This window comes from Haliotis cracherodii, unplaced genomic scaffold (assembly GCF_022045235.1).
Source record: "Haliotis cracherodii isolate W230 unplaced genomic scaffold, xgHalCrac1.p SCAF_9, whole genome shotgun sequence".
Taxonomy (NCBI): Eukaryota; Metazoa; Mollusca; class Gastropoda; order Lepetellida; family Haliotidae; genus Haliotis; species Haliotis cracherodii.
Window position 1 is genome coordinate 26,487,778 of NW_027266343.1, and position 67,034 is coordinate 26,554,811.

Below are 67,034 nucleotides of genomic sequence, written 5' to 3' on the forward strand. Positions count from 1 at the left end.
ACTCAGTTTGACGCCGCTTTCGCAGAAGCATTGCCGCTCATGGAGGTCATATCCCGTATTGAACGGTCTGGGCCGTCGTCACCTTAAAGTTGTAACCAATGTTGTTGATCGAATACTGGACGAATGACCCCTTGTCAAGAAATGTTACTGTTGGAGGTCCAGGACTTTGTTGTTGAATTAGTAAATTCGCATTTTACTGTTCTGAATTATGCATTTCTACAATACAATTGTTATTGCTGCTCCAAATTGTGTTGGTCATATTTTATCCTAGAAATATCGTTGGTAACGTTTATTTTGGCCGTCAGTTTATTATGCCATTGACACGATGTGATGTCCCTGATCCACTTAGTACTTCCTCTTGTCTGTCAATGTTGTCAAAGTACAGTTTCAACAGACTGATGGTTGCTTGCTGGAAGAGGTACTTCATCAATATAAACATGTTCCATCTTGTCAATAGACAGCACAGTGTCAACCTCCTTCAATGTTGAGTATGAACAAGAGTGTCCGAAGCGATTTAAAGTTTTTATCAACTCAACATTACCTGTCAGAGTTTTGATTTCTTTAGCTATGGTAATATCTGCAAAATTTAATTAAATTTTGTATCAAACTTAAATGCAGAGATTTCATCACACATGGGGATATCACTCGGAAATTTGTGTGTACATTTTGAGAACATTTTGAGCAAGGAAAACAGGCTTTGCAGTGCAGGAAAACAATGTAATTTCTGTGATCGCCATTTATTACAAATACAACAAAAAACTGTCATCAATAACAAAATTGTAATGATATGTAAAGTCATAACATTGAAGTAGAAATTTCTTAATTTCTTTGAATAATGACAAATAAAAAAAACAATAGATATTTCACATAATTTGATTACAGAGAAACATTTATTACACAAAAACATACAAATTAGAATGTGTATCAAATTGCATATCAAATTTAGTGCATGACACATTTCATTACACAAACGTTGTCTAGGAATTGTAGACTCTGTTTTTCATGCTTATTTCTGAAATTTGGAGCAAATTGGAAAACAAAATGGCGACCACATTGAAAATGGCGGTCAAAATGACATTGACCTGGACACGTGGGATGTTCATCACAAGATTTCATGTATATGTAGTATACGATATCTGAAAACAACAATTGAAATTGTCCCTCCATTTGGTAGTCAAACATAAAAATCAAGGGTCTGGCTCACGGACTAGGTTCTTGCAATTTGGTATTCATTCAGTGTACGTATCCTTCAAATTAAAACACTGTTGATATTTCTAAGCAATACGTCTTTTATACTCCTACTCTTTATCCAAAGATCATATGAAAAGACTCATGTCTGTATTACGATCTGGTGTTCTCGATGGTCATGCACGCAAGTGATGCATGTTTCTCAAAAGGATCTTTTGTCAGATCAGACTCCAATTTAATGAAATTGAACTTCTGTTTATTGATCTATGTAATAACTGGCAAAAGAACATAACTTCTGCTTTAACATTTACTCTCCACAAATTTAATTTGTGAAAATGGAAATTTATGAAGGATTGTATTCTGCTATTTTTCTCAGATCATGTGATCTATAGTCTGTATGATATCAGCCAATTTGGCTTACAATGAATCACGTCCTTTGCGTATATATAAATCTATTGATATGTGTTAGCCTAGTCTGGTGACCGTTTGCTATTACAACCAAACGTCAATTAGATTTGAAAAAGTGTATGTAGGTAGACGCAGTCACGGGGTTAGTGTACAATGGATCACTATCATGTGGAAATAAAACAATATTTGTGAAGGACTATCAACCTGACATTCACCCCGAAATATTTGGTGTTGTGGACATTTGGCTGGATTTGATCGAGTGTTATTCCTCCAATCGACCAAATTTGTCCTCTTCAGGCTCCACTCAACAGCACTGCCAGGTCCGGTACTTCTGCCTCAATACACATGCGTCTTTATAGCTTGGTTGTTGTTTGGTTACTGGTGCATGTGGATATTGTTTCCTGATGTTCGATAATTGTGATAAATATAGGATCCATTTAGTGTCCACTGTTTAGCGTGATGCAGCTGTCTATAATCTAGGTGATTTTGTGTCATGGTACCCCGACAAGTGTCCACAGTATTAATTGTTAGTGTGCTGTCTATGATCTAGCTATGTGTCATGGTACCCCGATCAGTGTCTTAAGTATTAAGTTTTAGTGTGCTGTCTATGATCAAGCTGATCGTGTGTCATAGTACCCCGATCAGTGTCCACAGTATTAACTGTTAGTGTGCTGTCTATGATGCCATCTTACCTGATCTGTATGCTACAGATGTAGTTAGGCCAATTGCGGAATGGTCTCTATTTGCTATCTCAATCCGTTCAACTTGTGCTTGGAATGAGAGTTTTATTATCTTATATATGAACACAATATTCTCTTTTTTTTCTGTCCATGATACTGAGTTATATGGAATGGTTCCATTCACGGGTGGTTTCATTCACCTAACCCGCCTACACACCCTCCTATACTATTCACACCTCAACTCAAAGCCAATATTGTGCGATTAACAACACTTGCAACATGGTTGATCAAAGGCGGCATGACGTGTTGTCAATGTTCCGTTATGTCACATACCACTTTAGTGTGATTGTTGGATCGATTCCTCAAATTATAGCCTGACTAAATGAAATTCAGCGCCATACCAGGCGTTATTAATATCCGTCCTTGATATCCCGTTGTGTGTTATATCTTATGAAAATCACGGTACAGCCAGGTGAGGGTGTGTGTGAGTGGTCGTTATTTCGTATTACAGATATGACACAATGCATAGAAAATCGGGTGTCAAGACGGTACTGTTTTGACATAGGAGTGAATCTTTGAATATAACGTATGTGTATCATATAACCAGCAGTCAGTCGAATTGTATTTGTTATGTGGCAGTTTGTATTGTTGTATGTAGTGTTGATTCGTAGTGGCAGCAAAGTAATTGAGGCTCTCGTAACATTATATCTAACTTCCCCGGAAGTGTTAATTATAGTTACGTTCCCTTCGTTGTTGCTCGACGAGGGCGGTTCGAGGCCTTCAACGACCTGACTTGCGTCTCATCTGGTCGTCTGTCGTGTGTGGGACTGGATACCCATCTGAAAACACTGACTTCCAACATTGTTTCCGGAATTCAGGAACAGAGCCCGCGCCTGTTTGGAGACAGTGACTTAATTCACCGACATTCGTTATTAGCCCTTATGTATATCTTTGTTGCCACCTATTTTGACCCGTTGTACATGTTTTGCTATTTGTGATTGTAAACCTCAGAATGTATTTTTCAGTATAGTTTGTTACATATTTATTAGTCTTGTGTAGCCATTTACTGTCTTCACAGTTTAGTTCTTTACGAACCAATTTCTGAGTTAACCTCTGTGTTTCAACTTGGGAATCTCCTCGTAACACACGAAACGTGTAGTGTTTTGATGGTTTCCTTGCGTATCGATTGACTCCTGTGAGATTGGAACCATGCTATGTGTGAACCTTGAATAATTTGTGTAAAACATGTCGATTACAATCATCATTATCTCAATTTCATTATGCGTTTACTAAATCTTGCTGACAGAGTAAATACTGATGTTGATTCTATAACTATAGTTCACCGTCACTTGTCATATTACTTGTTATAATCAACATTTGGATAGCAGATCTGGTTGATTTACTCTGTATAGTTACTCCTTTTCAAGAAAGGAACGAGACTGGTTGCCTGCTCTCAATATCATAGATGCAATTGTCTTCAAACTAAATGAAAAAAATATACATTTTAAATACACCAGTGCGCACGCGTGGGTGCGTGTGTGTGTGTGTGCGTGCATGCGTGCGTTTGTGTGTATGCGTGCGTGCGCGTGTGTATGTGTGTGTCTATGTGAGTATGTGTGTGTCCATCTGGTCGTGTGTGTGTGTCTGTGTGTCTGTGCCTGTGTCGACTTTGCGCAAATTGAATATGGCTGTAATGCTGGGGAAGACGACATCCTTTAAGAAGTACGTTGTTGTAAAGTAGCTGAAAGCGACAAAGGGTTCCGAATACTGCTCATCATTGAAAGGGCCAAATGGATATCGGAACTTATTTGGCTTAATCGTCAATTCAGAAACCCTAATTTAAAAATCAAAAAGTCGTTTATGAATGGAATAATACTGTAAAGGATATCTGTAAAGCCAATGGAGGATATAGATCATTCAGTGAATTAAAGGAATTTTACCACATTAAAGGAACAATACTTGAATATAATCAGATGCCACTGAATATTTCAAAACAAGGGAAAGTAACAATTACCAATACCAAGTTGAATATCATTTACCAAACCATAAACACAACCCGGTCGGATTTGCTGTCATCAACAAAAGGATCTAGATTATTCTACTGTTTAACATATCACTGCAGCAAGTCCCCTGGGTTAGGTAAAATATGTGTAAATATACTTCATATCAATAACTCCTGGAAAGATGGATTAATCACATTTAGAAAATGTACTAAAGATGTTAAGTTGATAGACTTTCAGTACAGAGCCATTAATACATTTGTTTATACTAAAAGGGAACTGTTGAAAATGAAACTTGTAAATGAGGATGTGAACGAGAAAGTCTATTTCTTGTTTTTATTGAAATGCATCAAGAAACATAGTCCTTTTTGCTTTGACTTTTTGGCAAAACTGACAATGACGTATTCAAAATTTAAAAACAACAACTTCGCAATAAGTGGAATCCCTAGGTGCATGCTTTGACTCAGATATTCCCATGTCTTGCTCAAGCTACCATACATGTATTATGTCACTACAATTCTCTGTGAGGACGGTCCAACTGTATTAATACTCGTGTAAATGACCACATGGTGAAAGGAAGAAAATGTATGGATATCAACTTCTTTATTATGACGAACACAACGTTTCGGAATATTCGCTTACTCCTTCTTTAGGTGATTTAGATAATAGATAATAAATTTCCCTTTAACAAAAGCACAACAGAACCCTTCTTTCCTCTATCGTCAATAAGAAAAATAGTTAGATAAGTGATCGAAAGTAGTGGCCATGAATGCGGTTAAGCAGATGACATTTCTAGAATGTTTCTTGAAATGATTGTCAGGATAAGATATCGACAGACATAGTCCAAAACCCGACTAAATACTTCAATCCAACATGGCTGCAAATACAATACATGAAGCTAAAAACAAAGTTCTAACAACATTTGTCAACTGATATTGAAAAGTTTAAAATTATTTTGAGAAGCCGTTAATTTTTTAAGAATTCAACAAAACGGTTTATCTTCCTTGAAGCACTAAACCGACTGTCTTTGGCTTCAAATGTTAGTTTCACTATGCATGCTGCACAAAACAATGATACATATATATAGATGATTAAACGAGTCACCGTAGGATACCGTTTTTATTACAATGAGCGTATTCAAAACGAATCTAACGCGCAAAAGCATGTTTACCTAACCCCACACAATCTTTTCGGAGCAATGCGTTGTTACGCTGAGTTATCTGAGATTACTTAAGGCATGGCGTCAATGTGCTGCGTTGATTGTTTATGTACATTGGGTTGTCTGATTTCCTACAACACACTTCGGCCACTCACCTACTCTCATTCACTTCCCATCTCTACCTACATTAACTTGAAGGATTGCATTCAGGATTACAAGATCAGGGCCGGAGATGGATACACCGGCTAGGCGGGATGTTACAAAACACCGCTGGGTTCTGATCTGTCGATAGACTGTGAACTTCCACTGTGGCTGTAGAGATAAGCATGGTTGTCAATATGTGCGTCATGTTTAAGTATCGCAGGAAATTTATTTACCAAATAATATCTCAAGAGTCCAAAGACTAAGGTTGTAAACAAATCTAAAGATTTCTTTAGTTATCTTAGGAAAGCTTTATTTCAGGATAAACTTAGCGTTAAACTTGATATAAATGAAAGGTACGTAAAAAACACTATTGGACTTCATTGATTCCGGGTGATCTCCACAACGCTTGACGTAGTTAATAACGTCGCGAGTGTGAACAAGCCGTTTTGGTGGAGGCGCACTTAAACTATATATTTCCTTTTTCCTTTTTCTCGTCTCCTAACGTCATTAGGCTATTGGGATGGTCCATGGGGGATTCTCTCAACATCAGGTGTTTGCGCATTTCCATTGCCACCGAAATACAATTTCAACACTGTTGAGACGTTACCAGAACAATACTGAAATTCGATCGCCCACAACGCCAAGACAGGACAGATGGATACGGGTGACCCATCTCCGGCACAGGTTCCAGACGGCAGTGGCCACTGCTCAGAACATTCCAGGACTGCTTACGTCATTATGGAATACGACCACGTCGTCCCGCCATACAGCCTATACTGAAGCAACGTCATCAACAAAATCGTCAAAGATGGTGCCAAATCACGTCCGTCAGCGTTATGCTCAAGCCTGTGTCACGGAGAGGAATTACTTTGGGGGTGGTTCCGTGATGATTTGGGATGGGATACATGTCAGAGAACCCCATTAGTTGTTGTTGTTGTTGTTCAGGGCAATTTGACAGATGTGGGCTACAGAGATCAGATTCTCAGACCAGTGGCAATTCCGTTTGGTCAACGTCATGGCCAAGTATGGACATTCCAACAGGATAATGCCCATCCTCACACGGCTAGGGTTGCTATGGCTTTTCTTCAATAGTACAATGATCATGTGCTGCATTGGCTGCAAATTCATCGGATCCCTATAGAGCATGTGTGGGATGAAATGGAGCGACGTCTACGCCGTGATCTGGCAGCAGAGTTGCAGAGAATATGGCAAGCCATTCAACAAGCCTTCCATGCCGATTATGATCGACCTTATGCGTCGGCGATGCACTGTTGTTATCGCTGCTCACGGTTGGCATATCCGTTATTGAGTTTGTGACATTGCTGCTTGACCCCTGCCCCACATTTGGACTCGTAACGTCAATGTCATGGACATTAAACATGCTGTTCTGCTGTCTTCTTATGACCTCAATATCCATCTATCAAAGTTTACATGGAAACTTTTGATCGTTGTTATATTATCAAATTTAGAAAGAATGTTAACAATGCACAGTTTCTTTTTGTGGCTAGTATATTTAGAAATAATACTCTGGTATAATCTGGTTGATCAAGCTACAAAACATTGATAACTGAAATACAATGGCTTACTTAATTTATCGTTTCAATGTGAAATAAGATGATTTGATTTTATGGTTAAAACCAGTATTACTTTGCGGCTCGGAAATATGAAACGATGGCAACAGTGCAAAACTTGAAAATCTGCAATCAAGCTTCTTAAAAATGTCGCATAAAGGTCTAAATGCACACGACTTATTATGTTATAAGAGGCAACTGGAACTTCCCCAGTATGTGTATATATTAGATTTAGTGTTTTTGTTATTGTTTAAAGTTAGTACAATAATAATCTGCGAATTTGTCACATATAAAGTAAACATCATTACTAAATATGTGAATTGTGGTATCTGTAAACGTAATTAAGTTATTTATGTCAAACTGCACTTCAGATTATTCATTAAGATTATCATCGGCTGCCAGTGGAACCCGGCAGATCGAACAAAGTACTATTGTCTGAAGCAGCTGTACATTCTGTAGTCAAACGGATATTGGAGATAGTTCCAATATATTTTGTTTGGAATTTTTTCAGTAACGTACGCACTAGATATCTACCTGCATCCTTCACTCATCAGCCAAATGAACTGAAGTTCCGTAAAAGGCTATTTTAATTAAACATCTTAGTAAATTTTGCAGTTGAATTATAAAACAATTTTAGTCCTCCTGATTAGTTCAATTTCACTGTAGTTCTGTAACTATTCTACCCAATGTCTATCTTGTATTTACACACAATAAGTATATGTATTGTAACCCTCGTATGCCGTGGTTCACGACCAGAGTGTAAAACGAGATCTGTTCAGTTATGCTCCGTTGGACTTGATAGGTAGAGAGGTAGATATGTAGATATGTTGAGTATAAAGAGAGTGACACCGTACAGTGTATGTAGAGAAACATTTACCTTCGTGCCCATGTAATTAAAGCCAGCGGATTAGTAATCAAGCAGAGGCTGTTCGATATGACGTTGTTTGACCTGTATAGTAGAACTTTAATTACAGAGTAAATCTATTTGAGGATCAGTAACCTTTTAAATATGAAATGTTTATACAGGCTGAGACTTAAGCTCACCCAAAGCGATATTTAAACTGTGGAAATCTGCAAGTAAACACAGGGCGGTGGTTATCAGTATGCTCAATATTATTATCCAAAACAGTCCAATTTCTATTTTGCTTTGTGTCATGCCATTGCATTAAATCCGCTTTGATAATGAGATAAGTGTTGAATATCGACAGCTGATCGTGCTTAATCGCTTCGCAAGAGCCTACACACGTACACGCCACACAAGTTGGAACAACTTCGGTACTATATAAATCATCTTTTGTGATAACGATTTAATAGTTCGTGTATTAGTCCGTGCTCGCCCACTCATGTGTGGACCTGGAAAGGCAATATGATTGCGTAACCTCTTCTTGATGACATCCTATGCAAGTTGCCTTATCTTCGTCTATGATGTCTCTAACACAGACTTAAGGTATTTTAATTAACACATGATTTCGTGCTTCAACTCTGGCGCTGCATATAGTATTCGGCGCACAGATTTTGAGAGTTGGTGACATCATGCAGTATCCGGCTCAAACTAAGTACAGTAGTAATTTACGTGTACCTTTGGCTGCGTTGTCAGAAACTACGCTCTAAAACCTGATCTGATCATATAACCAAAAATTGGTTTTCTTTGACCTTAATTTGACTTCCATATGTTATCATAATTATACGTAAACACAGAACCGAAAACCTTTCATTTCCTTCAAATTATGAATTCATTAAATTCTGCTCAACATTGTTAATGATGGACTGTGGAATTAAAACAGTTAATAGTGGGAAATGGAATCATAACAACGCACCCTCCAACAGAAAAAGATACAGTAAGACACATAACAACGGCTAATACACATCTTTCAGACACATAACAGCGGCTGATACACATCTTTCAGATACATAACAACGGCTGATAGATATCTTTCAGACACATAACATTACCTGATACATATCTTTCAGACACATAACAGAGGCTGATTTATATCATTCATGCAAATAACAGCGACAGATGCACATCTTTCAGACACATAACAACCGCTGACACACATTTTTCAGACACATAACAACGGCTGATACACATCTTTCAGACACATAGCAACGGGTGATACATATCTTTTAGACATATAACAGCGGCTGAAATATATCTTTAAGGCACAAAACAGCGGCTGATACATATTTTTCAGACACATAACAACGGCTGATACGTATCTTTCAGACACATAACAATTGGTGATACATATCTTTCAAACACATAACAACAGCTGATACACATCTTTCAGACAGATGACAACGGGTGATATACATCCTTCAAACACATAACAGCGGCTAATACACATCATTCAGAAACATAACAACAGCGGCTGATACATATCTTTCAGACACATAACAACCGCTGACACACATTTTTCAGACACATAACAACGGGTGTTACACATCTTTCAGACACATAACAACAGCTGATACACATCTTTCAGACACATAACAACGGCTGATACACATCTTTCAGACAAATAACAACGGCTGATACACATCTATCAGACAAATAGCAACGGGTGATACATATCTTTCAAACACATAACAACACCTGATACACATCTTTCAGATAGATGACAACGGGTGATATACATCTTTCAGACACATAGCAACGGGTGATACATATCTTTTAGACAGCGGCTGAAATATATCTTGGAGACACAAAACAGCGGCTGATACATATGTTCCAGACACATAACAACACCTGATAGACATCTTTCAGACACATAACCATGCCTGATTCATATCTGTTAGACACATAACAATACCTGATGAACATCTGTCAGACGCATAACAACGACTGAAACATATCTTTCAGAAAGAAAACAATGCCTGATTCATATCTGTTAGACACATAACATTGCATGATGCACATCTTTCAGATGCATAACAACGGCTGATACACATCTGTCCGACACATAACAACGGCTTATACACATCTTTCAGACACATAACAACGGGTGGTACACATCTTTCAGACACATAACAACGAGTGATACACATCTTTCAGGCACAAAACAACGGCTGATACACATCTTTCAGACGCATAACGACTGAAACACATCTTTCAGACACATAAGCATGCCTGATGCATATCTGTTAGGCACATAACAACGGCTGATACTCATCTTTCAGACATATAACAACGGGTGATACACATCTTTCAGACACATAACAACGAGTGATACACATCTTTCAGGCACAAAATCAACGGCTGATACACATCTTTCAGACACATAACAACGGGTGAAACACATTTTTCAGACACATAACAACGGGTGATACACATCTTTCAGACACATATCAACGGGTGATACACATCTTTCAGGCACATAACAACACCTGATAGACATCTTTCAGACTCATAACAACGACTGAAACATATCTTTCAGACACATAAGCATGCCTGGTGCACATCTGTTAGGCACATAACGGCTGATACACATCTTTCAGACACATAGCAACGTGTGATACATATCTTTCAGACATATAACAACAGCTGATACACATCTTTCAGACACATAACCATGCCTGGTGCATATCTGTTAGGCATATAACAACGCATGATGAACATCTGTCAGACGCATAACAACGACTTAAACACATCTGTCAGGCACATAACAACGGCAGATACACATCTTTCAGACACATAACAACGGTTTATTTACATCTTTCAAACACATAACAACGGTTTATTTACATCTTTCAAACACATAACAACGGCTGAAACACATCTTTCAGACACATATCAACGGCTGATACACATCAGTCAGACTCATAACAACGACTGAAACATATCTGTCAGGCACATAAGCATGCCTGACGCATATATGTTAGGCACATAACAACGGCTGATACACATCTTTCAGACACAAAGCAACGTGTGATACATATCTTTCAGACATATAACAACAGCTGATACACATCTTTCTGACACATAACACAGACTAATATACATTTTTTAAACACATAACAATGCCTGATGAACATCTGTCAGACGCATAACAACGCATGATGCACATCTTTCAGACACATAACACCGTCTGATACACACATCTGTCAGGCACATAACAACGGCTGATACACATCTTTCAGACACATAACAACGGTTTATTTACATCTTTCAAACACATAACAACGGCTGAAACACATCTTTCAGACACATATCAACGGCTGATACACATCAGCTAGACACATAATAACGCCTGATACACATCTTTCAGACACATAACATCGGCTAATACACATCTTTCAGAAACACAACAATGCCTGATACCTATCTTTCAGACACATAAAAGCGGCTGGTACTGATCATTCAGACACGTAACAACGTCTGATGCACATCCTTCAGACGCATAACATCGGCTGTGAGACATCCGGCAGAATCATAACAACGCTAAACGCATATCTTTCAGACACATAACAACGCCTGATATACATCTGTAAGACACATAAAAACGGGTGATACATCTTTCAGACACATGGCAACGGCAGATACATATCTTTCAGACACATAACAAATGTTGATACACATTTTTCAGGTACATAACAACACCTGATACACATCTTTCAGACATATGACAACGGGTGATACACAATCTTCAGACACATAACAGCGACTGATACACATGTTTCAGACACATAACAACAGCTGATGAATATCTTTCAGACACATAACAACCGCTGACACACATCTTTCAGACACATAACAACACCTGATATATATCTTTCAAACACATAACAATGCCTGATGAACATCTGTCAGACGCATAACAACGACTTAAACACATCTTTCAGACACATAACAACGGCTGATACACATCTTTCAGGCACACAACAACACCTAATAGACATCTGTCAGACGCATAACAACGACTGAAACATATTTTTCAGACAGATAACAATGGCTGATTCATATCTGTTAGACACATAACAACGCATGATGCACATCTTTCAGACACATAACAACGGCTGATACACATCTGTCAGGCACATAGGAACGGCTGATACACATCTTTCAGACACATAACAACGGTGATACACATCTTTCAGACACATGTCAACGGCTGATACACATCAGCAAGACACATAACAACATCTGATGCACATCCTTCAGACGCATAACAACGCCTGATACACATCTGTTAGCCACATATCAACCCCTAATACACATCTTTCAAACACAAAACAACACCTGATACACATTTTTCAGACACGGAACAACGTCTTGTGCACATCTATCAGACGCATAACAACGGACTATACACATCTTCCAGCTACATAACGACGGCCTATACACATGTTTCAGTGAGTGAGTGAATGAGTATGGCTTTATGCCGCTTTTAGCAATATTCCAGCAATATCAGGGCGGGGGACACCGGAAATGCGCTTCACACATTGTACCCATGTCGGGAATCGAACCCGGGTCTTCGGGGGGATGAGCGAATGCTTTAACCACTAGGCTACCCGACCGCCCCATAAACATCTGTCAGACACAAAACAACGCCTGATGGACATCTCTCAGACAGAAGTATAAGTAATGACAATTCTGTCACAAGTCCACAGGAGCCAGATTTATACCCAATACTGCCACTACAGAGGGAATTTTTTATGCAAAAATGATGATACGATACAACGATCGTCATGATTCGTATTAAATGAATCATCAATATTAATTAATATTGGATTAAATTTACTATAGCCCACGAGGTTATTGGAAAGGTATAGTAGCAATGCAAAAATTAGCCACTGTGGCTTAGGTATCTAAAGATGTGGCCAAGGATTGCCTAAAGAAACAAGCGATGTGGCAAATATACTTACTGGCACAGCGTTATATCCCGAGGAAGAAGTTTGATATTTTTACAATGAATAAAGTTCATCAGGCTGACCTCTTGTTTCTTTCCCATGATAAGGTAAAACGCAAAACATACAAATACGCTTTAACCATAGTGGATGTGGCTAGTCGCTACAAGGAGGCTCACCGTAGTCAAGCTATCGTTGAAAGATTTAACCGGACATTAGCAGAACGTTTGTTTGGATATCAGCATGGGAGGATTGAAACGAAATCCGATCGATTAAGATCAACCGAATGGGTGACACGATTATCAGCTGTTGTATCAGTGGTGAATAATGAAGTAATGAGATTAATCGGGAAGAAACCATCCGATGCGATTAAAATGAAATCTGTGACTTCCGAATCTTCAGCACCGAGGAGAGGCAAAGAACAAAAATTCCGGTTTAGAGTAAGCGTAAAATATTTATACCAGCCCTGTGAACTCGAAGGAAGCCGATCCGATTTGGTATCTTAAGATTTATACCATTAGTCGGTTGGTTATGAAAGAAGGAGAGCCTATTCTTTATTTTCTTAAAGATGGACCGGGCAGGGGATTTGTACAAGAAGAGTTGCTCATAGTTCCTAACGATACAGTATTACCACCATAACCATACGCATAGGTAGTTACACCATCAGTATCAATCCATCTCTTTGTATCTAAGGGGGATAATCATGTCTTGTTCATTCTTAATCCATATATCCAGAGATTGACACTTCTTAAAGTGTTCATCTCGTGTTTGAATGTTCTACCATTGAATAATGCTTCCTTTTGCTGTCCGTGTTTGATATGCTTTTTTACCACATATTTCCTAATGCCTTTAGCTTTTCTTATCTCTCCATTATCGGACTTCTTAATAGAATACATCTTAGGTCTTAATTCGTCATACTCCGCAATAGGGGTCCCCGCACATTCATCCTTCATCTTTCATAATACCTTTTTATTTACTATGCTGTGCAGTGGATTATCTTTTGGGTAATCGCTTGTGTCGTCCATAACTATTTTTTCTGCTATACCTTTATATACATCCTCGGTTTGTATTTCCATCAACAAAGAATCTGTATCAGTATATAACACCTCGCACCTTTCACTGTATTGCTTCTTAAGTTCGTGGTAACAAAAGTCATACATTACGTTTTTTGACAAGTCAAGAATACTCATACCAACGTACACCGGTCTGTCGAATTTTATATTACTTTTCTGCATATGTAGTGCAGCTAAGTCGTTATCGAATATCTTGCTTCTGTTAAAAGCCGGACTGGCAAAAGTTTCCTGAGTCTGAGTTATTCATGAGCTTTTATAGATTCTTTTCGAAATGGCTGTTAGCCATCTTTCTTAAATCTGTGTTCAGTTTTATATAGGGCTCCATCCACGGGCTTTGATCAAACTTTAGAACTCTGGGTATTTTCTTTAGTTTCATGCCTAACGATGGATATAACTGGAGATTTCTGTAGTGAACTATATATTTTGTCTTATCCATCAAATTTGGTACGAGTTTTTCTACGTTAGCTAACCTAGTATTGCCCATCAAGGAGTGTTGATATTCCGACATCCAATCTTTATTTACCATTAATCTTTTGGGAGCTAGCAGAATCTGGAATCACATCGACCCACTCAAAACCACCTGTGGGTAAAGGTTGACTCATGACCCATCCGTACAAATTGTTGGCGTCGAGATATAATATATGCGTATGGGGTTTACTCGAATCGTATCCTTCCACAAATTTATTATTAGCCTTAGAATACCTTTTCACTGCCATCGATATACCACCTCTAAATCCTTTCTCAACAAACAAGTGCATATCATAATCAGTGAGTAATTTTACATCTACACTGGTCTTCCTCAACAATGCATCCCACGATAGTTTGAGGCTGGAATAGTACCATGCAGGGTCCAAGCTGTATTGTTTTTAAACATGTCTTTCTAAATATCTCGAATATATCGGCAAGAGTGAGTTAGTGAGTGAATATGGTTTTTACGCCGCTTTTAGCAATATTCCAGCAACACCATGGCGGGGGACACCAGAAATGGGCTTCACACATTGTACCCATGTCGGGAATCGAACCCGGGTCTTCAGCGTGACGAGCGAACGCTTTAACCACCAGGCTACCCGACCGCCCCCATGTCGACAAGAAACAGTACACCCGTTTTTAAGTACAGATTACAGATTGAGATAATCACCTAAATTCTTACAACCTAATTTATCCCAAGCCGTCAGAGCATGTTCATAATCGGCGTCTGTTATTTTAAATTTTGTTAAGTTACTATAGAATGATTCAAGGGGAGGTAATTTAGTTTCGTCAAATCTAGACCAATCATCCATTTATTTGTAAGGATATACACCTTTTCTATGAATCTAAGCCCCTTACTTTGTTTTGTTCTGGCTTTCCCATCCTTGTATGTATAATGTATAGTTTTAATCAACCAGAATGAGATATATTTTTCCATATTATTAGGAATGCACATTAAGCCACCATCTGTCTTTCAGATAGCTTGCATAATGAGATGAGAATCATATCCTCTAAGGTTATGAAACACAACGGGGATGGGTATTGTTTGAGAATTCATTTTTAGTTTCAAGTTCAAGTCCCCAATAATTACCCGTGACGTGACAATGATCTATTACGGAATCCCCATTCATGGGTAAATTACAAACATGAGAAATCATTGACTTCTTATAAGACCTCCAATCATCCCTCATCATACACATGGGTTTCTTACACAATATATTTTCCCTGATTATTCTCTCTTTGTTTTGTAGATATTCTAGGAACTTTTCCGCTGCATCCGCATCTCTGAAAATCACGTGTGGGTTTGTTTTCCCATCATACCTTACAACTATATGTCCAAACCCACAAGGAATATGTTCTTGAATTTTGTATGTCGTACTGTGTTTGGTATTTTCTATAGGTTTGATAAGTGCTTCGATCCAGCGTAAATTATGTGTGGTACTGGCATTTGATTACAATAATGTTCAAATTTTAACGTATTTTCCCCCTCTGAAGGCATTTCTATCCTGATAGCAGCCTGTCCAACACCTCTGCAGTCTTCTTTATGCGCTTCTTATAGATCTTGTCTGCTGTACGCATGCAGGCATCTTTCGCAGAAATATTTTTTTCCATCATGTTTTGTTTGATCGCTTTCGAGCCTGCTTAAACTCTTTATCCGCGTATAATGATATTTACAATCTTTTTTGATCAGAAATGAGGTGAGGTGAGGTGAAATGGGGTTTAACGTCGCCTCCAAGATTATTGCACTTATATAACGACGTGCATGTACGTGTGTGCATTTGTGTGGCTGCTTGTACTAGTCCGGACTGATGCCGATTTATAGTGCTAGCTCACTGAGGTACCATGCCGCAGTTTAACATGAATATCCCACTCAAACACAGTATACTGACTCCGAGCCGACCAGTCCTTGTTTTAGCCCCTTAATGCCGAGCGCCAGACAGGGTAACAACAAGTACCATCTTTTAACGTCTTTTGGTATGACGTGGCCAGAAATCAAATCCCGGACTTTCCGGTCTACTGGCAGATGCTCTACCACTGGACTTACGGAGGCAGTCTCGATCAGAAATGAATTGATTCTGGGAATATGTTCTGGGGCGGAGCTTATCCTGAGTAAAACAACTCCTTTGGGAGTATTTGCTTTTCTGCCTTATCAATTTGCGAGATTGGTGTAGGCTCGTCAATGCAAACAAAGTTGAGTCCATCGTTTTGGGGATAGCAAGAAGGTCTATTTGCAATTTTAGAATCTAGGGGAAACAAAGCAGATCTTATCATCATTCTGAAACAGTCATTGCCTTTATTTTTTACATTAATTATGGCTTTTTTCTTCTTATAATACGAGGATAAATCTATATAAGATCCACCTTTAAAAGGCTTATAATTTGCTACATCTAAATATAAACTATCGATTCTATTGACACCCAACCCGAACCTCTATTAGTCCAGCGTTCTAAAGTTTCTTGTATCCACTGAATTGAAGCATCTCATAATGTACTTATAGACTCAGATTCGGTTATAACTTCTTGGTTACTTTGGAAAAAAGGTTCTGTATATTCGGCGTCATTTTTACTCAGTGACATTTTAACCGTTACCTAGTATTTTATATCATTTAAATCATCTAACTCCTCGTTAATTTTGCTGGATATGATGGGGTTAACATCATTGACATCCATATTGGAATTAATATCCATCTTCAAACCTCTTAGATATTTACCAACGCCAGCTGTGGGTACAAATCTTAACTCAACAACAGATTGATTATTATCAACAACATCGGGTTTATCAACATCAAAATTCAGTAAATCAATCAATTCAGCTTTTCTCATTCGAGAATAACCTCTCAGCCCACTTTTTTTCACTTGAGCTTTGAGTTCTCTTACAGTCTGGGGTTTGTTGTATTCCAAACTGAGTAAATCAATCAATTCAGCTTTTCTCATTCGAGAATTACCACATAGACCACATTGTTTTGCCAAAGCCTTCAACTCTCTGACAAAAAAAATTGTGATTTAATGGTATATATGCAAAATGAGTCAAATGTCTAAATGGTTATATTTTTGTATATCTAAATAGGTATTCTCCCCAACCTATTCCTCTCGTTGATGTAATCTCTATAGCGTAAATAATTCCTGACACTATCAGTGCCGTGTTTCTTACATAAACAATAATGACTTTTGACCCCCATCCCACATACAGAACATGTATAATAAACATTTCCTTGTCTGATGTAAAAAGCATGAATTCCACAATATATATCGACGCAACGTCCGTTACATTGAATTGGTTTACCCATGAGTGTAAATCTTCACAGATTCATGGTTACACACCTATCATATCATTGCTCAGCTGATAGCTTCTGCGTAATTGTGAAGCTAAAAATAGACACACCAGTCATGGCTGATAAGACTCAGCCTGACATAGTGTGTAATAGATCATAGCTTATGCATAATAATGTAGGTAAATATGGATACACAAGTCAACCCAAAAACTATAAACTCTATCTCAAGGTCTTTCTGAGCCTCTGACAGTGTATAAATCTGAGAGGGTGTTGGCCTTGGTAATGGGTCAGGTGTCTTTCCATAAACAAGGAAGTATTCGTGCATGGCAGATTCAACATCCTTGTTTGAATTGAATGTCCTTGTTTATGCAGTTCATCATTAATAAAATGTAATCTCTCCATTCGGCACCTGGCCCATTGTGACTGGGCTGTTTCTAGTTGTTCTAATGCTTTATTATGTCATTTACGTTCCTCTTCAATTTTTTTAGCATTTGATTCCCTCATACTAGAAAATCAATAATAACTCCCAGAAAAAGCTAGAGCATTAACTATAGCTCCATCGACCATCATCGCAATTGATGCCATACTATATATAAAAAATATTCAAATGTTTTATGACTTCATTATGCCTCCTGGGATAAGCTTTTGTTTGATTATCATATCCTTAGTGGCCATAGCTAGGCCTACATCTATGACCATCATCCCGATATCATAACCATTAAAATCTAGCTTGGGTGGTGTGGCTTTAGTAATCACTTTAGCTGTATGAGCATAGCCAATGGCCAAGCCGCTGACCTACGTTGAATGATACATTGCGTTTACAAACAATTGGCCGCCTGTACTGGAGTAGTCATAGCTTTATGACATTACATGAGGGCTTAACTCTAATTGAACCTGATCTAATTTTTGAACTTGTTGTGTTTTCTCTTCTCTGGTCTTATAAAACCGGTCTTATAACGCTGCTATAGCAACAACCCCTAGTACATAGGGAGCCCAAGTTTTAATCGGGCTATGTTCAGTATTGTAGGCCTTTGCCTCCCTCGCTACTGCACCCTTCCTACCAGCTGCAACTTTTCGAGGATTCTTAGTCACTCTGACTTGTGGTGCAGTGGCTTGTAGAGATTGGGCAATCGCTTGGGTTTTTTGGTGGAATAGGGGATTGTGGTTCCTCATTCACTTGTTGTATTTCCGTCATCATTATTAGTAAGTGGGCACGCATGTTTAAATTGACAATACCTAGCCGTTATTAAAGCAGTGGTAAGTGGCACTAGGAACATTCCGTATCTATGATAAAACTCGAGGTCTTTCTCGAGAGATTCTGTGGGGATAGGAAGAAACGTACTAGCTACAACTGTGTATAGTTGTAACATAGCCAGACCTATTGTTTTAGTCATTGTAGCTTCACGTCTAGACTCGTAACGTACGTACAGTTTTTTGATTTCTTCAACGGTCATGTTATCAATTTTTTCAGTGGTATAATTTTCCCCAAAATATTGGGAACATTTTCAACCTGCTATCAAAGACGCGAGTCCTTCTCTACGTTGATCTCTATGTTGATCTGTAACTACAGTCTCATCTTTGAGCAGTTGTTTGATAAGTTCATCACATTCCATTATGTAATATCTAAGGAGATATTTAAGTCTAACATAATGAAATATTGCATATCCAATACAGGCTGAAATAATAAACTGTTGCAACAGAATGAGGATTTCAAACCACATTATTACATGATCACTGCTAATGTTCAATTTATCGCATTTTTGCTATATTTTTGCTATATTTTTGCTATATTTTTGCTATTTTTGCTAAATTTTGATAAATTTTGCTATATTTTGCGCAGTAGTTGCTATATTTTGCTCTATTTGCTAAGCAATTGCATAAGCAGCTGCTTGATCGGTTTTTAATATGAATTTACAGTGCTTCGTTTCTGCTAACAGTTTTCTGACTTTATCTCGCTCGAGCTTGGAAGATATTACGTCATTTTTACATAGACATTCCTCAAATGAAACTCTGTCTTTGCAACAGGGCTACCCATTTGGTCTGCTCTCTGAGATCTTTCAGAACAGAGTTGTATTTTTGAGTAAGCACTGAAACTCTATTCTCCATATGCTGTCGGGAGAATGCTAAATATGAAAGCATATCTTTCATTTTGGTAAGTTCTTTACTTGCACTGCAGTCGGGTTAAAAAGGGTTGATTCTCCTTTGTATTTTTCATGACATACTCGTAAACAGTCTTGTAAACGATCACCTAGATCAACTTTGTACACTAATCTGGCTAATTCAGGATCTGTTACCATATCATACTCCAGTGAGAGAATAGCTATCCAGTTCACCCTCAGCAAGTTTCATTACTCTGCCGTAGTAATTAAAAGTGAGTTTGTATTCTAACCTTTCACCTAGGGATGCTTGATAAAAGGGCATGTGACTATCTAGTAATTCAAAATCGAGCAGAATATAGAATCGGTTACCTAATGCATCAGCAACAGCCTTAACTTCTACAATGGTATTATCGCCACTATCAGCACCCACACACAGTCTCAATGTGTTCCGATTACAAATACCTTGGTACTGTAAGTTTTCCCATTCTTTATCCATTCTCCAGAGATCCATGTAACAGAAGTATACATCGCTATCATCTATACTCAAAACTTCATTACCGCTAATTTTAATCGCAATTTTCTTAACAATCGCACTGAGGGTACTGATGAAACCAGCTTTATGAATCTTTACATGAACTTTTGAAAGCAGCCGTTAATGATTATTATGATGCCTTACAAGAAACTCCTATTGGTCATGACTATTCAAAGTTTACGATAGATAGTAAAGGAATATTGCGACGCGTGGCTCTCCTGATATTGATCTTATGAATTCTCGTACTCGTAAGCCCCTAGCCTTGTCTACAATAGCCAGTAAACACGGCAGCAACATTGTTTTGTAGACTACTCACAAGAAAAACATTCTGCGAAGACTACTAAGGTTCTTCAGACTGTGCTTACTGAACTCGGTGCCATAGATAAAGATAATTTGGAAGAAAGCTGGAAGCTGGCCTCGGACGGACTCAGGGATACCTTGGATACCTACTACGATAATTCCACGTTACAGGTACCATCCTTTGAGTACAATGCAAGGGAATTACGAGACCTTGACAAGTCAATGCAAACAATGCAGGGAGAACTCATCAATAAGATATACAAGCTATTTGAACTCAACAAGCATATAGCTTATGAAAAAACAAAACTTGAACAGGCAGGCGATGAATTCAAAAGACGCCGCTTTTTTGGAAAGATTGCGTTACTTAGAAGATGAAAGATCGTGCTGCCTCCACTAGGCCCAAATCAGCTTCCACTAATAGAGAGGCACTTCATTCACAAATCAGTCGAATTAGAGAAACTATCAATCAAGTCCTCAACAATAATACTACACTGGCCGATAAAATTAAAACATTGTTCAGGGACCACATCCTGTTGTGGCGTACCATATGGCAAAGTTTAACTGGTTTTGCCAAAATTGCTTTGGATTGTGGAACCAATCATGCACCATTTTATCATTAGTTGCCGTGACCCTGTATTTTTCATTTTTTCATCATAAAGATATTAGGGAATTGAACAAAAAACTAAGCACCAGAGGCACTTACTAAAATCGACTTATTTTTAATGTAAGTTGATTTCATATTTAAGTTATTATATAGTACCTTTGTATATTTGATATGTATGTTACACTCCCAGGAATACCAAATGGCCAGTCTATTCAACTGCTTCAAGGGGCGGTCGGGTAGCCTAGTGGTTAAAGCGTTCGCTCATCATGCCGAAGACCCGGGTTCGATTCCCGACATGGGTACAATGTGTGAAGCCCATTTCTGGTGTCCCCCATCGTGATATTCCTGGAATATTGCTAAAAGCAGCGTAAAACTATACTCACCAATATAAGTGCTGCGAGAATAAATCGAATGTGATGCTGATTTTAAGCACTGGAGAAATGGATATAAATCTTCACATTAACTGAGGAAGAAATACACTCGGATTACCGAGAAAATATATATTACCTGATGAAACATTGCAGGGAGTTAAATTACCTGATTTAGTTCCCTATAAAGAGATGTGCATACATCTTCATCAGATCGGTACAACAGATAATATTCAACTCGAAAGTCATTCAACTCTGCTAAGAGCTATTCCAGTCAAAGATGTAAAATACAATAGCGGTAGAACGGAATCCTTTTCATCATTACAATATAATAAATTAAACGGGGTATTATTTCAGACCTCAAAATTTCTGTATTAGATGTAAAACATCAACCTGTACACTTGTAGGATACTTGAGTGTAATGCTCCATATTATAAATAATGGTTGATTCATCAGGCCCTGGAACGCATAACCTTAGGCAATGTAATACAATTGCACTTTCCGATCTTGGAGACACAGAAGGATTCGGTAAACCTGGTACCAATGGCAAATTATAATGATGATAATAAATGGACTATGGTAGAAGCAAAAATCGAATGGTTATTGAATATTGTCATTGCTCCACCATATGTGACGACGGGTAAGGGACATCATTTAACAAAGATAATGAATAGTGGGATCATACTCGGGGCTTATATCCCATCAAAACGGAAAAGTGTGTTAGTCGCTCCCCTGCCAGAAAACCCAGGTCATATGCTATTGAGGCGTCCAGCATAAAAAAATGTTAGTTTAAATTTGGTTACTGAATTCAATGATATAAAACGGAACTTGAATGCTATACCTGATCTTTTTATAATCATTATTGAAGTCTTGTTTGGAGATGCACCAGAAGATGCCTTCGAAATATTGCCAGGTCTATCAATTAAATGGCTCAAGAAACCCGAGCGTCAATGTTGCAGTATCATTTACTAAGATATTTATGCCACATAAAATACATTTATTAAGGTTGATGTATACTCTCAAAACATTTAAGCAAGATCAATTAAAGACTATTGTATGATAAAATAATATACATCATGGGTTTATATCCGGTGCCCGATCTGAAAAGATGGATACTATTGACGGATTTCGATTACATCAAATAAGTGATATAAAACATCAAATAGAGAAGGAGATGGAGTTGAGTCTTGGATTGTATGAAAAGTATCGCAGAACTGTGAATGTTCTCGGCGGAGTTTACACTGCACTTGTAACAGCTGGCATGGGAATCGGTGTAGCTGGTGTTAGTCTATTATCAACTATAATCGCCGCCCTTATCATACTTGGTATGGAAATAGCAGCTGGAGTCTCAGGACTGGCAGGTATAGCGATAAAATTAATTTCTCGTAAGTTGCAAAAGAAAGCATTAAAACATGATAATATTTGGATACTCGCCGAAGCAAAGTTGAACAGCATTGAGGATATTATTTCAACAGCAATGGCTGATTGTAAGATATCTGAGGACTAGTTTCGTTTAGTGTTGTCAGAACTAACTAAATACAATGCAATGAGGCAGGAGATTCGATCCAATTCTTGTAAGACCAGTGGTATTAACGAAGAGGAGAAAAAAGGTCATAGAACAGGTGAGTCAACAAGCGCGTCAATTATTCCGTGCCAAAACCAAACAACTGGTTGGAGATTGAAAATAGATTGTTTGATCAAATTTAAACGAATGCTTACATAAGTATATAATAATGTCAACAAAAACATTTATGCTCAGGGACAAAATTATAAAATGGCGAGAATTACCACAAGGTATATATTATATCAGTGATGTCAAACCAACCAAATACGGTCATCAATTGTTTCTTTCCAATTTCGAAAAAGAGTATATAGTCTGGTCTCCTAGTAAAATGAACGAAGAACATAGTAAAAATGTTGAATATGACTTTGTTCAAAATAATGGTATGCATTTGAGTAAAAATAATAGAGAATATTTTCATTATAATTAAGTTTAGTCTCATGACGATCGTTGAATCGCATCATCATTTTTGCATAAAAAATTCCCTCTCCAGTAGCAGTATTGGGTATAAATCTGGCTCCAGTGGAGTTGCGGCAGAACTGTCATTACTTATACTACTCAGACACATAACGCCTGATACACATCTGCCAGACACATAACAACGCCTGATACGCATCTTTCAAACTATAAACAACGCCTGATACACATCTGTCAGACACATTGTGATGTCTGGTACACAACGATAATGTAAGGCATCCCTATATTAGTAATGATATTTCATTTAATTAGCCTATGTTACAGTCTCTCACTCCAGTACCACTCTCTCGGCCACATCAATATCTCTCTGTCGCACAATACCATTTTCCCTGTCACACCAATATCACTCTCTGTCATACCAATATCACTCTCTCTGTCACACTTATATCACTATTTCTGTCACACCAAGATCACTCTTCAGCATATATAGTGAACTCAGTTCAACCGTTATCCCACCTTTCACTGTTAAGTTATAGTTTTACCATACTTTCCTGTGGCCTCATATGCCTTTATGGAGTTATCTTGCATTCCACATGCTATTACTTCCGGTTTCTTTTGACGCTCGAGATTTGTTTATATCCTTGGTTTCTTTACATTCTATGTTGTGTTTGTTTACACATTTTATGGGATTGTGGTGTACGTATGTGACGTAGTGGGAAAGTAAGTTTTTGTGTGAAAAAGAGATTGCATGTGAGGTCTTTCTGAGCCAGTTGTGTCTATCTGTATATCTTTTTGTCAGTTGGATCTGTTTATTACACTATAGGCCCTAATTTTTGTGTACAGGTTATTGTATCCTGTGTTCCCAATTTAATGTCTACAATTGTTCATTAGAACAGAAAGCCGATTTCATATTGCTAATTAATGAGCTGAAGTTATGTATTGATGGCGAAAGGAAGAAGAGAAGTTACAAATTGCAATTCAGTTTGAGACAAGGTAAGAAACTGAATCATTGGTGGTGTATGGAACTGATGGAAGCTTTCCATGCAAGTTTATCCTAAAATGAGTCCGATGGAATGCTACTGACTAATTCATTAGGGGATTAGGACCAGGTCAACTGAGAATGGCTGTTAGTCATAGCTAGTCCGATATTGTGGATAAAGCTTCAAGGATTGTTCTAGAAAAAAAAAACTGATCAAAGAGAGGGCGGTAGGGGTGTTGTAGCGGTTGTTGATTTTTCCTGTCAGTCACTACAGGTGACAGTTACAATAGAAACAGATAGATAAGACGGATACGTTGTTGGGGTCAAAGTCCTATAGTTCAGAGTATGAAAAAAGAGAAGGCTCCCGGAGTCAAGTTCTGGGACACATGACAAATTATTCCAATTCCAATTTGTTAAAGCTTATGTAGCGTTATGTCTCGTCTTCTTCAAACTTTAACAAAGCTAATATTGTCAACAGCCGATACGATGCATACACAATTTAACCATGATATCACAATTTACAGGCATAGTGATTCAGCCAGGCTGGAGGATGCCTGTCTCCAACAGGTCGCCTATTTGACGTCATAGGTGACTTTTCTACCTCGCATATTGACATGTACTGTTAAAACTGCCACCTGTGACCGACTGCACCGTAATCTCCTAATATGTAATGCACTTATCGCTGTTAATGTCATCATCACAGGAATCATCACAGATAACTGTTGGACCACTTACCAGTGATCTCTGAGCCGTCAGATTACTTTGTATTTTCATGTTTAGTTCCCTGGGATATTGCTTCTGTATGTCTGGTACCTGTGCAGGTGTTCCAGTAAGGTGTTTCAACTTATTCCTGTGAACCAATAATATCCTTTTTTCTGTTGTAGATGTTGAATCCAGTACAGGACGTTTCACACCTACGATGGCACTTCCTGCGTGCCTTCTCACCATTTATGTAATTCTTAGCACTGTCCCCGGCCAGGAACAGGCTTATAAAGCCACACCTTATCTACTTAAGTTAAGAGGCCACTATGTGCTGTCTGGTTGTACTTGTTTTGTGTGTGTGAGAAACTCATTTTACCTCCTTGAACGCTACTTTGGGGGAATTTATTTCTCTCTCTCTCTCTCTCTCTCTCTCTCTCTCTCTCTCTCTCTCTCTCTCTCTCTCTCTCTCTCTCTCTCGCTCTCTCTCTACTCTCTCTCTCTCTCTCTCTCTGGTCAGAAATCAGATGATGTAAAGCACCGTTGGAAGCCTCCTTAGTTAAATGACTTTGTTGTTAATAAGCCAGTAGTGAAAGGGTACCCGGTAGGATAATATCGTTATGTGGCTGTTAACTGTTTAGAGCCTCACGAGCAGCTTGGGCTGTATTCTCCTTAGGGAGTGTTGAATGACAATCGCGTGCACACTAATCTAGTGGTAATATTGTAGCACTTTAAGTATACATGCACATTATTATTACACTCTCTATATTACACAATATTTCTCTGTCACATCAATATCACCATTTTTGTCATGCCAATATATCACTGTCACACACATACATCCTTATCTTTGGTCTAGTGGTAGAGCGTCCGCCCGGAGAGCGGAAGGTCCGGGGTTCGATCCCAGGCTGCGTCATATCAAAAGTCTTAAAAGATGATACTTGTTGTTGCCCTGACTGGTGCTCGTCATTTAGGGGCTAAACAAGGACTGGTCGCATCGGAGTCAGTATACTGTGTCTGATTGGGTATTCATGTTATACAGCGGCATGGTATTTTAGAGGGCTAGCACTACACATCGGCATCAGTCCGGACCAGTACAAGCAGCCACACACACACACACGCTATATAAGTGCAATAATCTTGGATGCAACGTTAAACCCCATTTTTACATCTCTGTGTCACACAATATCTCCGTCACACCAATATAACATAATTTCATAATATCAACATATCTATGTTATAACAGTATAACTTTCTGTCTGACAAATGTTACTCTTTCACACCAATATTACACTCGCTGTTGTCACACCAATATCACACTGTGTCACAGCAATACCACTCCACCTCCCATTTGATTGCTGGCAACACTTACTGCCGTCCGTAGAATCAGAGTGCGGCTTCTGTCATCCGACGCAAGGCGACGGGATCGTAACAATACCCGCTTCACGTTACCGTCAGCCAATTGACAGCGTCCGTATCAGGTTCGTTTCGAAGAGTATTACCAGCAGCAATACTAGCATCTGTTGTCGTTTGTGCCAGCTGATCCGTCATCCCTAGGTACCGTAGTCGCTGGCACTTAATGTTAGAGATTACATTTCTAAGAAAAAACGTAATATTCAACAGCGATGTTTAACAAAAGACTGGTTGCTCAATACCTTTAGGTGAACTAAATCGATTTGCTTGAAAAAAGACATACATATAGTTATATGAATCCGTCGACCCTAAATGATTAAGATATGAACCAAAACATCGTGTACCACTTCTTATTCTATCGCACTAATATCAGTTGTGGGTCACATTTATAGATTGTTTCAAGCGATTGCCTTCTCTCGAAAATACACCAATTTTAAACTGGAAGAACACATCATTTCTGTTCACACCCTCTTGGGACATTTTGGTTTGCTGCTCAATGCCATAGCACGACGTAGCCCAAAGTATTTCAGCGATAAGAAGTTTTAATCATTATTTGATGTTAAATGGGAAATCCAAAATCAAGTTGACGTGTAAAGTCAGTAAAGGCTACACTAATAAATGTTTAATAACTGGATATAATACACTGAGACTAATAGCTTGCCTGACTGGGAAATTGCCAACTCCTTTATTCATATTCATTTTATCACCATCTACGAATATGTGGGTTGTATTACGGCCGGCACTCAAACCAATATTTGCAAGTAGAGAACTATCGATAAATTAATCTTTCAGCCGTTTCCGAAAAATAATGAAACTCCAAATGTTATCATAATATGTGGGCTATAAACACTTTCTATCACCGACCAGCACTTGAATATGGATATTAGTCCTACTTTTTGTCCTTTGGGGAAATATTCACTTCTAATAACTTTTGATTGTCGAATATCAAACTCTTCTAGGCTTTTAAGCCAATTTGTTGATCAAGTAATGTGACAAATTTCCGAACTCAATCTGAGGATTTTTGAAACATCACTTTACGACATGAATGTACAGCAATCACGACGACTTGCAGGCCGGAATTCATGTATTCACAGCGCGTTCGGCAATCGAAATCAGTCTATTGGCTGGGCATTACCAACATGGGGACTCGCTTCTATACAGTAGTCAAACCGAAACGATGAGAACCCACAGCCGTTGAAACGCAGTCGGCGCGTATGGCTCCTGAGCGAGAGGAAGCAGGCTTGATTTCTGGCTGCATACCGTTCTCACACAGCACTGGGCGGCAGCTGATTCGTGGTTTGGATAATTGGAAAAAAATCAATAAAGAGGAGCTTTTAAAACCAGATGCTCGAACTTCCACTCGGCTGACTAACTTTGGCTACGGCAGCATCATGAACGGGAATGTGACAGTCACGAGTCTCACTCTCCTGATGGGCACAGAGATGCCAACAAATGACAGTTACGCCGTCTTAGGGGGAAATGAATCGGACAATCGTACAGGCCCATCTCCTGTTCAAAGTAGTCCAGAATATCTCCTGGCCTGGGTGACTGTGGCTAATGTGCTGGTGTTTATTACGGGTGTGTTCGGGAATACCCTGGTTATCATCGTAGTTTCCAGGGTGCGGGAGATGAAGACTGCCACCAACTTCTGTCTCATGAACCTCAGTATTGCAGACCTATTAGTTTTGTTAATCTGCCAACCCGCCGCGTTGCTCGAGTTTTTTTGCTATGAGAAGTGGATGCTGGGAGACTTCATGTGTAAGTATAATAAGTGTTTAAGTCTTTCGAAGTCATTAACACAAGCTTAACAAAAATCAGTATTTAAACTCAAAATATAAAATAATCATAATTGACACAGCAGAAAATGTTTACAGATGAAAAGTGAAAAGACAGTTGTTATAATTTGTTTTCAATAAGTACATACTCAGCAGCAAACACGGGTGGTGACTACGAACGTTAAAGACATGCAAAATATTTATAAAATGTCGAATGCGCTGTGAGACTTGTGTTTGGTTTTAAGCTCACATGAATGTTTTTGGTATGATGACTATACTGTGATTTGGAATAGCAAACCTTTGAATAGTCCATCAATCAGATTATGTTATCGCGTGTTCAGTGTGTATGTATGATATTCAAATCAAGGCCAGTCTCTTTTATCGGCGTGAATACACTTCTGTAACTGTATATAACAGTTTGTAAATTATAGTGAAGTTTTAAAGAAGCTATCAAAAGCCTTCTATGTACGCTGTAACCTTAATCACACAGTTGTGCCATGCTCGATAATGTTTCGCTTCAGACTCTACAGGCAGACAGTTATTTTATTAACGCCTCACCTCATCGGTTCTTCAAAACTACATCAAATCAAAATATAAAACCTGATAAGCCACTCCTTTCGTTTTGTGGAAAACTTTTAATCCTATATATCATGCATAGTTCCTATGATAAAAAAAATGTTTACGTTTATCTAATTTGCAAAACTATTGTGAATTGGATAACGTCTTGCGAAGTTTATCTGTATCGTCAACATACCAACATGTGGCCAGATTTTATTGCGCTATGGTAATACAATTTATCGTACACGCACACACGTACCAACGTACAATCTAGCAGGTTGTATTTGTATCGTACAATCTGGTAGGTGGTATTTGTATCGTACAATCTGGTAGGTGGTATTTGTATCGTACAATCTGGCAGATGGTACATGTATTTGTATCGTACAATCTGGTATTTGTATCGTACAATCTGACAGGTGGTATTTGTATCGTACAATCTGGCTGGTGGTATTTGTATCGTACAATCTGGCAGGTGGTATTTGTATCGTACAATCTGGTATTTGCATCGTACAATCTGATAGGTGGCATTTGTATCGTACAATCTGGCTGGTGGTATTTGTATCGTACAATCTGGTAGGTGGTATTTGTATCGTACAATCTGGCAGGTGGTATTTGTATCGTACAATCTGGTCGGTGGTATTTGTATCGTACAATCTGGCAGGTGGTATTTGTATCAAACTATCTGGCATGTGGTATTTGTATCGATCAATCTGGCAGGTGGTATTAGTATCGTACAATCTGGTTGGTGGTATTTGTATCGTACAATCTGGCAGGTGGTATTTGTATCGTACAATCTGGCAGGTGGTATTTGTATCGTACAATCTGGCAGGTGGTATTTGTATCGTACAATCTGGCTGGTGGTATTTGTATCGTACAATCTGGCAGGTGGTATTTGTATCGTACAATCTGGCAGGTGGTATTTGTATCGTACAATCTGGCGGGTGGTATTAGTATCGTACAATCTGGTAGGTGGTATTTGTTTCGTACAATCTGGCATGTGGTATTTGTATCTTACAATCTGGCATGTGGTATTTGTATCGTACAATCTGGTCGGTGGTATTTGTATCGTACAATCTGGCAGGTGGTATTTGTATCGTACAATCTGGCATGTGGTATTTGTATCGTACAATCTGGTCGGTGGTATTTGTATCGTACAATCTGGCAGGTGGTATTTGTATCATACAATCTGGCATGTGGTATTTGTATCGTACAATCTGGTCGGTGGTATTTGTATCGTACAATCTGGCATGTGGTATTTGTATCATACAATCTGGTAGGTGGTATTTGTATCGTACAATCTGGCATGTGGTATTTGTATCGTACAATCTGGTCGGTGGTATTTGTATCGTACAATCTGATAGGTGGTATTTGTATCGTACAATCTGGTCGGTGGTATTTGTATCGTACAATCTGGCAGGTGGTATTTGTATCAAACTATCTGGCATGTGGTACTTGTATCGATCAATCTGGCAGGTGGTATTAGTATCGTACAATCTGGTAGGTGGTATTTGTATCGTACAATCTGGCATGTGGTATTTGTATCGTACAATCTGGCAGGTGGAAAAAGTATCGTACACTCTGGTCGTTGGTATTTTTATCGTACAATCTGGCAGGTGTTATTTGTATCGTACAATCTGGCAGGTGGTATTTGTATCGTACAATCTGGCAGGTGGTATTTGTATCGTACAATCTGGTGGGTGGTATTTGTATCGTACAATCTGGTCGGTGGTATTTGTATGAATAGTCACATATAAGAATATATTATATATACGAGTAATATGATTGTTCCACATTATCATGAAACTTTTGTATATAGATTACTGGCGACACATTTCCGACAAAAATATGGATGCGGCGCAATAATTATATTACATATATAAACAATAACTATTGTCTGTGTACATGTGTGTGTCACACATCTGGAACAGCACACATATCCATATCTGACACAATACAGGTAGGCCCATTCACCAAGTGCACTATTTCAAAATATGTGCCTTAATCTTTGAAATAGAACGGTGTTAATGTCCAGCAACAATTCGTGCATAATCGTGTAAATTGTATTTCATAACAGGATACACTGGTGTGGTATTCTACCGTAGAAACATGTACAGTATTATCAGGAAACGAGATTAAGAAAATTACAATGCTATGTTCCCTGTATTTCTTGTGAGTCAGTCATTCCATGTCTTGAAAGAGCTTGTTTTAGTATATGTATATACATATGTATATTCTCAGGATTGAGCACAAGCTTAGAACGCCCTCTTCTACATATTTACAACTTATGCTTATTAAGAATAAATACATTTAAAGAAAGAGAGGGAAGAAGAGAAACGGAGAAACGTATGTACTCATACTCATTGCTCAACGAAACCTTTTTGCTAATACGTATACAACTTTTCGTTCACATGATTGGGTAGAACTGTATTGAGAACCAGCATCAAGTCAATATTTACATTACAAGTATCTTACACAATTACATCATTTCGTTTCTAGCTGATTTCAAAAATTGACATTCATGTATTATGTTAATTTGTCTAAGACTATAGGAAACCTTATCTGAAATATGATGGGACTGTGAATGTTTCCAGAGTTTTTTTGGTAAGAATGTCCCTTATTTACTGGTCTTCAGTGTACAAACACATAGGGTGTTGTGGTTCGGAATAGTTGTTCACCTCAACACACTGTTCCACTACGCTTCGTAATACATTATGGTTACACGCCTTTCCTACAATATTGACAATGAACGAGATAACTCGTAAATATAGAAATAATGGGATGTATGATCCTCCTGGTGCCAACTTCACTTGTTAATTACCATTTCTCTCCTGATTCATTTCTTTGCAGTGTATATTCTTACAGGTACTTCCAAATGAGATATTTCTTTCATATCACGTTTTAAGTTTATAAAGTTCCGGAGAAGATGGTAGTCTGTCCGTCACATGCTCGTCATATGTGGCCATAACTATATTCTTATCAACGGGAAAAAAACGTCCTCTACTTAAGAATATGCTTTGATAAAGCCGGATGAAAGGCGTAAGCTATTTTCGACAGAGACAAGCAGGAGATTTAAAGTCGCTGAAGATAGCAACTTGCAAGCTAGACTTCCTATTCAGTATGCACTCTAACACCACATATTATCTAAGTAATGAGTTTGGGTAATTATAAAACGAATTTACATGCAAAAACATTAAGCTTGAAATAAAATACATGATGTATTATAATAGTGTCCTAATTGAACGTCAATCACACTATACATTGTGCTTATTAGCGCTCTAATCGCCAGCAGCTCCACTCCTGCAAGCTTTCAGTTATCCTTATGGGGAAATAGAATCTCTAAAATCTGTGTTGGTCAAGACTCCACAACCTCCCTCAACTTGGATAATCTCCAACATTTGTCGACGCGTAAAACCTTGTAATATAAGTTCTTTTTAGGTGAAATTAAGAAATGAATTTAAAGCTATATTGCGTGGTTATTGTGGTCAGTTTATACTAATAAATTAAGACCAACGTGCATTTGTCACGTGCCCACAATTTCATATATATATGGACTGCGCTCTAACATCAGCACATATTGACAAAACACGCTGTGTCACGGCCATCAGATCCGGGCGGTTTGGTCAATGCACGATGGCTGTACACGGCGATTACCAAGTCAAAGTCTAAGTCACAGATACATCAGGAGAAAGATGTGTCGAAATAGCGATAGAGCATTTAAATCTGACATGGACAACTACTTCCCGCGGTGCATCGTTGTTTCCGCTGTTGTGGCCGTCAAAGTGGATCCACAGAAAGTAGACGTATTACCATGATCATTCGCTTGATCCAACCCCTACTTGTCTACACTCCCTACAGTATTGATGTACAAATGAGCAATTACTGGAAACCTACCATGCTATGTCGGAGGGCCGTGTAATGTTCATTGAGTGAAGTGCGTTGCTGTGTGAGGGCCCATGATTGACGGTGACCAACACACACTGCACACCCTGTACATGAAGGCAGTGCCTGTTTGCTTGACAGAAATATTTACAGACTCGCCAGTTAAAATGACTCGTAGCATGAACGTGTGATAGGAACCTCTGAAGCAGGAGTTTTACTGCCATCGCTTCCAGATCACTTGAATACCGTACAGACATCAACATTGCTTGCATTGTTCAAGTGCCCCTGTACCAAACTATTTGAAACTTATTGCAAGTTACCGAGAGGATGTTTTGTGTAGTTCTTGATGCTGAGTCTGGTCATGCTGTGTACCAACTCGGCAGGTGGGATGTGTAGATATACCTGGCCGACTGGGGCAGTAGAATGGATTTGACAACGACGTCACGACGATACACTCTATGCTTCTGAAAGCGTCATTGTACTAACCACTCAATAGTAACTGTTAAGGACTGTAAGCACTGTAATTGGCTGGAATCCTGTCAACCTAAGCGAGAAGACAGGCGGTGGTTGCTTTATCACATGCTGCTATTCGATGACTCTGAACTCAATCAGCACTCACTGCAACAAACAATGCGAATTGCGAACAATGCGAAATCTGTTTGTGAAGTAAAAATGCTCTCCCCAAATTTAACAGCAAAGCATCTTGTTATACGTTTTACATATCATCAATCATGGTACAGATTCGAACCACATATTTTGCCGCCGCCTATTGGCTGAACACGCTAAACTTGCTGGTACCAGCTTAACCAATTAAGAATAACGTTATCTCGGGTTCCCAATGAATGAGAATATACCAGACAAAATCACCCGACGGATAACTTTGGTAATCATTGTACAACCTTGTCTCCACTGGAGCAGCACCATGCAAAAGGACAATGTCTCCAGCAAATATCCTAACCGATTATTCTTATTTATCTCAGCTATTTTTAGTCACCTCTGTATCCATATAAATATCTCAGATACTGGTATCTACACAAGCAATATTCCTTGGGGATACCTGGTTAGAATTGATCCCAAGAAACCTTTGTTTGTAGTAGGAGGCGACTAAATGAATCGGGCTGGATGGTCTGACTGGGTGGCACATTCTCACAGTGTGTGGCAAAAATACTCCCTTCTCATACAGTGTGTCAATAATACTCCCTTCTCACACAATGTGGCAATAATACTCCCTTCTCACACAGCGTAGCAATAACATTTCCTTCTCACATAGTGAAGCAATAACACGCCCTTCTCACACAGTGTAGCAATGATACTCCCTTCTCACACAGTGTAGCAATAACACTCCATTCTCACACAGTGTGACATTAATACTCCCTTCTCAGACAGTATAGCAATGATACTCCCTTCTCATAAAGTGTAGCAATAACACTCCCTTCTCACACAGTGTGGCAATACTACTCCATTCTCACACAGTGTTGCAATAACTCTCCCTTGTCACACTGTGTGGCAATAACTTTCCCTTTTCACACAGCGTGACAATAACACTCCCTTGTCACACAGTGTAGCAATAACACTCCCTTCTCACACAATGTGGCAATAACACTCCCTTCTCACACAGTGTAGCAATACCACTCCCTTCTCAAGCAGTGTAGCAATACTACTCCCTTCTCACGCAGTGTAGCAATACTACTCCCTTCTCACATTGTGTGGCAATAACACTCCCTTCTCACACAATGTGGCAATAACACTAACTTCTCATACAATGTGGCAATAACACTCCCTTCTCACACAGTGTGGCAATAACACTCCCTTCTCACACAGTGTAGCAATACCACTCCCTTCTCACGCAGTGTAGCAATACTACTCCCTTCTCACGCAGTGTAGCAATACTACTCCCTTCTCACACAGTGTAGCAATACTACTCCCTTCTCACATTGTGTGGCAATAACACTCCCTTCTCACACAATGTGGCAATAACACTCCCTTCTCACACAATGTGGCAATAACACTCCCTTCTCACACAATGTGGCAATAACACTCCCTTCTCACACAATTTGTTGCAATAACTCTCCCTTCTCACACTGTGTTGCAATACTACTCCCTTCTCACACTGTGTTGCAATACTACTCCCTTCTCACACAGCGTGACAATAGCACTCCCTTCTCACACAATGTGTTGCAAAAACTCTCCCTTCTCACACTGTGTGGCAATAATACTCCCTTCGCACATGGTGTGGCAATAATACTCTCTTCTCACATGGTGTGGCAATAACGATCAACCTCTTTGGAAATGTGACGCCCCCCATGAGCCGATGCTTTCCTTGCCAATTAGTTACAGGCCTGTCGTGATACATAGCTGCGGACCTCGGCGTTAAACTGATACCTGTGACTCATCAGATGGTTTGGCAATGACGATTACTTCTCACATTGTGTGACAATAACGATCACCGAGCATATGGTGTGACAATAACGATCACAGAGTATATTAAGAGTAATAAAAATGATCACAGAGTGCATATAGAGTGACAAGAACGATCACCGAGCATATGGTGTGACAATAACGATCTCAGAGTGTATATGGTTTGACAATAACGATCACCGAGTACATGTATATATAGTGTGACAATAGCGATCTCAGAGAACATGTATTTATAGTGTGACAATAACGATCACCGAACTTATGGCGTGACAATAACAATCACATAGTATATATGGTGTGACAATAACGATCTCATAGTATATTAGTGTGACAATAACATTCACCGAGTATATATAGTGTGTCAACAAAGATCATCGATCAAGTGCACACACAAACGTTTGACGACAGAAGATTCATGAAAGTGTGTTTAGGAGAAGAAAGTGTTCAGGGAACAAATTGTTTCAGTGAACTCAAAATACTTGTATAGGGCCATCCGCAGTAGCACATGCATACCGTGTATAGCTGACCTGTTGACGGCACTTGTTTCAGATGTTTACAGAGACCTGCTTATATCTCCTGTCACACCTCGTGTAGGGCCATCCGCAGTAGCACAATTGCATACCGTGTATAGCTGACCTGTTGACGGCACCTGTTTCAGATGTTTACAGAGACCTGCTTATATCTCCTGTCACACCTCGTGTAGGGCCATCCGCAGTAGCACATGTATACCGTGTATAGCTGACCTGTTGACGGCACTTGTTTCAGATGTTTACAGAGACCTGCTTATAACTCCTGTCACACCTCGTGTAGGGCCATCCGCAGTAGCACATGCATACCGTGTATAGCTGACCTGTTGATGACACTTGTTTCAGATGTTTACAGAGACCTGCTTAAAACTCCTGTCCTATATTTGTCAGTCACCTCACAGTTAACTGTGGGTATTTGGTCTCTCCTGTCATGGGAGGTGCACTGATGAACGTAGTTTTGAATCGTAAAACCAATAATGTTCTCTTATAGTGATGGCATTGACAATGTTGACGTTAAGGTCCAATTTGTCAGTATCCATCAGTATCTATTTCACTTCGTTTTCTTGAATCGTATCCTGATTTTTCGATGTGTCAAGCGTAGGCTTTTACTTAACCACAATGCTACCTGCTCTCCCTTTCACGGTATGCGGAAGCAACTAATATTTATGGGGATTACATAACAACATTATAGATTATGTCTCAACAGAGAAGATGTAAAATATATATACTACTGACAGAAAACAAGGGAACTAATTATTTGAATATAGCTATCGTGGAGCTGTATGTTTACAATACCGTGGCGTTGCATCTGATCGCAAAATCTAATCACAATGAAATAATTACAACACGTGATGTACGTGCATACAGAAGCCAACATTTGTCCGCCCATAGGGGAACTCACAATCTCTAATGCAACGGAGCTAAGATTCAAATCTGCTCCTGATATCAATAGAGAATTCCGTAGAATAACAGGAAGGCGAATTTCAAAATCTAACGTTAAAAACCGACTCTATCCAGCCCGTGTGAAGGTGTGACCCTAACATCTTAACATAGTCGACACAGATTTGGGTGGTGTAGAAGAATCAAGGTTTTGCCTCCGATTCACAGATGGCAGAAAACATTGTTGGCGACATGGCCGCTAGCAGTGCGCCAGGAAAAAACAATTCTTGCCCATAATCAGTAGTGTCATGTTGTGGGGCGGTATCACACATGACAGGCGATCTCATTTGGTTATTGTGATTGGACATTTGACTGGTCAGCGATATGTTGACGAAATTTTGCATCCTGTCCTTGTTCCATTCGTTAGAACTATCGGCAGAAATTTTGAAAAGTAAGATGGTAATGCCAGACCACATCGTGCATGAGAAGGCATACGGACGTTGAACTGGCCCGCTAAGTCCCATGACACTCCCATCACAGCATATGTGGGATGTTCTCGGATGGAGAGTGTACGCAAGAGACCAGCACCCGCCAACGTGGTCCAGCTTAGGGTAGCTTTTCAGCCGGAATGGCGGGCAACTCCAAGGGCAGCCATACGCAGGTGGATCATTTTTAGATCTCGGAAGGAAGTATATATACGTGAAGGCAATCTCAATGTCTGGACTGCGGCAGAACACATTTTTTGTGTACGTGCAGTTGGCGCAGTCATGCTATACAAATCAGGTCAGTCTATCTATTCTTATCGTTACATCCGTTCTCGTGTTTTCGTAAGAGTCTCCCTATGATTTGGGGATAACCAAGAAACGATGCTAGCGTAAACATAGATCTGAACTCATGTCAGGTTATAGGAATGCATCTGTCATCTTGCTCAGCTCATCGGCTAGACTAACATATAGTCTATGAAATCATTTTTCACACAGTACATTTCTTTCCTATAAATTAAGACAATCAATTTATTATGATGCTGATTTCATGTGGAATAGAGCTGGCTAAACTTGCTTTTATACAAATCTACATTGGATTTGTTTCTATAAAATGCATTTATTCCACAGTCATGGTGCAGGACTACTCCAAGCCTCAAAGCAGCATTCATATCGGCTGGTGATAGATTGTTGGCTTTTGTTTCCGCTTATAACATTCATGCAATATTCACACTGCACAGTTCTGTGGGGTACGTATAAGACGTTGTTGGGGATTTTCAATCGCGTATACATGAACAGTTGAAGCGAACAAAAGAACTACTACCACCCAGGTGGGCAGGATGTTCTGCAAAACCATGGAAAAGGATAGCATCACATAATTGTAAAGTTCGTTGGCAGAGACGTACTTGCCTGGTGACAAAACATAGATAATAAGCCCTGGTGTAAAGGTTGGGGTATTTGAAGGTGACCGTACACAGTGTACTTTCACTGCCAACTCTTGGGGAAGATCCGCGACTTGAAACGTAGGTATTTGACTGGTGGTAGTTATACTTAACGTGCACAGCAACTCACGACTGGCGTTGGTACTCGTATATGCGCATTCAGTAATAGGGCTTTAGCAAGGTATAGCCTTGCACCGTTGGCCGGTGTTGATTGTTGCTCATTCTAGCAACCACTTGTCTGTCTCGGCCAGATTAGTTACTTGTCACAGAAAAACCCTCTTATCCCGATCAACTACTTTGGCGAGGTTTTGAAATTAAGTAAGAGTGAGTGTTTCAGTTATATAAGATGTGGGAGGAGAGCCCGAAGTGATGCAGGTGTTAGACGTTTAGGAGTTTTGAAAGACTCATGTTCATGGGTATGGTGCTGACAAACTTGGAAACTAGATTAGAGCGAATTGGGATTCGAACCACAATCATAGGTTTCTGGCACGCGAAAGATCAATGCGAAACTCTGCACACGACAAAGACGAGTGGGAAAATAAGGAAGAGATTCAAGCCGTAGACACCGGTTCACCCAGGAAGCCGTCATACAGCTGGAATAATGCGGTGTTCAACAATAAACATACTCGCGAGACCACGCACAGAAGTCTGTGTCATCACAGGTGAAGTGAGGTGGAATGAGGGTTAACGGCGCGTTCAATATTATTGCACTTGTTGCACTTGTTTTAGCCTCTTAATGCAAGCAGGGTAACAACAAGTATAATCTTTTAACGTCTTTAGGTATGACGCTGCCGGGGATCGAACCCCCGACCTTCCGCTCTCCGGGCAGACACTCTACCACCAGACCATGGAGGAGTCATCACTGGAAACTGACAGCCTTTGGTACACAATGCGTTCCACATCCCATTGAGATATGCCATCCACACTATACTTCACAATTACACAGACAAGACCCTTATATACATTGGATCTGATGCTGGTTAGAGCAACACCTATGCGTTGGCACGACATTGCAGCTCACTTATCTCTTAAAACCACCTTCTCCAATGTAAGCGCTAGACCGGTTTTTGTAATCTTGCCATTCATGAATCTATGAATGTATGGCCATGCCATGACGCCCACGATTGTCTTTTGTTCGTGATATGAGGAAACAGTATAACTATGAGAAACATGAAATGTCATCTTTAAGGAAACTCATGTCCAGGAAACGCAAAATCTATTAATCATTTTAGATACTTAAGCGTAGATTTAGGGGTGTTGAAAAGAAAAATCCCCAACCGTACATATTTGTCTGCATGGGAGAGTTGATATTTGTAGAAGTGACTATAGACAATAATTCAGCAATAATTCAGAAAACAAAATTATCTTGTCAATCGGAAATGGCCTGAAACAGTAATTTTGAAATAGTTGTTTTGGCCAAACGCCTGACTGCTATCTGGGGACATATTTACAAATTTCTCCCTATCGTCTAACACCATCGACCAACAGGTTAAAGTAGCACTGCTTCAACGGCGGGCACCAAGATAGAGAAAACAAGATAGCCGACGCCCATCTGTTAGTCACGTGTTGCTCGCTATCATGGTGTGTATGTGTGTGGGGGGAGTAACAGTACTGACATAACCCTGCTGTCCAAACACTGACGGGCGTCCTCGTGATTCAAAATGCTTCATTTATAAAATTACTTGATCATCTTTTTGGATCTGTATAACAAAAGAACGTGTGTTTAATGTACAAATGTCACGTAGTTCACATGTTGTGTGGCTACATAGATAACAGCCGCAGTAATTTCGACAATAAACTCCATCAGGCTCTATTTTCATATTACTTGGAAAATTATCAACAGGCACTTTTGGAATCTTTTAGGGTTCTTTTTTTGTCATATTCACAAAACACGAACGTTTACGGATACAAATTATGCTCAACGTGTTGCCCACTTACTGACATGATTCAGCAGGCGAGTACACACATGCATCTCCCACCAATACATCGAACAGCAGGCGAGTACACACATGCCTCTCCCACCAATACATCGAACAACAGGCGAGAACACACATGCATCTCCCACCCATACATCATACAGCAGGCGAGTACACACATGCATCTCCCACCAATACATCATACAGCAGGCGAGAACACACATGCATCGCCCACCAATACATCATACAGCAGGCGAGAACACACATGCATCTCCCACCCATACATCGAACATCAGGCGAGTACACACATGCATCTCCCACCAATACATCGAACAACAGCAGGCGAGTACACACATGCATCTCCCACCCATACATCGAACAACAGGCGAGAACACACATGCATCTCCCACCCATACATCGAACAGCAGGCGAGAACACACATGCATCTCCCACCAATACATCGAACGACAGTAGGCGAGTACACACATGCATCTCCCACCCATACATCGAACAACAGGCGAGAACACACATGCATCTCCCACCCATACATCGAACAGCAGGCGAGAACACACATGCATCTCCCACCCATACATCGAACAACAGGCGAGAACACACATGCATCTCCCACCCATACATCATACAGCAGGCGAGAACACACATGCATCTCCCACCCATACATCGAATAACATGTGAGTACACATATGCATCTCCCCCCCCCCCCCCCCCCCCCATACATTGTACAGCAGGCAAGTACACACACTGACAGCAGGCGAGTACACACACGCATCTCCCATCCATACATCGTACACTGATAGATTGTTTTTGATCGTCGCTGATATTCGTGCATTTCGGAATATATGTTCTTCCAGTTGACAGTCGATTGGCATATAGACGATTATCTTTGAACTTTATGAACGGTATTGGAGTGCAGTGCCACATCGTCCGGCAGAATGGCGTCTGGTGGAGATGCTAACGTGGCGATGAGAGCATGATGCATGTCAACCTTTGACACTTTGAACAAATTGATTGCAAAATAATATGTAGGATGGTGCCATCTTATTTGCTACAACACGTCTATTGTGTTGCAGCTTGGTCGGCGGCTGCTCCCAGACTTGTCTCCATATAAGGGACGTGCTCCCAGACTTGTCTCCATATAAGGGACGTGCTCCAAGACTTGTCTCCATATAAGGGATGTGCTCCCGGACTAGTCTCTATATAAGAGAGACGTCGATATATATATATATAACTAGGTATATCTACGAAATCCTTTGGACCCAAATACATGATAATGTGTCGAATGTATATATTCCGTAAGATGAAAAAGTTACCAAACCAAGAGAAAGCTGTTACATGGTTTAGATTGACAATGTCACAGACTCATGATGTGTGTGATTTACATTACACTTCAGTTCTTCCGTGATAATTCTTCTCCCACGTGGGTCCTTTGCTAGACACCGTAATATGAAAAATGTGGTACAGGATCAAATATAATATGAATTATAGCGCCAACATTTGAAACATTTGGTACACGATCCAGAATAATGTGAATTCAGTGCAGAAACCCAGAGTTCAGGTCTTTTTGTACATTAATACTTCATTAACACACTAGTGATATAAATACAATATACCTGTCTCACTGACAGTTGCGAGTTATTACCCTACATGAATAACTGCGGTATATGTTCACGTGGACATACATTAATGGCCCAATCATCACACACAGCGGTCAATGATGCATTGTCACCAAGAAGAGTCACTATATTGGAGTGGTAGATTGGACAGCTACACTGCGACGACATGAATTCACATAGGTCTTGAAACCAATGCGTTAGCTATATACATTCAGATCAGCCATGACCGGAAGAGGGCTGTGACAGGTGCTGGAAGGGACAATTCTCTTACTGTCGCCGCTGGCATGTATTCGATTATGATTCATGCATTTCAGGATTGACTGTTTCTGTTTTACAGTTTATCTAAAACCAACGGGCAAACCTTTGTGAAAAGGCATGTAATCGTGTTATGTGCTAAGTGCTAAACGTTGAGACCTTTTGAAGACATTGTCAAAACAATGTCACAATGGTTGTATTTCAGAATAGAAAAAAAAGTACGAAAAGGTTTCACGTTTGTTTGTGAATAGAAATTTAAATATTTCTGATTTTAGACACACGTATAATGCCAATGAAGTCAGCGTAACTATCTAAATGGCACAACCTATTTAGGCCCCTATATTTTTTCATCGTGTGTGGTGGAGAAAATGCTCGAGGTACCTAAGCAGCTTAGTCATGTTGTGGATGTGACCTGTTACACAACAAAGGTTTGTGTTCCTTCTGGAATTGCTGGAACCTGCATACAACATATTTTCATAATCATTGATAAACATCACATTTTCTACAGGGCCCGCGATATTGGAGATAGTGTCGCCTGACGCTGGTCACCTTTGTTCCGTTTTGTCAGTCTGGTGCACAGGCCACAGGATAGTCAAATTGTAACACGATCTTTTCCACATTCAACATTCAATTTCATGTTTATCAACCATTTCACTTTTTGAAGGACAACACAATAAGATGACATATGTCATGAGACGGCTTATTGAACTTGGGAAATGACATGAAACGTGTAAATATTTCCATTTGCGTATTTAGATTGCATTTACAATGGTTGCAGGGCTCCACCACAAACATAGAATGCCCAGGAGAGATATGGTCACTTTGATGTGTAAAGATTCATTCTTATACCCGGTTGTAGTTGTAATCCATTTTTACGGATTGCTCTGATTTCAACAGTGTTTGGTTAAATGAAGATAAGAGTCTAGTCACGTAATACGCAAATGAGCTTGTGTCAGTGGTTTAATATTAAATCAGCTGTTGTTCATGACAACACAGAAACATTTTATCCCACAATTCCAAATACAGATAGACCGGCTAGGTGTTACTTTTTGTGATACGGAGACTCACGTCTTTCTACGCTTTCCCTAAAAACATATTATTGGTAGTATCTTGTTTAATCATCAATATATACTGGAGGCTTTGAATTTGAATCCTTGTGGATTACTGTTGAAAGTTTTCTCAGTCCTTTCTGATGCACTGTGGGAGAAGCAGTCTGGACGTCTTTATTGTATAGAAAACCATCGCAATGATTGATACTCACCGTGTTGTCACCAATATTCCTGAGAATTTCACCTCGTGACTTCACTCTACATTTAGATTTAGACAAATGGCCATAGAGTTCCCGTTTGTCATTTTGTTGACAGGTATTGTAAATGACAATACAATATTTTTAGCCTATGTCGAATGTGACGTCACCTATTCATCAAGTCTACTATTACTATTCATCAAATGTAACTAGATAATCGTGTTATATATCTTCATTATGGAAACAACTTCATCTGTACACGTGGATATGTATACGTCTGCATAGTAAATATAACATTTGTCACTGAAATTGACCAGCCATTTTGTCAGTGCACCATTTATACACCATGAAGTATATAATTTCATATGTCAGACAGCCTGATACATATTCTCTTTAGATTCTCCTTTATAGATATAAAACGATTATGCGTAAATTGAGATATTAAGGTTTATAAAAGCATTAGAAGTGATAACATATTACATGTCACGATGACAGCAATCTGTATGCGTTGACGGGAATATGTGAAAATATCAGATTCCCAAAGGATCTACGTTTAGGCTAATTTTGGTCACACGTCACGTCTTGGAGACATTGTCCGATGGTATAACTTAAGATGTAATCTTATGCAGAAGACAACCATATTGATCTTTTTTCTCAAATCACTTAAAAATTCGTCTGTCCTGGTTTCATTTGAGAGGGTCCAAACATTGGCGTCAGTTGTATATATATTTACATCAACGGTATCTGTAAACCATCACGTCATCATCGCCGGGACATCAAGATCTTATCAGGACGTACTCAGATGAACATGCAGCTTCCCCACTGGTTCAGTTCTATATAACATCTCGAAAAGATTACAGCATGTTTTTTGGTTCGGCCTGCCGCATTCTTTAACAAACAAGCGAAATGTCCAGAACGCAGCAGCAGCAATTCTCAGAGAAATATTACGGCCATGTCACTCCAGTTCCACCTGGAACCTGGCTGCCTACACAATACCGGATACATTACATAATTCTGGTCCTTGTCTTCAAATGTCTAAATGTCAAGCTCCTGTGTATCGCGCCTCTCTACTTCAACGTCGCCAACCATCTCAGTGGCTCAGATCAAGTGCCATCGACACGCACAAAAAGTATGGTGATCGCTCTTTTAAAAGAGTAGGACACTACCTCTGGAACAAGCTCTCTCTTCAGATCACATAACTAATTATTCACTTTTAGGTTCGAGCTGAAGTCTCGCTCCTTCTGGGTTGTCAATGTTGTGTAATATCTGCCAGTGTCAGACATGTCAGAGAAGCTCAATTCTCTGATTAGTTCTCATTGTGTTAATAAGCTGAACTGATTCACCTCGACCATTTCTATTGAAGAAAGCAGACTGAGATAAAGAATAACACGAACCTTGGAGGCGACGTTAAGCCCCATTTCACCTCACCCCACAAAGGAAAGTTCTTTTGAGTAGCGATTCCTGGAATGTATTGCATGTTGGCAAATACTACACATAGGCGAACATGTCGCCTCTCCCCCGGAGAACACCTCACACAGAGTATAACGACGTATATGATAAAAATATCATTTTACAGGCATGGTGTGGGGATTAATATTTTGCATAGTGGACTACAGACAGCCTGTGAGATCTGTGGATGACAATCACAATATTGTAATATGCTATTGTGAGTACTAAATCTATCCAACCGTTTATCGGCATAGATTACACATGGACATCTACATTAGCAGCCGGCAAGCCCTCAGTACACACTCCTGTCGCGTCATGTCATGAGCAAGTAACTGGACTATTGTCATACTGTGCGGCCTCTCAACAACTCTGGTCAGTAAATAAATATCTCGTCAAACAACGGGAGGACAACTAGATTACACACAGACACTGATTGATCTCGTGACGTGCATGCCAATACAGAAATCACTGTAGCGGAGACTAGATCTTTGTTAATTACGGTGGTGCTCTATTTCGTTACTGCTTCAGTTGGTTAATGCTGTTTTCTGCCTGAGCTGAATGCCGATATGTCACATACAGTCGTTGAATATTGAGTCGGACACTCAATTAACCATTGCAAGCTTGGCACTAATAAAGCCCCAAGCAGACATTTATTCACTGTGGAAATGTTACTAAAGTTAATGGTGGGTGAGTGAGTGAGTTGGGTTTAACGCCGCTTTTAACAGTATTCCAGTTATATCACAGCGTGTCAGGACAGCGCAAAGTGACGCAAGTCTCAGACGTTTGCCACTTTGATGAAACCCACGAGCACGGGCATGGTGCTGACAAACCTAAACACCTAATCGGCGCAGACTTTGATTCGAACCCACAATCAGACTTCTTGTGTGCCCAAGGGACGCAACTCTGCACAGCGAAATGCGGCGCCTAAGACGTGTGTTTCACTTGTTCTGTATTGTTTACAAGAACACCTGAAGGTGCAACATGTTTGACGAATTAATAGCCAGGTACGCTTCTGTAATCCAGTTTACATCGGTAAATGCATCTCACACTCGCACGCAGGTCATTTCATATATACATTCAATGTCAGCTCGAAAACACACTAGTGAACGAGGCCTTGTTCACCAGTATGAGAACATTAATTGCCAAGCTCCTGTCCAGCTGTTTCGGCCATAAATACATGGACTGCCAAAAATAGATGTGCCAACATAATATGTTGTTCTTTTCTTGACTGTTGTTCGCAATTAACTGTCAGAATCATAGAACCCTTTTGTAGTCATATGCTGAGGACAACCTTCAGCTCAACACAGGCACAACGATTAACAACACTCTTATTACGACTACTAATTGCATAGTACAAACATGTATCTACATTGCCAGTTAGTGTCAATGGCATGTGAATGCATGGACACACTGTGGTGTTGATGTGAGTACATCACCTCTCGTGGTTCTGCTCATACACCCCCGGCATCAGAAGCTCCAGGAAGGCAATATGGGAAGCACTCCCGACTGATATTCTTACCCAGTAAGCGGTTTCAGTTTAGTGGTTTTCAGTAAACATTCTGTTACAATCATGCACATATCTATCATGTTTTCACAGGTATAGTTAACCCCGACCAATGACGACTCTTGTAGATCCTTTTATGACTCTTTCCTTTTTCCAGTAACCTTGCATTACCGTGCCAGCAATCGCATGCTACCGTTTTAGTTTCCATGCTGCACACTATGCACAATACAGACTGAAAGATGCCATGTATTCAATATTCTTCCAGTCACTAGCGCTGCGGGAACCAAGCTAACATTTCCCCATCCTAATCCCATTTGTGTCCGCAACATGTGATAGATGGGGAGGAGTTTACGACCAAAGTCTCAAAGATTATTTGTGAGCAAAGTTAATGAAGCTGTAAGAGCGTGGATATTGACAGCACAAACAACAAGCAGGGCGGAACACCCCTAATGTCACCCATCATCTCCTGGGATCATTTAGATCATGGACTCCGTCGGCCGCCTGCAGGGACAACGTGTCTCTATCTCACTCAACCTGTAAAGACGAGTGTATTTTCCAATTTGTTACGAATCCTCAAGATAAAACGTCAAAGGGCACACCAGTGGGCTTTCTTGCGAGGATTTTGCTCTTGGCTTATTTCATGAATATCGAAAATAGAGTGTCTTCTGGGCAAGAATTTGTTATCAGGGTGACTCCCGTGATTCTGTTTGTTTCTGTTTCTGTTAGGTTTGCTGTACACGCTTAACGTTGTATGCAGCTGCTGTAGTGTATACGGAGGTTGGACAGGACAATATTGGTGTCCAGCTAGACTTTCTGAACATCAACATTCGGATACAGAAGAAGAGTTTCTCATGTTGTATTTTACCACAATGATGTTCACACTCTCTTGTAATAAACGTTTTTATATTAATATAGTTAATTACAATAGTTTATTCATAAAGTTATAATTTATTATATGGATTTACTTAGATGAAATCATCAAATATAAAACAAGCACCGATGCAAAAGCCAGCCTGGTTTAAAGTACATTACACAATGGAGGACACGAACAATAGGCTGTACACATTGCAACCATGTAGGTCTGGTGTGACGAAACAATGCTATACCCACAAGGTTGCCCCTGTGGGATGGGGATAGAAAATATACTGATTTTCACTGAGAAGTGTTTGCTTATACCATCTGTTTATATACACGTCCCGTTACTCCCAATTTCATTCAAACTTAATGGAGTGCTTTAACCACTTCCTAACATCACGCACCGCTCACTCCAGAGATCATACCGACATGCTCGGAACGGGCACTGCCAATAGACATCTGTAAACAAGCGAGAAACGGTTAATATAAATAGCAGGGCACTTAATTTCGGTGACTTTCTCCACCTTTCTTAACTTTAAGATATACGTTCAAGGAAACCGGAAATCATAGAAAGAAGAGTCTCTCGACAATCGATATCCCTTTATCAATAATTAGTAAAGTAAACGGATTCGCAAACTATAATTATCGTGCATAATATTTACAATTATATACGCATGGTAACATTTCAGTACACTGTGTTATTAGTCAGTCATGATTTCACAGGGTTATCGATGTATTGATGGGTGGAAGTATTTAAGAGAATCGTATGCCAGTGCAGCGCTCACTACACCCTCGTTAGCACGTGTCGCAGACTATAGATTACCCGTTGTCGGCACCAGGCAATTACCATGTCGGTCAGCCTGGAGGGACAACATCCAAGCCAGCTGAAGCCAGTGAAGGGCCTAACTCTAAAATGTCAGTGTCTACTTTTGACGACCTGAAACAAAAAAGTTGTCTCATGCCACTGACTTTTAACCCTTTGGCTCCTAATGATAGTATTTAGCAAACGAATGTAGATTCGAGACATCTGTGAGTCGACCCTTCGCACGCTGACTTGGTACGTGCGAATGACATAGGCGTACTGTGTTGGTTCTGTTGTTTTCACGACAAGATGTCCTCCAGCAAGAAATGCCTTAGTGAAGAGTAAAGAGATAGGAGAAATAACGAATTATCAATATAAAGCGAATTCGTGTTAACATGAACAATGGATGTCAATTTAAATAAAAAATACAGCAACTTAACGTGGATGTGGCTTGTGTACAGTGGGTCTATGAGAGGTCATTATCATGGACATAGTCATCTGCCGAACTAGGTTGGAATAATGGAATAATATTTGGGCTCGACTAACTAGTCTATACATAGTCCAATCAAAACCCCGTAACGATATCGACATCCCGTTCACAAACAACAAGGCAACTGCCGTGCCGTATTCGTTCGACTGCAGTATTTGCAGAGCATGTGTATAGTCAACTCGGCGTCGACATATATTTTGCAAATCTTTTCATGTTTTGAATCAAGGTGCTCAACTGATATGATGCATTTCGCGAGATCAAACCCGTATTAGTTAAAGAGCGTTATCATCGATGAGATCGTCTTGACTGGGAGCCGCCATATTGCTTGAAGCAAATGTAAGTGACATGAGAGGTGGTTTGGTTTATTTGTTGGTTGTTTAACGCCGCACGCAGCAATATTCGAGCTATATGTCGGTGGACTGTAAATAAACGAGTCTGGACCAGACAATCCATGAGCATCGATCCACGCAATTGGGACATGATGACATGCATCGACCAAGTCAGCAAACCTGACTTCCCGATCCCTTTAGTCGCCTTTGATGGCAAGAATTGGAATCTAATTGGTCCGTTAGGGGGACATAGAGGGGGGAGGGTGTGGGTGTGTGGACTCGTAATAGCCTCTGGTGGTGCTGCGATCGAGGCCAGAAATTCCAGACCAGTTCGACAAGGGTGGAAACTGGACTTTCCAAGTCAGTTAACTCTCTTGCCTCGGGAAAATGGGACATAGTGTACACTGGGGTGTAATAATGTCATTGGGATGGAAATGTCTTGTGTACGTTGGAATGTAAGAGAGGATCTTATCATGAACGTGGCTAGTGTAAAATGGGATCTGAGAAAGGTCATTATCATAGACATGACCGAGGATCACCTATGCAGCGACATACATGTAGTCCACAACGTTCCACCACACACCAGGAAGACAGGTTTTTGCTGATTACAGCAAGACGTCATCACTTTATGACTGCTACCACACTAAGAAATGACCTGCGGAAAGTCAGTGACGTTAACGCTTCTACTCAGAGAGTGCGTTATCGTCTCAGTGAGGCTGGTCTCCGGTCACGGAGGGCATACATTCAGATCCTACTGACACGACATCACAGGCAGGCATGTTTGGATTGTGCTGAAGATCACGTCAATTGGACAGACCAGGACTGGGTTCCAATACTTGATGAATCGAGATAATGTCTAGATTTAAAAGATCATCGTGTCCGTGTGTGAATAGACAAAGGGAAAGATTTCAGGATCTCAACGTAGCCGAACATGACCGCTATGGAGGAGGCTCAATCGTGATTTGGGGTGGGACCAGCAGAGCTAAAAGAACAGATCACAATGTACTACAGCGGGGAACGATGACAGGTTTACGCTACATCTGCTGACATGCTGGGTGTGTGCGCGAGACCGTATGCTGGTGCACGACCTCATCGTATCAGGGTCGTTGATGCATATTTGGAAAGGAAACATTGTCCGCATGAAGTGTCCAGCCCAGTCACCAGACCTCAACCCTATCAATCACATGTGGAACGAGCTGAAGATCGCCCTGTCATGATGCCCTGTCCTTGCGGCATCTCTATAGGAACTCGGCAATGCTCTTACTGAAGAGTGGGCCTTGCAACCATCCAGACAGTTATGGGGGCATAAGACAACGGTGCCAGGATGTGATCGCATCACGTGGATCACATACGCGCTACTGACAGTTGTCTTCAGGACAATGAATTTATTTCCGTGATTTGTTTACATTTTAGCCTTGGTCAGATACTCTCATTTTGACGGGGGGACTGACTAATCATTGGTCACATGTTGTTTGTTGGCATTGCGTGGCACATGACAACAGACTTTTGTTCCTGTCCTCACGCAATATTGTCTTTGGCTATTTCAACAGATGCACACAATTTGACGTATAACCTTTTAAAGTGGTGATCCACGGCAATTTTGGAGTGGTATACATATCGCAACATTGGGTGAAGTGGAATCTGCTGCATTGTTTAAATTATTTGAAATTTACGTATGTCTTGTTCACACTGCCTCCTCATCTTCCTCCACCTTGGCACTGTATTTAACAAACCTTCTTTTTGCAATTCATTGCCTATATTTAGTATATTCAAGTCTCTCGAACGTGATCGTTTGAGTTATTGGCTCAAACAAAGCTATCGATAACAGATGTAAACACAATTTCCGCGCTGAATGTCGTCGAGCACTCTGATCGGTGGCTGCTCGAACCATACCAAACGCACGTAGTGAGTGTCACAATACATGAAGGTAACGTGGCTGCAAGTTAATAAAAGCGAGTAAACTCTTTCCATATTCATGAGAAAATATCTGCTAAAAGCAGAGTCGATTGTTAGATTCCGACTATGTCATGAGCAGTTTATGAATCACTATCACACAGTGATGATACCAGGTCTTCGTGAAAAGACGAGGGTATCCTGCCCCACCAATTGCAAGTCAATTGTTCACCTGCGAAGAACACGATAACATGTGGTACGCGGCAAAATACGTAATTGCAACGGACATATTTTATTTCATCAATCATTAAGTTCACTATTTATTTATATTATATTTGTCTGAAACATGACATACCATATATACGTACATGCATACAAGAATGAACATAGCTATAAGTATTATGGTACTTTTTCGTGTCAATTACTTGAAGGAACTGTCAGAAACATAATTGTAATGTTAATGTGACTTGACCATTTCATTACAAAATTACAAAGAACTGAACCAAATACAACTATCATCATAAAACTATTATCATATTGTTACAACTTCAGTAACTCATTTAACGATTGACAGCTTTCGGGAGACATGTTTGAGTTGCTTTCCCATCTGTGGACAGTGTGGGACAGAGGAGTTCCAAGACTGGAGAAAAACCATCTGTGTTAATAAAGGTGAAGGACAATAACAGAGGCATCCATCAGAAAATACCACAGAAAATGTTTCCCATCAGCTTTCCAGTGTCTTTTTCATCCTAGGCAGAGGTGGGATTTGAAACCACCCACGTACACTTCCAAATGATTTCCCTATTTGTCTAATAAGCCTGCAGTCGAACTCAGGAACAGATGAACACATTTGATGATTGTAAACATACTTTGTATTTTTTATAATGGTTATGATTACACAAACGTAATTATTGAAAACAGAATGTCACGAACTTTCTTTTACTAAACGAAAAGTCTTAACTTTCAACATCCGACGAAATGATAATGAAAACATTACCTGCTCACAATTATGAGCATTTGACATTCAGGCCCGCCATTCTGAGCACTCGGATGTCTCTAATATTCTGGGCATTCTGGGGTGACATTTTCTGAAGGTTTGTTGCATTAGGAAATTGAGTTGAAGCAACGCCAGAATTTGCCACCACGGATACTCTTTACTTTTTAGGCGAGTGTGTGTTTCCCTTATCAAAACTGATTTACCAGTGCCAGCCCATGAACCTACGTAAACCTAAGATATCGTAAGAATTTCATTAATCTTAAGATAGCTCCATATCGGGCGTAAGATTATTTATCATTTTCATCCAATATAGCAGTATGCTTTCCATAGATATATTTAATGATGAAGATGGGGGAGATGATGATGATGAGGATAGATTGATAAGAATACCGCGAATATTCCGAGAAACTCGTCGTCTCGATTCACTGGACGACTTGGAGTGTTTCTGCTGGTATTGAGTGCACCGCCAGGATATCCTTTATTTAGACTTTGTAATCCTTCGAATCAGCGACCGTCATGTCACATCCGATTTTTGTCAAAAGAATGATTTCAGTCACAGTTGACCGGCGTCTAATTGTAAGCTAAAAATATAATTTACAATTGGCCGAGACAACTTAGGGCATTGATGTCCGGATCCCTGAATATACTCGGGGAAAATGAATTACATGTGGCAGAGTATATTATAACTTTATTTCAGATGATAATACGTAGAAATTTGATTGAGGCGCATGTATAATGTGTTATTTGGCAGTGACCTTGATTTAGAGTGATCTGCCATGGTAGTTCATAGCTCAAACTCCGTCCCAGCGCTTGGTAACATCTGTACCCTCCTTCAAGGAGAGCTCATCTGTGAGGAGCTCATCTACTGCCTTCTTAACCGTCGGACGACAGTATTCCAGTCCAGCTTCAAGGTAGAAGACTCTGGAAGGCAGGTCATACCAATATAAGAGCGAGACGAGGACGATTCTTATCAACTTGCCCGGTGCGGACGGGATATCTATAGGAAAAGACAGATTTTTAGACTGCCTGTTTCCATTCCTGGATTCAAGAAAGGAACACGTTGCTCATTCAAGTCCTCCAGTTGTGATAACTGCTGGACATGCGTGGCTGCACCGACTTTTATAAGTGAACCTGATATTGTATATTACTGCTGCAACACATATTTTGACCCGTTGTATTGCCTTTTATGATTGTAAACCTTGTCGTGTGTATGTCAATATAATTTGTTAATTGTTCTTTGCTCTTGTGTGGTTATTTATTGATTTCACAGTTTAGTTCTGTACGTACCCATTTCTGGGTTAACTTTGCGTTTCAAAGTTGTGTGAATCAAATATTGATAGTTCATTTTGTAATCTGTGCGATTCAAATTGCCGCACTTCGAAAACACAGAGAAAGCATCACAGATTGTATGTCAGAACTGTTGTTAATCGCGTTAGCGATCCACATAACTATCGAGCTGATAGCCTAAAAAGTTAAGTTCTATCCGAATCTGTGGTGACAGAAGTACAAAACATCATAGCTTTTCGATAATGAGGGAAGGATTTAAAATGTGAATGTATACTGTCTATAGAACAATTTCTTTCTTTAATTTTGACAGCAAAATTTCAGGACATATTCCATCCAGACATTAAAATGAAAATATTTAGATTTTTCTAGGTCTTATTTACAATTACTCCTTTCGAGGATCGCGATTTCAAAAAGACGAGTGACCATGCTCATTTGGGAGTAAATCGGCGTTAAAAAGAAAATTTGTTGAACATTGTCCTAAATTCAGTTTTCGCAAATTCCGCTTCTCTCGCAATGAGCGGTAATTGATTGAAATATACAGATCAGTTAGGAGATTAACCGACATGTTTTGAAATGTGACCTAGTCTAACTGTAAATTTGATACGTCCTATTTCAATTTGAAACCGGGCGTTTTGGCGGGATCGTATGCCAGATGATAGACAGCATAACTTGATCTCTCCTAAATTACCTCCCTTTTCGTAACAAAAGTCAGTTTGACACTTTCAAATTTTGACAAGAATATGTCTAGATAAATGTAAACCTTTTTTAAATGTTCTAAAATCCAAAAGCTAAAAATACTTTTTGTTTCCGTTGATTACTCATGAAATAGAATGTATATATAACCAAATAAAATTAACCAGCATGACATTGTGACAATTTTTGTTTTGTGTGTTTCCAGTAGTAGCGAGTGAGTGAGTTGGGTTTAACGCCGCTTTTAATAGTATTCCTGTTATATCACGGCATGTCAGCTTAATGTGGGAGGAAAGTCCGACGTGATGCAGGTCTCAGAAGTTTACCACTTAGGGGAAACCCACGAGCACGGGTATGGTGCTGACAAACCTAGAAACATAATCGGGGCGAACCGGGATTCGAACCCACAATCATAGGTTTCTGGGTTTCCAGTAGTAATGTTTTTACCAGCAACATGACTTCTCAAACTGACCCAGTAAACATCAGATTTGAACACGTATCTTTAATGCTGAATGTAACATAAAGAAGTAATAATTTGTACTTCATAGAAAGTTGTGTAAAAATTAGGTTATTGAAAATAAGAACATAATATTTGGTCATTCTGATCAATGGTTTTTTTCATAACAAATTCACTGACAAAATCAGTGCTTGGTAACAGGACACAGAGTGACACGCTCTAAAAGAAGGGTGACGTAAAACGAGGCGTAAAACGAAAGTGTTTTTATGAAGACCTGGTAGCTAAAAATCGGTGTTCTGTTCACATTACCCAAACACGCGTAAGAGTATCATGCTCCCAACAGAAACGCAAACATCCAAATTGTGCGCCGGGCAATAACATGCACCTTCAAACTGCGAATCACGACCTCAAAGTCGAGGAGATATCTTTATAAATATGTATTGAGGAATAAATTATTTAATTTCAGAATACGTTTATTATACCCCGACCAAAAAAAGGGCGGGGGTATATAGTTGCATCAAGGATTTCATTCCGTCCTTCCGAGGACGTTTTTGGTTGCGACCTATAACTTGAAAACGTCTGCAGATTCTCTTCTAACTTGGTGAACACTTTCTATACCAATAGGAGAGGTGCAGTGCGAATATTAATTTCAATATTCAGATTTTCTGAAAAAAGAAAGCTTTGTTCATTTTTATACTTTAAAGTTTTCAATTTATTTAAACATTTGTGCGACCTATAAGATAGAATTGTTTTCAAATTTAGAACAGTTTCCATTTTTCAGCTTTTTCGACATTTGTGTCACCTATAGCTTAAAAAACAACTTCATGGATTCTTTTCAAATTGGGGGTTCAGTGTCTATACCAATAGGAGAGTTGCAGTGCAAAGTTTGATTTCGATATGTGTAGTTTCTGAAAAATATGATTTTTTTCATGTTTTGAACTAGGAAATATATTTGTTGGAGTCGAGATTTGGGGTATTAGCGAGACCTGCTCACATTTTGCCTTGTTTTCATTGAACTTAATATCAAGCACAGGTACTTAGTTAAGAATCTTTCACCACATTATTTCAGTTTAAATAGCTGTAGTGTGGTAACGCTATATCTATTGATTATAACATTCTTTGCGTTTGAGAGTGTCTTTACATGACACGTATATCCTACAAAGAATAGTATCAACGATTAGAATATGTGTGGTCATGACATTATTGTCACCTGCATTCATAATATGTAGACTTCAAAATGTCATTCATGTGACGCAGGACACCAGAAGGTGTATTGAATGGCATTAAGAGAAAACAAATCAGGTTAAGAAGAAGAGTGTGTTGATAGTATATGTTGATATATAAGGGCGAGGTGAGCTCATTATTATGTTTGACATGTTGCGCACCGGACGCTGTGATGTTGATTTCGTGCGAAACGAATTAGTTTGCGCAAATGCATAAGAAGTTGAGTAAGATCTGTCCTTGAGACACGAGAGAGATAATACTATGTAAAGGGTCGTCGGTTTTATGACTAATCCACTGGCTTGCCATATAGCAACCACAATAATCTCTTCGCAGTCATTTTGTTTTGTGTTGAGGTCGTCATGGCATCTTTCATCACGTGTCACCAAATATTCCACAAGCGCATTATGGCGCCGAGCTAACCCACAGCGGGCGTTTTGTTTCGCTAGTTATTGTCAGTTGGGGAGTCTTCCGTCGCAAATGGTAGCAACTGCAGCAACTGCAAGCCATGAATATGAGTGGTTACCGAGTTGGTTGGTTACGTACAACTGACATGAATCGATGGCTTGTGGCGGTGTAACTTGATGTAAAATTGCGTCGGGGTGGTACGAGCCTGGCGGAGAGGTTAGCCACTGTTGTTCTTTGCCTGCAGTATGTTGATAAGGGAATCATGCTGAGCAACAGAAGTGTGATTATGTAATGTTTCAAAGATTGCTCAGATATAATTTCAAGGGCACCAGTGCCTCGGATAACTTTTTCATGATGATGTGGCACTGACACGGTGTTTTTTTTGTATTTGTGGTAATCCCGTGGCGCGGGTGTTCGTTACACAATCTTTTCAAGACTGTTTACTCTCATGGGCTGCTGAGAATATTAACAAACCGATTTCGGTTTCGAAAGGGGGCGCGGAAAGAAACCATCAATTTTGATTTCGTTTCAAATGTAGAATTTTTAACTATTAATGGGGCATAATATTTTGTTTGATACCTGCGTGACTATTTTTACTTCTCGCGGTCACTTCAGCATCATTGTAAGACATTCATGCTTCATCTTGATTGACAGGACAATGTTATCAAGAATACGTTAGATCATGGGGTATGGGGCATGGGGGTGATTTGATTATGACGTCAGCCCTTTATGACGTAACTCAAAAAGTGTACGTTATCGTAGGATCTTTAAGCGAAGCCTTTTAAAATTTGTAGCAGTGTATGGAAACCTGGGTGTATAAAGTCGACAATCCCATTAAAATATACTTGATATTGTCTAGTGCGTCACAATGTACAATACAAAGACGCCGATTTCGGTACGATTCGTATCAGGACATACTTGAACGATTTGTGCGAAAGGTTCATGAACACAATCATAACCTCAAATTGTCCATGATGAATTTTGGAAATGCTAGGTTATTCCAAGCTCAATAATAGATGATTGTACATGTGTTGTAATTAATACTACCTATATGTATGTGTATGTCATTGCATCATGCTATTGTGTGTAAATACCCCCTATATTTGCACAGAGTAACTCTATGTATCGTGCTTATGTACATAATAAATCGGGGTATAGTTTTAGTTGCAAATGGCGGTCTCCGTTTAGCCAAAGTACATCTGTGTATCTCATCTACTCAATAACCTTTCATGTAAAATTGCCAGATGAACGTGTTTTCGTATCTTAAATACCAACTATTTTTTTAGGAATAAATCCTTTGGTTATCATAATACACACATCTTGTCTATTCCTAATTGAGAATTGAGAACACTGGTTCTGAGATGGTGACGGAGCACCAGCTGATGTAGACCGACCCTCCTCTGCTGATGCCACCTGCCCAGTTTTCTAGTGAAAGTGGTGATCTCTATTTAATGTTAGCCATGGAAAGTATCCTGTTTCTTTTAATCTTTAAACTTCTATTTTACTATGGCGAAAAGCTAAGTCAAAGTGTCGAAACAACAATCTGAATTCGGGTTCAAAAGTACATGGTTTCTGAATCTTCATAATCAACTTGACATGAACGGAAAACAACGATGGATATGCAATCACCAGTCAAGCTGTTGATAGCGTAACGCAGCACCCAACTTCTTCCAGCTTGTACAAGATATATAAATGTATCATATAATGGGTATGTTTCTCGGCAGGATAAAGCTTGTCATTCGGCGATCGAACCAGACTTAACCATCGAAACTACTGGGACAACTGCTATCATTATCAAAAGAATAGTCTAATATACTGAAATTATTGTCTAATTGGGGTGTAGCAAAGGCATTTCACAAGTTTTGGCAACTTTGGAGATATAAATTGCGAACCAATTTTGCGAGGACACTAGCCAAACGGGATCAGATTCCAAAGCTGGGTTTGTACACCTCTGCGGCTTGGAACCTTTTACACGAATATAACAGTTGGATTTGGCCGAAATATGTTCGAATCGTTAAGTTGTTTCGTTTTGTTGCTGTGTGTACATCTGACGCAGTTCGGAAAGTTATGACAGGACAGGCCGACTATCAACAACGTTTGACTGTGGCCGTAACGTCTCATAGACTAGGATTAGAGTAACTTCCCTTTGATAAAGGACGGTTACTCTATCGGACAGATTGATGGATTGCCGCGAAAGGCAAGTTAAAACAATTTGTGTAGCCAATGGTTGTTTTGCATATATGCAGTTACGCCACTGTATAAGAAACAGGTTTCAGTTGGAATTGGCTACTGTCACTGTCCGACTGACACATCACTTACCCACTAAAATAATATCATATTAATGCGCACATTCCAGGAAAACTTGCATTGTTTAGGTAATGTTTGTGAGAGATGGAAAGACATTTCGTGCACAGAATTGAAGAATGACATTATATGATAAAAAGGTTATCACGTTTGTGTATCTGGGGATGGTAAATATCCTGGTTAGGAAGAAACACTATGTATTTACCTCGCCAAGGCTCGCTACTTGTCCGTGTTGTGATTATTGTGTACTGTATTAGGACTATCTAAACTTGTAGCATCTTTTCTACTTTCAGGCAGACTTGTGAGCTTCCTTGAAAACTTCGTGACGCATGCCTCTATAATGATTATTCTGGCCGTCAGCCTCGGACGATTTTTTGCTGTTGCTCACCCACTCCGCACTTACTCTTCTGGCAGCAAGTCCAAGGCCATGCTCATCATGGTTGTCATCTGGATCGTGGTCCTCGCCGTCACTTCACCTTTCCTCGTCATGGCTCACACAACTGAGGAATACCATTTCATCTACCAAGAATACGTCTCGATATGCATCACTCCTATCAACCAGAACTGGAAGACTGTTTACATGGTCATCATATTTTGCTGTTTCTTTGTCGTCCCCATGGCCCTGCTCGTGTTCCTGTACACGTTCATTATCTACAAGGTTGTCAAGGATACCATGATGAGTGGGGATGTCAAGGACAGCGCTAAGGTTCAGTCCAACAACTCAAGGAAGCAACTTGTAAGCATGCTGATTGGAATCATTGTTCTCTTCTTCTCGTGTCTGCTTCCGTTTCGTATTGTAGCACTCTGGCAGATTTTCACCCCGCTGGAAAAGGTACGAAGCATGGGGGTGGAACAGTATCAAAACCTTATGGCATTCGTTCGTCTTCTCATCTACGTCAACAGTGCTGGTAACCCAATCATATACAACATCTATTCACAAAAGTTTCGAAATTCTTTCAGAAAAGCCCTTGTATGTGGTTCAAAAAACGATCTGAGCAATGCCATGAGGCGAACGACAGTGACGAACTATAGCTATGTGAAAAGTGATGTGAGCCAAGTCGACTATGTGTGAAATTGATTAACTTGGCTGTCGCGTTCCTGGAACGTCACAATTGCATTTGAACCATAAGATTTCCTGTCGATATCAAACTGTCGAAATATTACTGGAATTTAAACATATCGCCATGGTTGCAAATAGCACACATTGTCGTTCATCCGACATTTCTTACCATGTGGTATTTATGACGCTTTGCTGGAAGAAGAAATTTTTCTTCTCGTTTTTAGTCGAGCCAAATTAACATGAACTTTTAACCATGCTCGTCACGATACGTAATCTGTCGGCAGAGACAGATCTGGAGATGGGTAGACAGAATCTATCTAATGTCAAAGACATTCTTCTTGGCTGAGGTTTTGTTTGTTGTGTTGTGAGATAAACGTTATGTTACGTCATTACATTATCTTACTTTTTATATGCACGTCCACGGGACTGACCCTTCACTCTCCTCATTACATTATCTTACATTTTATATGCACATCCACGGGACTGACCCTTCACTCTCCTCATTAAATTATCTTACTTTTTATGTACACATCCACGGGACTGACCCTTCACTCTCCTCATTACATTATCTTACTTTTTATGTACACATCCACGGGACGGACCCTTCACTTTCCTCATTAAATTATCTTACTTTTTATATGCACATGCATTTTATATGCACATGCACGGGACGGACCCTTCACTCTCCTCATTACATGATCTTACTTTTTATATGCACATCCACGGGACTGACCCTTCACTCTCCTCATTACATTATCTTACTTTTTATATTCACATCCACGGGACTGACCCTTCACTCTCCTCATTACATTATCTTACTTTTTATATACACGTCCACGGGACTGACCCTTCACTCTCCTCATTACATTATCTTACTTTTTATATGCACATCCACGGGACTGACCCTTCACTCTCCTCATTACATTATCTTACTTTTTATATACACGTCCACGGAACTGACCCTTCACTCTCCTCATTACATTATCTTACTTTTTATATTCACATCCACGGGACTGACCCTTCACTCTCCTCATTACATTATCTTACTTTTTATATACACGTCCACGGGACTGACCCTTCACTCTCCTCATTACATTATCTTACTTTTTATATGCACGTCCACGGGACTGACCCTTCACTCTCCTCATTACATTATCTTACTTTTTATATACACGTCCACGGAACTGACCCTTCACTCTCGTCATTACATTATCTTACTTTTTATATGCACATCCACGGGACTGACCCTTCACTCTCCTCATTACATTATCTTACTTTTTATATGCACATCCACGGGACTGACCCTTCACTCTCCTCATTACATTATCTTACTTTTTATATACACCTCCACGGGACTGACCCTTCACTCTCCTCATTACATTATCTTACTTTTTATATGCACATCCACGGAAGTGACCCTTCACTCTCCTCATTACATTATCTTACTTTTTATATGCACATCCACGGGACGGACCCTTCACTCTCCTCATTACATTATCTTACTTTTTATGTACACATGCACGGGACTGACCCTTCACTCTCCTCATTACATTATCTTACCTTTTTATATGCACATGCACGGGACTGACCCTTCACTCTCCTCATTACATTATCTTACTTTTTATATGCACATCCACGGGACTGACCCTTCACTCTCCTCATTACATTATCTTACTTTTTATGTACACATGCACGGGACTGACCCTTCACTCTCCTCATTACATTATCTTACTTTTTATATGCACATCCACGGGACTGACCCTTCACTCTCCTCATTACATTATCTTACTTTTTATATGCACATCCACGGGACTGACCCTTCACTCTCCTCATTACATTATCTTACTTTTTAAACTCACATCCACGGGACTGACCCTCCATTCTCCTCATTACATTGTCTTATTTTTTATGTATACATCCACGGGACTGGCCCTTCACTCTCCTCATTACATTATCTTACATTTTATATACACATCCACGGGAGTGACCCTTCACTCTCCGAATTAAATTATCTTACTTTTTATATACACATCCACGGGACGGACCCTTCACTCTCCTCATTACATTATCTTACTTTTTATGTACACATCCACGGAAGTGACCCTTCACTCTCCTCATTACATTATCTTACCTTTTTTATACACATCCACGGGACTGACCCTTCACTCTCCTCATTACATTATCCTTACTTTTTATATACACATCCACGGGACTGACCCTTCACTCTCCTCATTACATTATCTTACTTTTTATATACACGTCCACGGAACTGACCCTTCACTCTCCTCATTACATTATCTTACTTTTTATATACACGTCCACGGAACTGACCCTTCACTCTCATCTTACATTCTCACCGACAAAAGAAACGCAAATACCATACATGTTGGTTAATATATGAAGAACTACTCATATTCAAGAGACATTAGATTGGATCGATTCACAAACGAATATACTCGAACGGTCATGAACGCATCACATATGACGTCAAATATCAATGACTCGAGATGCCCCATTTATCTTGTGCAGGATTAGTGTGTAAAGATTGGAAATCACGTGAATATCGTGATAAGAATACCACTGTGGTAACACTAGACTTATTGTTAGTTTTGTCTTTGGAAACATCTATTTTTGACGCATATACTTCTCTACATGTTTCTATGGTTCGCGTTTCTTTTGGCAATGAGTATATGATTCACCCACGTTCTCATTGCTACTTGTCCTAACAAAACAATTCATGTACAAATGAACAGGGTAAAGCCTATATATGTTTCATTGCTTGTTAAAGTGAAACTGTCGTGTGTACCGCCGATGATACATTTACTGATCTGATTCTATTTTGTTGTATTTTCCAACTTGGAACCGAATGATTAACCATGGATATTACGATTATTATAATAACCAAAGCATATGGTCTGATCTTAACTTGTTAATGATATCACACGTCCAGGACCATTCTTCTAGTACTTCAAGTTAGTAGGCGATGAAATGAAGGCAGAAGGCAAGGTTGCTAGGTTTCAGCTGTGATATTAGTCTCTACGTCCAATTACTCATGCCAAATCTCATGATATGACCATTATCAAGGCACCCCTCACAACACTCAACTTGCCAATGATGAACTTACATCCTTTCTCGCGTAACTCCTGCCCATCTGCAAGCCTTGGACTAATACCCCCGCTGTTAGGGTACTCCTCTGTCTAATCCTGTGTGTTGATAGGTTGCCTAAGTTACATGCTTTTCATAATCATTGTAGAGTCTATTTTCAGAAGTTGTTGGTTGTTCGCGTGTTTGGACGATGTTTTCGGAATGTGTTTTGTTCGGACTATTCACTTTTATTAAGCTATGCCTGCCATAAACAGCTTGCTATTCATCAGGATTACGTTTATACATTGCGTAACATTAGCGGTAGTTCTTTATAAATGTTTACGAGCAGCGTGATGTAACTGACATAATGTTCAAAGTGGTGTTTAACCCTAGCTCTGTAATAACCCGAATGTGAACAGTAGTGTGTAATATGTATGCAACGTAATATGCAGGTGTGCCCAAGGTCATACTCTGGAAATAGTATATGTGTAGCATATAATTGGCTGGGGCATTGTTTTCATCAATATTGTTTCTAAGCTGTTTTGCTCAATATTATATATCATTGTTACCGCTGATACTATTATACTGTATGTATATTATCTGTGTTTACATATCTATATGTATGTGTCATGTGTAATTAAACTGGTTCTTTTTGTATGCCATAAAACATACAAAACCTTAACATACAAGGCAGAAGTGATACATCTAGGCGATACGCCAAGTTCGTAGTTTTACATGGCTAATATGTCAAAGATAATATCTTACATATCTCAAGCATATCTCAATACACCTGATAGAAATAGGAGAATTTTGTGTGGAATACATGATGGTCTTAGTTGAATACTGTTGACAACCTTGTTGACCATCACAGTCCCTTGTGCATATCAGGTAACTGCAGACCAACCCAAAGTAATACTGTGGGTTTTTTTTGTGTCGTAAACAGGATTCTCACATTACAAAGGGAAAGGTTATCCTTTTTATCCACCCAAGGCTGCTATGAATACCAAAGTGCTCTGCCCACCGTGAGACGACAGTCTCACAGTCTCTACTCCCACACAGACAATTACTACGACTTTCGTGTATCACATAAAAACGCATGGTCACGATTTTACATGCTGGGCGTATTAAAACACGCTGTGCGTTCCCTTTACTCTCCCTTTATTAAATACTTTTGGTAACAATAAAGCTTATAACCTATTCCTGCCTTTTGTAACTTGTTGAATTTGTTTTCTGGTTTATTAAATGTAAATAAATAATAAATAGCTATATAATCTACTTCTCACGTGGTACGTATTACTTTATGCATTCATCTTTCCTCGTGTCTTGGCTATCTTACATACCTCTTACAACTTGCGGTCGTGGTGTAAAATGTTGAAGAATTTCGTTTTGTAACTCACCTGTTGAAGATGCCATTTAGGAGATAGACCTACTGTGTTTGGAAATTTGATGTAGTCCCACTGTGGAGTAGTTACCTCTTATTTTAATTTGGTACCGAGCGCTTTAGATAAATAAGAGGTATCCTCTCTACAGTGGGACTACATCAAAACAGAGTAGGTTTATCGCGAATCTACCATGACGGCAACAGCGCTTTGAAAACGGTGCTCTTTTGCAACCCGTAACTACACAGGGTACAAAGGTTCGCCATCTGAGAGCATTCCTAAAAGTTCTTTTATTTGTAACAAATATAAAGTTCAACATTAAAATACCCTTGGCTAATTCATAATAAGTGTTCAAAAAGAAGTTGACAAATAACCCTCCAAACTTAGTCCAGAGATACATGTTTTAATTTCATCGCAACCTGCGTTTCTTGGAAATCAGCGAAGTCATTTCTTAAAAATCGAATGTGCCATTTCCTATTGTAGGGTTGACAGGTTGTAAAATTGTTTAAGAATACTAAACGAATATAATTTTCCAACAAACATTTTGAATTTACATTCTACTATTTATTTTACATGTGTACGTCTTATTAGTAAATCAGCAATAATTGCTGACCCCAGTAAATAATTTCAAAAAAATCAAAATAAATGCCTCTCCTTGGATGTAGCAGAACTTGACCTACATCACGGTTACTCACCCATCAAAACGGCTGCCATTGTTGTCGTTTACATTCTCGAAGCAAGATGACAACCCCGATCTATGAGGTGGTTCAACATTAACCTGTAGATGTACTGTGAATGAGGCTGAATGTACACGTGATTGCCAGTGGAACTGAGTATGAATGAACAGCCGCTTGTTAGGCTGCAGACGAGTCCCCTTTTTTGACACGAGGAATCTGATTTGACCCGTCATTTTCAAAATTGGACGAATTCAAAGCCAGCGTGTGAAATCAGTGAGACAGTTGTGGCGCAGAAACATTGGTTTTTAATTGTGCCTGTTTTAAAATGAATTTCATCAATTTTGTTTTCGTGGCCTTTCGAAGGTAGGAGTGTTTTCTGACTTTCAAATCCAATTCTGCCAAATCCATACGGTGGTGTTTGACGGACATGGCAATGAATATCGATCACAAAAGGGTTTGCAAACAAAGTGTTGTCATGAATAAAGTTTCTTCAAACACATTTTTATAATTTTATATTTACTTTCATTGTCGGTTGTTTTTAACAGCCTGTTCCGAGTCTGTCCGCCATCGAACATGTCCGTAACAGTTTCATAAACATTTCCTTTGTATGCAAAAGATATTCCTTCGTCATCTCATCATCGAAGCAGTCAGGGATAGAGCATCATATTATCGCCAAAAACATCCCATAGCAAACTACCGTATTTCCTCTATTACAGGCAAGGCTGTCTATGAATGTTTTTAATAGAGTAAGAATCGATACGTTTTACACTTCCTATGGGTGATCGATCGGCAGCCATTTTTTATGAATCGATATGTGGGCTATCGATGTATTCATGCGCACGTTTTTAGTGTGAAAATATAAATATATCTAAAAGGGGTTTCTGCAGCAAGAACGAAACCTCTTTTTAACCAGTCAGAATCAAGCATTCTTCAAAATCACGGTAGAATGTTTTATAAACATTACACATTGTGTATTAACACGATCAACTGGTCATTCGAATAAGAGGAGGTGGGTAGACAAGGGTGTCATCGTCGAATTCTACCGGCCTACTGGCTGTCTGCTGTTCATGGTCAACGACATGAGACTTCTCAGGAGAGACAGATGGCGCTTGCAGCTACACACTTTGCTCCCAGGCAGATTATCGCCTCGCAATAGGCCATGTAAGTTTCACGAAATACCAGAAATGCATCAACACAATATCCATGCACCTTAGAACGTTTATTTGAATATTTAACTTGATTCGTACTTTGATCTACTGCAGGATTTGACAACTTTTTGCCCCAAAACACTGTCCTTGTCAATGTTGTCATGTGCGTGACATTCAATTAGTTCTGTAGCTCACCTAGATAAACAGTCAGCTGACTGAAATGTTTATATTTTTCGACTATTATTGGGAATTGAGTATTGACAAATATGCATCAAATTTCAACAATTTTTTAATATGCAACAGTGCAAGCGTACCTATAACATTGTTGTTATACAAGGCATGGTTAGGGCCCTTTTTCACCTACGGTATTTGAAGAATTAAAGAAATGAGGAAAACCTTTATAAATCAAGTTATCAGATGTGTTCATATGAATGAGAATTGAACTCTCTTAATTTCAAAGTTTGCATGTTTAGGACTTCTTTTCCACTTATCTTGACATACATAATTACCCATGTGAAGTTATCCTATTCAAAGACGAAGTTATATACAAAGTTTAGTGACGAAAAATGTGAAATTGTAACCAAACACTTTAGTGAACCTTTTACTATCTGGCGACATTGACCTCCACACTAATGGTATAATTTATTGTCTCCATACTCTTGGCTATCTGCTTTCTGAAAACAGGTTGTTGAATAATATTTAATTCTTAATATTTTTATTATATATTTAAAAACAATTACATTCGTGATTTTGTTGATTTAATGGCGCTTCAAACTAATTATGGTGCCAAAATTCATTGCTCGACGACATTGGTACCATAGACATAAAAACATTGCAACATCCTTTTAGAACATTATTAAAGTGCAATAGGTCCACTGTGAAAAATGAAGAACAAACATTTTGCAATATAGTCTGTGGCGACGATCTTCTTAACCCATGGCGTGGTCCCAACATGAACAGCATTGAAATAAATTACAGCTCCGGAAGATATGCAGGTGGTCAGTGAAAAACAGTTTTAAGTCTTCCAAAACTGAAACATGCTGTTTGCATTTTGGAACAAATGCAAACGGATAAGGACTCCAATATAAGTTGCTAATAATCCTCATTTGAAGACAAAATATATTTTATTCCACATTAAAAAAACACTTACTATTTTTAAGTCAAATACTAAATACTGTAGGTTGGAGATCCAGAAACACCCCTTCCTCTACTCTATATATCATTGATCATATCGAGGCTAGGTGTATGGTCAGCTCGCAAGTCGTATATCCCAGAGCTTGATAAAATGTACAATTGTGGTATCAGAAATCTAGAATTAGTAAGGTTTTTAAAAAACATCTCCCATTGAAAACTTAAATGGTTACGTTTATGCAACGTGTTCAAAGTGAAGAAGAGTAAATCGTACTCTTCAATATATTTGCAATCTTCACTCAAATCAATCTAGCTCTTCTTGTCCCTTTATTCTTAAACCAGATTATCAGAATCAATATGATTTACAAATTGACTCCAACTCTCTGTATACACATACAATGACATCTAATCAATATTTCTCAATATAACTTGTCAGAAATACAACAATCGCAATCTCATACAGCCTGACGTTATTTTACAACTGACGAAACCAACGAAGGCTGTTACAAATACATTATTTTACAGATAAGCATTTTTGGAAACAAAACATAAATTTCTCTCTACCAAAGGTCTGTATACCA

At 39.4% G+C, this 67,034-nt stretch overlaps 1 protein-coding gene across 1 annotated transcript; it reads left to right on the forward strand.

Annotated features, from left to right (window-relative positions):
* Positions 1–27,995: 27,995 nt before the first annotated feature.
* On the forward strand, positions 27,996–59,624 carry LOC139452856 (QRFP-like peptide receptor). Its single transcript, XM_071234493.1, has 2 exons — positions 27,996–28,539; positions 58,268–59,624. The coding sequence occupies exons 1-2, from the start codon at positions 27,996–27,998 to the stop codon at positions 59,044–59,046; spliced, it is 1,323 nt and encodes a 440-aa protein (XP_071090594.1). The 3' UTR covers positions 59,047–59,624.
* The last annotated feature ends 7,410 nt before the right edge of the window (positions 59,625–67,034 follow it).

What these genes read in the sequence shown, in the direction of transcription:
- LOC139452856 (XM_071234493.1), top strand. Translation starts at nt 27,996, where the DNA reads ATGGCTCCTGAGCGAGAGGAAGCAGGCTTGATTTCTGGCTGCATACCG. An exon ending in GATGCTGGGAGACTTCATGT is followed by an intron (nt 28,540 to 58,267) that starts GTAAGTATAATA and finishes TTCTACTTTCAG; the next exon opens with GCAGACTTGTGAGCTTCCTT.